The following is a 72,089-nucleotide window of genomic DNA, read 5'->3' as shown; positions in this document are numbered from 1 at the left end:
TGATGTTTATTTGTCATCCAACCTATTCATAAGATCACAAAGACATGGATGAAGAGAAAACACAAATATCAGCTTGAGCTTTATATATGTTTCATTTTTTTTCAACTGTAGATCTTCAATTCACTTGTTTCCTATGGTGTGGTCCACTTGAGTTCTATATATGTTTCATTTTTTTAGCTCAAGCACTAAAATTATCTGGTAGAATGGATAGACAGAGTGGATAAAATACATAAATCATGATGGGCCCCTCAGATTTTACTCAGTATGCAATCTGTTTTCCTGTGCAAAATATCCTACCAACCACCAATATAGAGATCTGGCAGAGATAAATTAACAGGTCTTCATGAATCCACCGGTATAGTTATCCATATTATGTATGGTCGTACATATGTATCTTGTGCCTTAAAGGGCTGTTTGAAAGCATGTATTCAGTGGCAGATGCTGTGAATCAGTAGTAATTAATGCACTTGAGAACGTAAATATGATGCGAATTGGGTTATTTGAGGCGAATTTGGAACCCAATTCGCATCAAATATGATAAAAGTATCTTTATTTTTAGATCATCGAAGTATCATATAATTCCATTTCACATTGATTCTAATTACTACAGGTTCTCCCCAATTTACAAGTTACAATTATCTCATTCTCTCTCCATCAATGCATTCAAAGTAAGGCTGTCAAATACATCACATAAATTCTAGTGAAATCTAATTACAGCTACTCGGCACAACTGATGTTCCAAACTTACATAGATTTCTTAGTAATTGCCTATACATATCAAATATATGCTTCCAAGAATCTGTCCAAAAATTTTATATATCAAAAAAATTGCAGGAAGTAAACTTTGTGGGGTCCACCGTGATTTATATATTTTATCTAATCTGTCCAAAAATTTTATAAGATAATTTTAGGGCCTTAGCTCAAAACCTAAGCATATAAAAAGCTAAAATCGACCACACCAAAGGAAACAGTGTGAATTGAATTTATACCGTTGAAAATTTTTTGGAGGCCACAAAGTTTTGGATCAAGATTATATTTGTTTTTAACCTTCATCCATGTTTTTTGATCCTTTGAACAGTTTGGATGAAAAATAAACATTACTGTGGGGCTGGAAAGGTTTCAACGGTGGAAATCATTATTCCCACAGTTTCCTGTGGTATGGTCCACTTGAGATTTTTACAAGCTTCAATTTTGGGCTCAACGCCTAAAATTAGATGGAAAAACAGATGGAAGGTGTGGATAAATCACATAAATTCACAGTGGGCCCAACTGAATTTTCTCAGAATGACCATCCCATTTCATGGCCGAGTGGTGCATGGTGGAAAGGGTGAAAGATCCGTTAACGGATCTGACGGAGTAGCATTTATACCAAGGAACATGCGGTTTGCATCTGACCAATGGCGATTTGCCACATCACTTCAGTAGCGTTTTGGCTACTGAAGCGTTCAGTATCCAATCCGCTCCCATTTATTTGTACTACAAAAGGTCCAATCAATGATCTCAATCGTCCATCATGTGTATCTCACCTCTGATTGGTGAGTCTCTTAAAAGTCACTATGATCTAATGATCCTAACCATCCAATCAATCTAAAGAAAAAAAATGGATGGCCCAAACTAATATAATAAAGTACATTGAATGGTCAAATAATGTTTATGAACCGATCATCATCTGTGACCTACTTTCGATTGTTGATCCCTCCCAATAATCAGTTGATGAGGTCAACTTTGACGATGGGAAAACACAAGTATCAGCTTCATCCAAAACGTTTGTGACCATAAGAAGTTTTTAATGGTTAATCACCACTGTTTCCTGTGATGTGGGCCAACTGAAAGTTGGATCTAGTTCAGGATGTACATATTAGTCATTTTGATAATGTTAAAAAATTAGTCATTTTGATGTAAAGTTGGTTTGCTTTCTTTGCATATCTTCGGGCTTTGAGGAAGAGAACGAGAGGAGCTTAGATGAAGGGTTAGGATTTTTACCTTTCGAGCTTTGAGGAAGCGAACGAGAGGAGTTTGAATTGGAGCCCCGATCACGAGTCCACGCCGAAAATTGGGTTCCCGATCACTGAGAGGAGAGAGAGAGGATGCGAGAGAGACTGAGGGAGGGAGAGGATGCGTGAGAGAGAGAGGGCCGAGAGAGACAGAGAAAGATAGAGGATGCGCGAGAAAGGCCCGAGAGAGAAAGAGAGAGAGAGATAAGCGAGGAGTCGCTGACGAAGACGAACGGACGCGGATTTCCGGAAGACAATTTTGCACAAAATTCTGTGTGGGTCATACTTAGTTGTTTGTGTGAAATCTAACCCCTCTATCCATTTTTTAAGCTCATTTTATGACGTGGGATCAAAATCTAGGAGGATCAAAACCTCAAGTGGGCCACACGAGAGGAAACAGTGGATATTTAGTGACCACCATTGAAATATTTATATGTCTATAAAAGTTTTTTACGATATAATTTTTTTGGTTTTTTCACTTTATCTGAGTGAAAATGACCTTATAAACGGTTTAGATGCTGTAAACGGTTTACATGGCATATATACAGCAAGGTAGAGCCTAGGAAGGTTTCAACGGTAGGCATTCCATTCCCCACTGTTTCATCTCCTATGGCCCACTTGAGTTTTGGATCCTACTCATTTTTGGTAGAATAGCTTAAAATGAGGTCAGAAAACAGATGGACGGCTTTGATTTCTCACAAACATCGCAACGGGCCCCACCTAAAATCCTTGCGCCGGAAGTCGTGCGAAAGGCTTCCGCTGGAAATCCGCCCGAGGCGGATTGGTTACTCTCGCTGGCACCGGCAGCAACGTGGTCGGTACTCTGTGGGACCCACCATGATGTATGGGTTTCATCCATTCCGTTCATCCATTTTTACAGATCATTTTAGGGCTTTATACAAAAAATTATAGAGATAAAAATCTTAGGTGGACCACACCACAAGAAAAAAAATAATGATTGGATATCTATCATTAAAATCCTCCTAAGGCCCAGTGTACTGTTTATTTGACATCCAATATGTTGATTAGGTCGTACAGACCTAGATGAAGGGAAACAATAAAATTCGGCCTGATCCAAAACTTTTATGGCCCACGAAACATTTTTAATATTCAACGTTCATTCAACACTGTTTCCTGTAACGTGGTCCGCTTGAAATTGAGATATACGTCATTTTTTCTTTCATGCCATAAAATGATCTATAAAAATAGATGGACAGAATGGATGAAATACATAAATCATGGTGGGGCCCACAGACCACCGACAACCAGCCAATTGCTGGTGGCAGGGAGAGTAGCCAATCCGTTTCCGTCGCTGACAGTGGGCGTCTCTTGGACGCCCTACGTCAGTGACGTCACCAAGTTTTGTGGGCCCCACTATGATATATTTGTTATATCCACACCGTCCATCCATTTTGAGATATCATTTTAAGTCATGATCCAAAGAATGAGGCAGATAAAAATCTGTAGTGGACCCCACCATAGAAAACGGCCGGGATAGTGATTTCCACTGTTGAAACTATCTTAAGGCCCACCATAATGTTTATTTGAAATCCAACCTGTTCAAAAGTTTAAAAATACATGAAATATGAGAAAACACAAATATCATCTTCATATAAAACTTTTATTGCCTTTAGAAGTTTTTAATGGTGGGCGTCACTGTCCCACTGTTTTCTGTGTGCTGGGGTCCACTAGAGCTTTAGATTTAACTCATTCTTTGGATATTGCCCTAAAATGATCTCTACAAATGGATGGAAGGTGTGGATTAAACACATACATCATGGTGGGGCCCACATAGCACCAACCACTAGCCATTGGCTAGTGTCAGGAGAAGTAGCCAATATGTTCCCCTTATTTGTAGTGCAGTCCATTTAATCTTTGGATATGATTTATTTTTTGGATAATTCTCTAAAATGATCTCGAAAAATGGATGAACGGTGTGGGTTGATCTCAAATTTTCGGTAAATCCAAAACTCAAGTAGACCATGCCACACGAAACAATGTGAAATAATGATTTCCACCATTAATACCTTCCTTGGGCCCACAATAATGTTTATTTGTAATCCAACCTGTTCATAATATCAAAAAGATATGAATGAAGAGAAAACACAAACATCGGCTTGATCCAAAACTTCTATGGCCTCCAAGAATTTTTCAATGGTAGAGGTTCAATCACACTATTTCTTGTGGTGTGGTCCACTTGAGCTTTGGATATGATTCCTTTTTGTTCTTTAGATCCTAAATCATCTGTTAACATGGATGAACAGAGTGGATAAAATAAATAATTAATGGTAGACCCTACAAAGTTAACTCAGGGTAATTAGTAAATCACCTAAATAGAGTGGAGAGGGGTTTCCTTTCATAATCATATATTGGGTTAACCTAAATGTGATTCAGATATCCAACCCACTCACTATGTGTGTCCCACTTGGATGAGGGGTCAGACCAAGTTTCAGCCGCATCCAAAACTCACATGGGCCCCACCAAGTTCTTTTATATTTTTTAGGATGTCTTCACGTGGTTTTAGATGGCATAGCCCACCTGAGTTTCGTATACGGATGATTTTTTACATATCTCATAACCTGAAGGGGACACATTAAATTCTTTGATGTTCGACACACATTATGATGGGGCCCATAAAACTTACATCAACACTTAGGTTCTCATGAGGTCAATAAAGTTGGTCACAATTTTGACCAAAACATTTGCCCCATTTTACCTGTCTGGTCTATTCACTCTATTTTTCTGATCAATACTCAATTTCACTAGTTATTCGTCCCGATCAGGTTACATATGAAAAAGATATTGAGCATACAAGATTGATCAACAATTTTAATGAAATTTGATTTAAACATTTGAAGTTATTTACTCTTCAATCTAGACTGATTAGATTTTCCAAAAATGATTGAAGGTACAATTAGTGGATGTGCCTAATAATTTAGTAATTTTTTTTCACACATAAATTTTAATTTCCATTTAAAAATAACATTCTTTTATAAAATGTATATTTTTGAAAACATTTTAACAAAATAACATTTTTATTATAAATTATTTCAAAAAAAAAAAAATTAATACAAATTCTGAATTTTTATTTTCAAAATTTCAAAATATTTTCTCAATAATTTCAAAATGCCAATTTTCTTTTCTTCAAAAGCATCATTTTATTTTCAAAATTTTTCTCAAACATTGTTAAAATTTTAAACTTCTCAATATTCTTTTTCATATGGTATTATAAATCATTTAAATATTACTTTTTAATTATAAAAAACAAAAAAATTTCCACTCATATGATATAAAAACTATATATATGAGTAATCCTCACACACAACTAGTTGGACAAATCAAATTGGTCCAACTAGCTGTGTATTTAATAGCAAAAAATTACTTTCTATCCCAAGTAATATACCACATGTGAGATCCATAATATTAAGTTTTACATAAGTATGATAGAAATTATATGTCAAAGATCCGGCCTGTCCATTAAATAAGGCCTACTAATTATATTTTATCTATTAAAATTTAATAAACGATCATCATCAATGAAGCCACAAATACAAGTTAAATGTGTACGGCTAAAATGAATTTTTAATAACTCCATTTTTTTTTGTAAATAGATATCATACCATTAATCATTAAAAATAATAATTTATGTCCTTCACACGTTTAAAAGAACTCCTACCTAATTAATGGACTAGATTTCATATACATTTACTGCATGCATAAATATATTACATGTGTGCAGCTTCCTAATTCATCCCATTTTCTCTTGAAATCCATTGCCTATTTTGGATATCAACTAATGTTAATAAATCCACTCCAACCATTAAGATGGCACACTAAAAATCTATGCCTAATGTCCAAAAATTAGGGGCATACGTGATTCAGGTGGGCCAAACCAATGAAAATAGTTTGGAGAGTGAGTTTTACTTGTACATTGTTTTCAATCATGTGGTCCATTTGAATCATAGATGATGCTGATTTTTTAACCCATGGTTCTAACACCGGGTGACTCACCGGATGGTTGGGGTGGATTTCACTTTAACACTAAAGTGGGGCCACCACTGGTGGCTACTTTTCCTCTTAGAAATAACTTTTCTTAGTATTAAATAGCATTAATTGGTCCTTGAATTCATTTAGTTGGACGAAAATGCAATGTCCAACTAGTGTGTGTGAGCATTTCTATATATATAATAAAAACAAAGGATTATTACCAACGGCTTCTATTTGTCGGTAAAAACATTAGCGACGGTTATCTGCCGTCGGAAAAAATTTAAATATTTATTTTTAGTGGTGGGAACCTTTTCCCGACGGTTTTAGTTCGTTGGAAAAAACTGACATATTTTGGCGGAACCTTTTCCCGACGGTTTTAGTTCGTCGGCAAAACTGTCATACTATCGGCCAAGGCTTTGCTCCCTGGCGGGAACCTTTTCCCGACGGTTTAAGTTCGTCGGCAAAACTATCATGTCATGGTCGGAAGCTTTTTCCGACGGTTTTAGTTCGTCGGGAAAACTGTCATACTTTCGGCCAAGGAGGAAATCTTTGGTCCCTGGCGGGAACCTTTTGCCGACGGTTTTAGTTCGTCGGCAAAACTGTCATACTTTCGGCCAAGGCGGAAATCTTAATTTGGTCCCTGGCGGGAACCTTTCCCCGACGGTTTTAGTTCATCGGAAAAATTAACATGCTTTGGTAGGAACCTTTTTCCGACGGTTTTAGTTCGTCGGCAAAACGGTCATGCTCTGAGCTACGAATTTATGGGATTTATGCTGACGGTTGATGTCCGTCGGAAAACATATTTTTACCGAGCCTATGTTCGTTGGTATTTACATCCTACCAGATTTTTTCCGACGCTTCAAGTCCGTCGGGAAAACACTGTTACCGACGACTAGTACTTTGCGTCGGTTATAAAATTGTATAGGATTTTTGCTGACGATTGATGTCCGTTGGTAAAAACACATTTGCCAACGAAACTATTTCATTGGTACTAACAATGTACCAGATTTGTGCCGACGTGTTATGTCTGTCAGGAAAAACACTTTTGCCGACGAAGATATATAGTCGGTAATTAGATCATACCAGATTTTTGCCGACGGTTTATGTCCGTCGGGAATAACACTTACCTACGAAATTAGATTTTCGTTGGTAAAAGAAAATTTTTTGTATTTCTTTTTTCAAAAAATAAAAATAACCATTACCAATGAAAATTTACGTTGCTAAAAGTTTACTTTTACCTACGAAATTACAATTTTCATCGGTAAAAGTAGACTTTTCCCTACGAAATTAGGATTTCGTAGGTAAAAGTAAACTTTTACCAACGAAAATCATTTTCGTTGGTAAAAGTCCTTTTTACCTACGAAAAAAAAAATCGTAGGTAAAAGTTTCGTCGGTAAAAATCCTATTTCTTGTAGTGACATTGAAACCCTTTTTAGGTCACGGAAGTTCTGGATTAATATGATATTAGTTTTAACTCTTCATCTGATGAGCCCGTGCAACCCTCTGAATAGATGGGATGGAAAATAAATATTTTCGTGGACCCTAATAATATTTTAATAGTAAGAATCATTGTCCCCACTGCTATTCGTAGCATGGTTGATTGATTTTGAGGGCACGAGCATGAGCTCAAAAATGAATCATATCCAAAGCTCAAGTGAACCACACTACAAATAGCAGTCGGGTTAGTGACTCTCAGTGTTAAAACACTCATGGGCCTATCATAGCATTTATTTTCATCCAATTAGTTCATAAGATCACATGGACCCCACTGTCTTTTGCAGTGTGTGCAACTTGATCTTTGTATAATTCTCATTTTGAGAATCAAGTCCAAATGGATGGATGGTTTAGTTATAACACATACCTCATGATGAGACCCACAGAACTTGGTGACCTCCCGGGGTGTAGTATACCAGCCTCCGCTAAAAAGCATATGGATGACATGGAAAAGATTTACCAACGCCTTTGAATTCGCTTGGCTTGAAAATTGGGAAGTGGGTTGCGTGTGTGCGTTGACATCACAGCTTTGTGGGGGTATGTGTTCTATCCACGCAGTCCATTCATTTTGCAACATAACTTTTAGCCTCGGTTTGATTTTGAGGGAATAGGGAATATCCTTGGAAAACGTTATTATTACATTTTTCCCTGTTTGAAATTTCAAAAGCATTTTTGCCTCGAAAATTGGTCTAAGAAAGTTGACTTGCATTTGTGGACCCTATTGTGATGTGCATGACATATCCACACCGTCCATCTGTTTTATCAGAAGATTTTAGGCCCTAAGTCCAAAATTGAGACAAATGCAATGCTCAAGTGGCCCATATCACAGGAAACAATGGCCTTAAACGTTCGTCATTAAAAGTTATTTTGTTTATTGGGCCCACATTAATGTTTATTTGTCATCTAACCTGTTCATGAGGTCATAAAAACATTGATAAGGGTTAAACACAAATCTCTGCTTCAGCTAAAACTTCTAAGGGCCACAAAATTTTTTATATGGTAAACATTAAATTTACACTATTTCCTGTGGTGTGGTCCATGGAGCTTTGGATCTGCCTCATTTTCAGATTTATTACCTAAAATAGGTTGATGTATAGGATGAATGGTGTTGATACATCACATACATCACAGTGGGCCCTATATTCATTTGGCAACCATCCTCAATTTTAACGTCAAAAAGCTATATCGTCAACATAGGCGTAGGAACGATGGGGTAATTCCCTGGTAAGTAATTATTACTTATCTACCAAGTAATTTTCATTTGCTTCAAGAATCAAACAGGCCCTTAGGCAAAGTTCCAAAAATGAGATTTAGAAGCTCAAGTTGACCATTACAAGGGCAATAGTGGGAAAGTCCCAAAAATTGAGGCCGATCCGTTGCTCAAGTAAACCATATACAGAAAGCAATGGGAACTGAACACCTATGATTGAAAACTTCTTGAGGGCCGAAGTTTTGGATCAATCTGATATCTATATTTTTACTTCATTCAGGACTATTTGACCATATGAGTAGGTTGGATGGAAAATAAACATCATGGTAGGTAAGGAAGGTTTCAATGGTGTTGGTCATTGTCCCTATTGCTTTTTGCACTATGGTCCACTTAATTAAGCTTTGAATCTTCCTCAATTTTTTTGGTTCACGCCCTAAAATGATGTAGTAAAGTGGATGGATGGTGTGGATAGAACACATACATCATGGTTGGGCCTATAAAACTTGGTGACATCGATACACTACTGAGGTCGATGGTATACACACCTGAACATTGTATCTAGCCTGATTACTACACTCACCTGACTTTTGGGTCAGGCCATCTATAATTATGCAGTGTGGGACCCACCTGATGGATGTCTCGGATGCTCCACTTACATGTCCAAAAAGTGTATAAAAGGTAGCATTCTAATGATCCAAACCGTTCATATAATGGCCTTTCAAGAAAATAAAAACACTTATTTGAAATATTTAAATATTTTGATCACTAAACACTTTTTTTTTTTTTTTGACATGGACAGTCTCCTTAATCTTTAAATAATCAAAAGATTCAAGTATTCAATCTTCTTCTTCTTTTTCTTCTTTTTTGGCTTTTCCCAATCAACGACTGTGGGAGCAGGGCCCATCCTACAAACAGTTTGGATCATCCTAACAAACAAACCATCCTATAAACAGTTTGGATCATCCTAACAAACAAACATCAATGTCAAATCCTATTCAGGCCCAAGAAATATTCAAGGAATGGGACATGATACTTGTCTTTTTTAAACCATTTAATACCTGATAATCCATATAACTAAGCTGCATCTAGCTATTAGAGAATTGAAAGGCTGATTAGTCAAAGGACATCCCACAACATTCTAATTATATAAAAAATGTCGGGCCGCAAAATAAAGGATTATATATGAAAAGCTGAAGCGTCATAACCATGAATTTAAAATTAACTTAAGAACACTGACAAATGAGATTCTAGCATTTGAGTCGACCCCATATAATTTAAATACTCAAATGAGTCAGCACACATTTTTTTACATAGATAGTACAAAAAATCAACTCAAAGTTTGTGTTGAGGTTATAACCAGAGAAGCCCTAGAACATGCGCGTTAAGCTGACTACGTCCAACATTTCAGGTTTGTAGATATCGAAAGCAGGAATATGATATTGTATTGATACAGTTCAATATTGTATAGATACGTTATGGCTCAGTTCATAATGCAATTCGTCATATGCACAGAATTCACACCTATAGGGTGATCGTGATCGTAATTTATTTATTTTTAATTGTTCTTTTCAAACCACAACTTTGACAGTCTGGATCGATTAGTGGTTTGAGAGGAGTGGTCAGATGCTATCATATAAAAAAGATAATTTTTGTTGTGAAAATATATTAATAGAAGCTTTGTTTATTTGAATTATACTGTCATTATCAAAGGGAGACTAATGCATGTATAGATATAATAATAACAAATTAACAACAATAGAAACACCAACAACAATAATAGCTATTAGCTATAGTACAAGTAATGAGCTTTGCTAGTGGTGAAATTCCACTAGCGTGAGTGTGTGGGGTGTGTGGGCGTGTTAAAAAAAAAAAAAAAGTAATGAGCTTTGCTAACCCCATATGTCGATCAATCTCCACTATTTTATGTAGTGTGGTCCACTTGGTCTTTGAATCTACTTCGTTTTTGAGCCATGCACTAAAACAATCTATACTAATTAATGGATGGGGTAGATATAACACACATATCATAGTGGGGCTGGCTACCAAGCTTTGGCTTAGAATTATCATGAAATCTGATATGGTGGGCAATGAAACCATAAGGTGGCCTTTTTTTATTGCAATTTTTTTTTTCTTCAAGCAATAGATGGACAGATAAGATTGCTAGATGAAAGTAATTATTTAGTGCCTTAAGTGATCGATGATGGTTCAATAAATAAATAACTCATATTGTTAATTAGACCTATTTTAATGGAAATGAACCTAGCCGTTCATCTTATTGGCGCGCAGTGTCCAAAGTATCTGGATGGCCCATGAAAAGTCTGGTAGACCAAATGGACAATTTAGACCAACCAATGGACTGTCCAAGTGACCAGATGCATTGAGAGCAGGCATTGGATCATAATTACTGATAGGATTGTAGTCATCTAGGTTGTCTTTTTTATTTTAAGAATTTACAAAGGTTTAATTGCAAGTAACTCCTTTCAGTTGAATGGCATGCAATTAAAAAAAGGTTTAATCGCTAAAGATTAGAAGAATTTGTACCACATGATCCAAAATATCTCCATGGCAAAGACATTAGATAGTGTGTGGCCCACCATGGAATATGTATGACATCCAACTAGTCCAATCATCTGGCACACCACACCATAGAGGGCGCCACTTCGGGATCCACCAAGGTGGGTAGATCCTTGGCTGTGGGGCCCACCTTGATGTATGTGCCTTACATCCATGCCCTACATACATTTTCCAGCTCATTTTAGGTAATCGATGATCCCAAAAATAAAGCATATCCAAATATCAGATGGACCACACTACAGGAAACAATGGTGATTATATACCCACCATTAAAAACTTCTTGAGGGCCACTAGAATATTTATTTGGCATCCAACCTGTTGATAAGGTAATAAAGACCAGGAAGAAGGGACCATATAAATATCAGCTATATCTAAAACTTTTGTGGCCCACAGTAAATTTTTAATAGTCAACCGCTATTTCATGTGGTGTGGTCTACCTGATATTTGGATCTACTTCATTTTTTGATTCATGCCTTAAAATGAGCTTTCAAAACATATGAACTGCCTATATTTAAGGAAAATACATCAAGGTGGGACCCACATACAGGGATCCACCCAACTTCGTGGATCAGAAGCCGTGCCCCACCATAGAAAAAAAATGAATGGCCACCTGGATGGCTTCCGTGATGGTTGGATCAACCTGATTTTTAAGTTTTTTATTTTATTTTTAAGTAAGATTTATAAGATACATCGAGCCCGAATCACTCACGCACGCTAAATTATCTGTACCAGCTCTAACGACCAGCCTTAAACAATACTTTAGTTTTTAGAGTAATTACTTTTGTTTAAGAGAACCAATCACATGCAAGCAAGGGTATAAATAACTGTGGTAGAGTGACATCCTTTCCTGGTAACAGGCTATATTTTTAGAAGATCAGTACCATGAAAACAATAGAACCCACGATGAAGATCGCCTTTCTTAAAAGTCAGGGTGATCTCTTCACTAGGTGGGCCCATCTTGTATGTTGAGTCAAATCGTTTGATGTCCGTTGCTTTCGACAATGTGGTCCATCTGAAAAGTAGAACTATATGATTTTTGTGCCAGGTGATCTCCATCGTGGGGAATATCATTTGAATGGTACTGATGTCCTTAAAAAGTGAAGTGTTGGAGGAAAACATAGTGCTATACTACAAGTTGTGGTACCATTCCTGTAGGTGATCTCTTTTGGTTTAATAATATCCAGTCGAAGTCCACTGACGGGTCAGGTTGGATCATCTAACAGATGTATATTTTAAACCATTTGCCATTGAAATATTAAAAACTACAAGGACGGTCCTGATTATCAACAGGTTGGATGGAAAATAAACGTTACAGAAGCATAACAGTGGGCCCTAGGAAGTTTTTAATGATAGGGAATTCAATTACCACTTTTTCCTATAGTGTGGTCCACCTGAGATTTGGATATTCTTCATTTTTCGGTTCACACACTAGAATAAACTGGAAAAACGGATGGACAGCGTGGATGTAGAATACATACATCAAGGTGGGCCCTATGGTAAGGGCCACACCTAATCTGGTCACACCTTTCCTTGTTTCTACCATGGTTTTTTGACTCGGTGACTCGACTCTATCTGTTTGGCTTTGAGTCAACTCGGACGAGTTGGATACGACTCGGATTAGTTATAAACTCATGGTTTCTGCCGCAATTCAGAGATTTGCTAGGATAACCACTCCACGGGCTAACTGCATGAGCCAAACGTGCCACACGGGTTTAAGATCCAAGCTGTCCATCATATGAGTTCCACAGCCGGGATGGTTATGATTGCATAGCAAAAGTGATTATTACACTTATAAGCAATCCATGATGTACCGTAACAAATAGACGGATCAAATTGTTGATTGAACCCATTTTGGATTAAAAAAAAATCTTGACCGTCTATATTAAAGGATACTGACCAAATGGTTAATATTTGTCAAATTACTGTGATGTTTTCATAGTAGCCCATGAAATGTGCATTGGACCTCATGAATGGTCTGATTAATATGGATTTAACTGTATAAGTGTCCCAGTACAAGTAGGAGCACTACAAACTGCATTGCTGGATAGCAATCCAAGCAACCAAGATACAAGGTGTATAATAGGGCTGAAAGTCAAGCAGTCTCAACCCGACCGGCCCGACATTGGATTGGGCTCAGGCAAATTGTATCAGGTTCGATTTCAAGCTTGGGCTATATAAACACCAACCTGGTAAAACTTGGGTTGAGCTCGGATTGAAGTCTCAAGTTACCCAACCTAACTCAAACCTAGAGCCGGGCATCAAATCGAGTCAGATCGGATTAGGTCCAACTCGACTCGGTCAGAAAATTATATGGCTTGACCCGAACTCGATTCAATCCGGGACCAAGTCCAGGTCATCTAACTCGATCCGATCCAGACCACTGCTTACCAGATCCGATCTGGACCACTACTTGCCTGATCCGATTCGAGTCCAACTCGGTCAGGGAAACCGAGTCGGATCAGATTGGGTACAGTTCGAATCGATCCTGATTTTATTTTTTATTTTTTGAAAAATTATAAATAAAAATGGTGGGCCACCGCTCTAAAATAGTCCAAAATACATGCTAAAATTAAAAAATAAAAATGAAACCTACATACCTACCTGATGAATGGAGATGATGAATGGTGATGATGAGCGGGCTGGATCAAGATGGCCGGGTGCGTTGCTCGTTTAGGTATATACAAATGAAAGTAGCCGGATCGAGATGGTTGCTCGTTCGGGTAGAGAGAGAGAGAGAGAGGGAGAGATTTTGGGGAGGGATTTTAGGAATTTTGGGGATTTAGGGTTCAGTCATTTGGGTGCGGGTGCTGCTGGGTAGGGTAAAAAGTAAAAGAGATAAAAATAAATAAATTTTATATATACTTAGGGTAAAAATAGTAAAAATATTATACACACACACACACACACATACACTTGATAATAGATCCGGATTGAGTCAGATCAGATCCATTTGGATCGGATCGGTTCGAATTGACCATGATCCGAACTCGATCCGAAAAACTGTCGGATCTAAATAGCCCTACTCGATCTGCACCGATCCAAGCCGTCGAATCGGGTCGGATCCACCAGATCAGTCAGCCAAGCCCAGCTTTACTCAAACTTGATCGATATATAAGTCATAAATTATAATTGAATGCGGATTGTCTATGTTGAAGGCATAGGGAATGCCAGTTCTATACCGAATTTCTCTCCCAGATAAATTGGGTGCTTTGAGTAATTGTCGTATATTTTAACTTGTTTGTTTCGAAAAAATAAAGTTCTTTACAATAAAAAAAATAAATTACATATATAATTAATAAAATTATAGTTACAAAAAATATGTATTGAAATATAATAAATTAATATAATAGTCAAAATATTAGCATGTATTCACCCGACTAATCCGATCAAGCCCACTTGGGTTAAGAATTTCCAATCCAAGGTTGGGTTGAGTTGGATTAGAGTAGAGTTATAGGGACCTTGGGTTAGGCTAGGGTTGGGCCACCCAACCTGACCGACTTTCAGCCCTAGCCTATAATCCTCACTACTTTTTTAGTGGGACAAAACTACCCTTTGTTGCACGTACAATGATTTGTATTATTGGATCTGCCCCAAACATATTTTACTAATTATAATATTTATTCTCAAATTGCCCATTCCTACGTATCCAATAGATTCCAAATTATCGACCATATTTACACATTTTTCCCAAAATGTCCCACATGATTGCTACCCATCACTACCACTTATTTCCATAATGCCTCCTTAGATTGCAATTTTCAACCCCCATTTATCCATGAAATCATAAAATGCTCTATGGCTGGTAAATGGACGGTTGTAACAAAAGGGCCTGTGATAAAAGGTTTGGATCATCTAATGGGCGTGGCTTTTGGACCGCAGGTTGGTCCCAACGGTACAAATGAATGAACGGCCCATGTTCACAATTGGCCACCTCAAATGTCAATTAAAAGCTTTGAGGAACAAGAAAATAGCAGATAAAGTTATTTTAGATGGACCATGACCTAAAAACTAAATTAATCAGACAATCTTAACTCTTCAATTTTGACAATTGAATTCAGTCACTTTTTAATCTGTTGCCAACCGTACATTTGATGACTATCGATCTAACATTTGGGATCATCCGATAATCATAAATTAGGAGTACCGATCACAGTGGGTCCCACATTTAGACGGTCTAGATTAACATAACTTAAATCACAATGGGGATGAATGTGCTCCTGAGCAGGATCCACCATACTCCACCAAAGTATGGTATACTCCACTTTGGAAAAAAAAATTCTTTCATAATCCCACTTTGAAAATCCTAACAAATATATTGAGACATGATAAGAATTTGATACTGTGGACCCCGAAATTATAAAAGTGGTATAAATTTCACTCAAATCTAACCGTTCAAATCTTGGGACCAAAATTAGACAAGTCATAAGCCAAAAATAATAATAATAAATTGCAATTGGATCATATAGTGGACCCGTTGCAGGATATATAGTGGACAGCTGAAATTAAAATAGATGATGGTCCAAATTCAACAATCCAATGTCCATTAATCATGGTTAAGGACAATTCCATCAAACCAAGAACTCAATATCTATAATTTAATTGAAGACATGGTCTATTATAGAGTGGAATGTGTTAACGGTGGTTGACCCAACTGATTAAGATAAGACATAGATGATGATGATGATGATAATGATAATGATATTAGCACTTAAACAATTATCAGTAATTGTATATGAGCAAGTACGCTGAGTTGACAATCCATGGTTGATTGATTATAATGTCATGCACAGATGAATTAGTGGGTTTTTCTATTTTGTCCACCAGATGATTTTTGTGTCATGGCCCACCTCTTGCATGAATAGGATATTCAAAGGAGCTGGTCGGATGGCTGTGAAGTCATGTACTACACATGCTATGCTGCATTCATAGCATGTACAATGTTTGTCAAGTATTCTTCATCACATAGAAGATGAAAAATGAGTACAAGCTATACAATACACCCGTGATAATGACCGTGGAAATGGATGGCCCATCCATGCTCAAGAGGTTGGATAGGCTGTAATGTAGGGCTCACATTGTGAAAGGCTTTCGGTGGGAGTTCTTGGGCTGGGAAGCTAGGTATGGCTCTCCGTGATGATTGTGAAAAATTCACTTGATCTATCTGTTTCGCTAGGTCATTTTAGGACCTGAGACAAAAAAATGAGGTGATCCAAAACTCAAGATGGGCTACACCAGAGTAACGATAGGAAATGAATGACCATTGCTGAAACATTCATATAGCCACGATAGTTTTGAATCATGTTAAATATTTGCATTTTCAGTTCATCCTAATATGGGAATGACCTTATAAATAGTTTGGATGGCATAGAAACATCAAGGTGAACTTAGGAAGACTTCAATGGCAAGTATTTTTTTTCGGGCCGTCTCATGTTGCCTCTTTGAGTTTTGAATTTGCCTTATTCTGTCTCGTCCTAAAATAACATGAAAAAACAGATAAATGAAGTGAATTTATCACAAATATCATAGCCAGCCCTACGTAACTTTCTAGCATGGGAACCTACTTTAAAATTGTCTTTATCAAGATTATGCTGAAAAACTTCATTTATGTACAAATATTATACTTTATACTTATGTATTACATATGCCAAATACTCTACAGATATGTGAACCATTTATATTTAAGTAAGCATATACCATCATCAATTTTCAAGCACCTCATGTATGCCATGTCTGTCAATTATTATAGGTGGTCCTGTGCCACGTGACCATGTGCAAAATCCGGACTTTAGGTCCATCCCACCAGCCCCAAAAGTACAGCAGGAAAGTAATGTGTCAGTGTTTAAGTCCGCACATCATTTCCTAACGTAGCCGGAACACAGGTTATTAAGACCACACTAGTCTTTTTTGTACGCTTTATGACCCCCAAATGCTCGAATCTCAAAGAAATAAAACTTCTCTTTTCAGCGAAAGAGAAATGAAAGGAGAAGAAAACATACATATCAAACAATCAAAATCAAAAGCTTTAATTAGAGGGGTGTTTTTTTTATACTCTTGCAGAACATTATATTAGGCTTGATACACAGGCACTTAGAGATTATACATGTGGCATACACTAACTCAACTTAAACCAACTAGATCATGGATTCCAGTACTGTTGGTAAAGAACAATCCCGAAATATCGGATTAGTGGAAGAGTCATGACATCTTATTGGTGGACATTTGTTTCTTAAAATAAGACCGTTGGATTTTTGTTTTTTGTTTTCAACCGTCCAGTTAAGTATCCATCAATCCTATGTTCTGATAATAAAAACATCGGCTTTTGGTTCATGGTGTATTCTAAACTTGGACTGATAAATTGGACAGTTTAAGTTTGAATTATTTACATGCCACATATGCAATTTATAGGTTACCCGCTGCCAGATCCAAGGTTTTTTCACAGACTTTCATCTCCAACCATCCAACATGCCCCATATTTAATCATATGCAGTATAGGAGCCTCAGGATCGATATGCGCAACCTACTCAGGCTTCATTTTGAATAAGTGAGCCCATGGTCTAGTGATCAGGACCATAGGTTTGTTGACCCGTTCATGTCCATTATCTCTAATTCATGCGAAAGCCAATCAAAGCAAGTTAGGTATGATTTAGATGGATTTATGTGGTGTATTTAGATATTTACGAAGATATATGAAGATAATCCTACAATAGTACAATTGGAGCACATCAGGTGACACCACAACATTTATTAAGTAGTAGATTTAAAAACAATCGTATGATAGGACAGATGGCAAGAGTAAAAGCAAATAAGGTCATATAGTTTTAAACCGTTATAGCAGCCGTTAAAACGTGCAAAACATCTAGATGATCAAAGTAAGACTACAAATGAGAAAAGATTTTAACAAGAAGATTTTATATCATATTAACCCAATCAAACCCAAACACATCTTTTAATTATCTATCATTTATATTTTTTAGTATAATTACTTTACCTTTCTTCAAGCTTATTATATTTCATAGTGTAATCATTTAATTTTCTCATATTATTTATATTCATAGTGTAATCTGTAGCATTAATCAAATGGTGGATAATCTTAACTATAATTTGAGTTTATACTCGTATGTTAGATTCAATTCTCTATCCAAGTTGTGTCTCACAACTATTTCTGCCCATAGTTGTAAGAATCATTTCTCAATCTTTTATCTATACTGAAAAGTCTTTCCATACTAAAGATTAATGTGTAACTTATTATTAAAATAGGAACCCTTCACCTGGATACTACCTTATCATATTTATATATTGAGTGAATAGTTGAATAGGAGGACGATTTCATTCAATCCCAGTCGCATACTGCATATCTATTTATCCTAGTGCTATAGGGTCATATTCGTCCGGTTTGAATTGAGGCGCAAATTTAATCCTAGCACACTTGCGTTCATCATGTGACCAGATTGAAAAATGAATAGCCTCGACCTTGTCCCAAAATTCTCCTCTTCCGGACAATCAAAGCCTTCACTTTGCAGCCTGTAAATAGGTGGCCAGAAAGCTAGAAAAAGCAACAGTCCACATTCAACGGAAGTGGGCCCCACTAGCACAGGCCGAAAACTGATCAGGAAGGACTCCAAGTCCTTCACACGAGTGATGAGTCACGTCTGAAGGAATCACGTGGAGAGAAGTCGTCTCCTCCTCCTCTAGTTCCTTCTCTGCAGTCTCCTTTACTTCTTCCTTCCTGATCGTCCATCGACGGTGTACGGGAGGCTTCGGGGCCGACATAAAAGTGATCCCTCATACCGTGTATGTCCTCGGCCGTGGACAATATAAGTCCGATTGGTTGCGCTTTGGAGAGCCATCTGGATCCGACAAGCAACCTTTTGACTTTGACAGTCCCTCTCAAAAACGAATCACCTGCACCAGAACTTGTGGGTCCTTACCATCTTTCCCACCAAAACCGCATATTTTAGTAAATCGGTACCATTAGAGAAGTAGGTCCTACTATTAATAAGAATAATTAAATTTTAATCTGGTTTTCTAATGTATTGGGCCCCCATTTTGGAATCAACAGGAAACCGACGGTTTGATTCAACATGATGGGTGGCTTACTTAGTAAATATATCAGCCTGATTTTCTACAAATAAGATCTTTATAGTAGGTAATATCTTTTGAATGGTACTGATTTCCTAAGAAATGGAATTTTGGTGGAAAAAATGGTACGGTACAACAAGATGTGGTACAGTTGCTTGTATGTGATACATTCTCGATCCCGCGCTCTCCCGTCTGAACCCTGAAGTGTGTACTCGCTTTTTGTGTGACTCCGGTCCTTGCTAAAAGGTCCTTGTAGGCATGGGCCCCACCTGAGTGTACATATGGAATCTGATCCGTACATCACGTTAGCCCCGTGTGAAAGTTTGACCCTACAGAAGCGAGGCCGATCCAACGGTCATGTCACCGCGTGAATCTGCAGGTTTTTGGATGGTTATTCACTGGTTTCTGTAGTGGAGCCACCGACTTGGGCATATGACATCCAACCGGTGCATTAAGTGGGACCCATAATGATGATGGAATGCCCTAAAAAATCATGCCCATTCAGTCATTATGTGGGCCACACCATAGAAGAAAGTGGACAATCATCCAAACATCTCCACATTCAGATGGTGGGCCACATGATGACGGTGGGATCGGCCATTTTTATTAGGGCGTCCAGACTTTCGCGGTAAGGAGACCATGCAAAACAGGTTGGATGTAATACACATCCAGGTGCGCCTTACCCGTTTTCAGATTGCCTGCGACCCAAGGAACTGCCAGCCACCGAACCTAGGTGGGCCCCACGGTGATATTTGCTAGAAATTCATCCTATCCATTCTATTTAAAAATATAATTCAAAAACCCGTCTAAAAAGAGAGGTTAAATTTGATGAGCACCACCTGATATATATATATGGGAAAAGGTACTATGCGCTCGACCTCACGAGTCTGTCCCATGAGGTCGAGCTGTGTGGGCCCCACCGTGATGCGTTTCGAACATCTACGCCATCAGTCAGATGCACCATTCCATCTGGACCTAGGTCTCAAAAATCAAGTCAATCCGTTCCTTGTGTGGGCCACACCACATACAGAAGTGGGGAGGGGCCGTGCATCATTAAAACATTCATAATCATTTTTTGGGCCCACCAAGATGTGTTTTGCAAATCCAGCCCATCCATTATGTGTGTCCCACTTGGATGAGGGTTCAGACCAAGTTTCAGTAGCATTCAAGACTCAAGTGGGCCCCACCAAGTGCTTTTATATGTTTTAACGGTGTTTTCACATGATTTGAGATGGTATGGCTTACCTGAGTTCCGTATACGGCTGATTTTTCGGATATCCAATAATTTAGATGGGATCCATCAAATGTACGGTGTTGATGGTCAACACGTATCACGGTGGGGCCCACACAGCTCGGCCTCACAAGAGCTTATCTTGAGCCCCACCCCCCCTCCCCCCATATATGCTCTTGCTCGGGTAGTAGACTCTGGAGAGTTTCAACACGGTTAATACAAATGATCCACAGTAAAGGATTTTGTGGCCTCAAGAAGTTTTTAGTGGTAGGTATTCAATTCATGTTTTTTTCTAAGGTGTGGTCCACTTGAAATTTGAATCTTCCTCAATTTTTTGCTTATGCCATAATTCAGCCGGCATAATGGATGGGCGGTATAAAGAAGCCATATATGTCACAGTGGGCCTCATATAGATTTTGGGCCTCTATATCAGTTTATGTACCGAAAACGTGAACCCATCAAAACCATGTGGTAATTATTTAAAAAAATAATAATTACCTATTACAGAGTATTTACTATGAATTTGAAAAATCAAATAACCCTTGGTTTTAGAGGTGCCTCGTTCTTTTATCATTGCCTAACATAATCTGAGTAATTTTATTTTTTTTTTGAAAAAGGTTGGAAGTTGAATGGCTTTGGTTGATCTTTAGATATTTGACCTATCTTGAAGTCCATTCATCCATTTTTAAAGCTCATTTTAGGTCATGATCCCAAAAAATAAAGCAGATCCAAATCTAAAGTAGACCACACCATAGGAAATAGTAGTGATTGACCGTTAGAAACTTCTCGTGGGCCACAACCATTTTTAAAGCTCATTTTAGGTCATGATCCCAAAAAATAAAACAGATCCAAATCTAAAGTGGACCACCCCATAGGAAATAGTAGTGATTGACCGTTAGAAACTTCTCGTGGGCCACAAAGGTTTTAGATCAAGGTGATCATATTTGTGTGGTCTCTTGATCCAGGTCTTTGTGACCTTCTTAACGGGTTGTAAGACAAATAAACATTCTGATGACCCCCAAGATGTTTTTAATGGTGGGTATTCAATTGCCACTCTTTACTGTGGTGTGGGCCACCTAAGATTTGGATATGTTCATGTTTTGGATCATGCTCTAAAGTGACCTTCAAAACGGATGGACGCGTGGGATAAGGCACATATATCAGGGTGGGCCCCACAGGGATCCATCCATCCGGTGGATCCGGGAATCCACCGAAGCCGCGCCCGAGATTTCTCACAAACAAACATCACGGTGGGCCCCACCTACCTTCCGACGGCAGGATGGGTCGCAGGCAATCCGCGTCGCTCGTAAAGGAGCCGAACTCTCTCTCATTCTCTTATAAATACCGGAAAACCCATCTCTTACATTCAGTCAGCTCTCTCTCTCTCTCTCTCTCTCTCTCTCTCTCTCTCTCTCTCTCTCATTTTCCTCTGTTTCTCTTCCCAGCTATTTCTTGGAAGATCTTTCAATGGCAACAAACCAGATCAAAATGGAGCAAAACCCACCTCAGAAAACTCCTAAAACACTTGTTTTGATCCAAATCTCTCTCAGATTTCTGGCTTTTGCAGCTGCGGCTGCTGCCGCCTTGGTCATGGCCATGAACAAGGAAACTACCACTGTCTATGGTATTACAGTAGATGCCAAATACAGCTATTCTCCTGCCTTCAGGTACTTTAAAAAAATATAATTTTTTTTTTTAAATGCACACCCATCTAATTTTAGAGATATTTCCTCCAAATTTAGCGAATTTAATGCATTTTTATCTCAGGTTCTTTGTGGTTGGAAATGCTGTTGCAAGTGCCTATGCTCTGCTTTCTATCCCTTTTGTTATCATCCTCTGCTCCAAAGCCTCAAGTCCAAGCGGCTATTTCTTCCTGTTTTTGTTTGATCAGGTGAGTGTTTTTTCATCCATTTCATTGAAATTGGATTCTATCTTCTTGTTCATGTTGTTTTCTGAGAAAATTCTTCAAAAGTTTCTGACTTCTTCTCAAATGGGTTCCTTCTGTTTCCTTTCACTGTTGTGAAATTTTGAATATCTAGGCCACTATTCACACCCACTTCGTTGATAGATACACCCTTTCTATCTACTTTTGGTAATACAGTAGTAAAAAGGTAGTGAGAAAAAAAGGTGTTTTGGTGAATTTACAAAGCTTCAAATCCAACATTATTGTTTCATCATTTTATAGCCCATATGAATCTTGGATGTTACCATTTACACCCATCCTTTTGATAGATACACCCATTTTTTTACCCTTCATAACACAATAGCACAAAAGTAGGTGTTTGTAGTGGACTCACAATATGTATATGTTTCAAATTCAACATTATTAAGCCACGATCTTAGAGGCTACATGAATCTAGGGTGCTACTATTTACACACACACACTTTTGATAGATACACCCATTTTTTTCTACTTAGGTATCATAGCAGCAAAAAGTTGTACTGTGGTGTCCCTCAAAAGTATAAAAAAAGAGGGTGTAAATTTCAATTAATTGATTTTTTTTAATGTTTTTTTGGCAGTTGGTGATGTTGTTGGTGGTTGCAGCAGCTTCAGCTGCAACAGCCGTAGGATATGTGGGGAAGAAAGGAAATTCACATGCTGGGTGGGCCCCAATATGTGGTTATTTTGAAAAGTACTGTGACAAGGCTGGGGGCTCTCTTTTCTGCTCGTTTGTAGCTCTCATTGTATACTTGCTGCTCACTGTTGTGTCGGCTACAAAGGCCAGGGAAGTGCCAGTTTCTAGATATTAGAGAGTGTGAAACACCAAAGCTATGTGGAGCCCACCATGTTGGATATGAAAATCCACTCCGTCCATCAGTTGGGAAACCTTTTATGAACCGTGCATAAAAAATATCAGCCTAATAAATAGTGTAAAATTACTCCTAAACCTCATAGTTTACCTAGTGTGGCCCACCTAAGTTTTGGGTCGGGCTTATTTTAGAATATTCATTTGATCCTGATGAGTTAAACCCATGGTAGCATCCATCTCTATTTTTACCCTTGGTGTGGCCCACCCGAGTTGCGGACCTGGGTTATTTTTTATATTAGGAATTAGAATCTAGGATAGGACGTGATGGACGGAATGGATTTTATATATTAAATTGGTGGGCCTCACAAAGCTTGGTTGTTTTATGCGACGGTAAAATCAGTGTTGCAGATGATTATGGTCCTCGAGAGTAATAGATATTGCATGAGAGAGGAGAGGGGAAAGGAAGGATTGCAGTTGCATTTTGGGAAGATCATGTGGCCCACGTACAATGCGTGAGAGAATAATGGAGGGTGAGATTTGCATGACCTCTCTCTCTCTCCAAAAATAAAACAAGAGATATACTTTTTCTTCTTTTTTTTCTATATTCTTAGATGGGGCATTCGGAGTCTTTCGTTGTGTTAGATTTGTTATAGAAAGAATTCAGGATTTAAATGGAAAATCTTTCTAAGTTTGGATCTGTCACCTTTGTCAGTAATTAATTATCTTGGGCAAACTTGCTTCAATGATGTTGTCGTGGGTCCCATGGAACCGTCCATCTTGTGGACAAGATCATAGATTGGACAAGATTCCAACGCAGTTGACTATTCACTTTGAATTATGGACAGTTGTTTGGTATTCTTATCAAGTGGTTTGCTCATTCCACATGCGTATGGGAGCCAATGTGACACTTGTGTGAGATCTGACCTTTCCATTAGGTGATCTACACTATTTAGATCTTCTGGCTTAAAATCAGGCCATTTAGCATCTCAGCTTGGCCACAACATATCAAAACAAACAAATGGCTAAAAATATTATAGCTGCCCTTTTACTTTGTACGTTGTGGCCCACAAGAAGAGTGATACGAATTGCATTGGATCTGCCTCATTTTTGTGCAAAAACATTAACTAAGAGAATGGATGGATGGCATGGATAAATAGATACGGGCTGATTCCAATAACACATGAGAGAAAGGATGAAGAAAAATACTGGACCACTGAGAGTAATTATACGCCGGGACACATAAAAATTTCAAACCTTTATTTAAATATTTTCTTCATACGGTGAGTTATTATTATAATATTGAAACAAACAATGGACTAAAAGACTCCGGGTAACAGGAGACCATTTCTAGCCATGAACAGGCAGTTGTGTGGGCAGGCTCACCGTGATGTATCTGTTTATCCATACCATCCATCCCTTCTCTCGGATCATTTTTAGGCATGTGCACAAAAATGAGGCAGATCCAATGCTCAAGTGGACCACACCAAATAATAATCTTGGGTTGCATTAAATGCAAGTTGTGAACTGATCCACTGAGGAGAGTGGGACCCTGAGTGTGGGCTCACTTATGTATATGACTACACTAACGCTGTCCATCCATACTGAAAGCTCATTTTAAAGCATGATCCAAAAAACTGAAGCAGTTCCAAATAAGGATGGACCATAGCACAGGAAACAATGGTGATTGATCATCAAAAACTAATTATCGGGCACAAAAGCTTTGGATCAAGATGATATTTGTGTGGTCCACGAAATTTTTTAACATGGAAAATAAACATTCCGGTGGGATCCATGAAATTTTTTATGGTGAGGACTCAATCTTGAATCTTTCCTGTGGTGTGGTCCACCTAGAATTTAACTCAGCTTCGTTTTTGGTATCCTACACTAAAATGATCTTTCAAAATGGTTGGACGGTGTGGATTTAAGAGGCAAACATCACTGTGAGCCCCACAGTCCCAGGTCGGTGGATCCGGGGTCTCACCTAATCCGCTCCCCTTGTCCTTACTATTTATCTGGTGGGCCCACCACCACTGGCTCACAGGCTAAGCTTTTCACAGCTTGGACTACCACAACTGCCAAACCTACGACCGTTGAATGGATTTTGGAAAAGAATATCAAGGGATCTAATCCATGCAATTTCTGGGTTATGCCATATCAAGTAGTATGATTGTTGTGGCCCGTTTGTTTAATCAACACCGGCCAGGATTCGACCTGAGTTTTGCTTTGCGGAATAGGTACCTCAGGCTAGCCCGAACCCGGCCCATCAACAGTCCTACTCTAAGACCTCATACTAACCCGAACCCGGTCCATCAACAGTCCTACTCTAAGAAGCAGAGCCATTAGGGGTGCACATAGAACCGGTAGAACCGTGGAACCGAATCAGAACCGGTTTGGTCCGGCTCTAGAGTGCACCAGTTTCAGTTATGGTTCCAAAAATTAAAGAACTGATTAGTTTAATTCAATTCTTAGTTTGGGAGTATGTAGAACTGAACTGAACAGTGGAACTAAACCATGGAATTGAACCTGGAACTAAATCATATATTAAAATATAAAAAAAAACCTAAGTTTATTCTCTTCACTTCACTCTTCATGCCACCCCTCCTGCTGCTGCCCCTCCTGCGGCTGCCCCCAATCCCCATCCATATCTCTCTCTCTCTCTCAAGCCCAAAACAGTGGAACCGATCTGGAACTGAACCGGTTTTAAGGGTTCAGTTCTAGGGTGCTAACGGTCCGCTTTTAGTTCCGATTCTCTTAGAACCGTTAGAAACGGTTCAGTTCGGTTTCACCCCAGAACCAACCCATTTGCACCCCTAAGAGCCATGCATCATATCATATTACTTTTCAACCAGGTCCTGATGGCAGGCCCGAGCCTGACCTGATGAGTGAACATGTGCCTAGTAGACTGTAATAAGTAACTCTAGTTATTCTCAAGAGGAACGGGTAAAAAGTGGAGCCCACTTCTATGTGATCCAGACTACAAATCTGATGGGCCCCATGGCGAATGGGCAATGCTCCATAAATCTCTCAGATTGGACAGTCCTCGTCCGCTGAGAATGGACAGTAGACCCCACATCTCGATGATCCAGACGGTTGATCTGCCCATGCCTCTAAAATCCCTTATACATTATTTGAAATTCTCAGCCATCAACTATTCGGTCTTTTTCCATCAAAAGTGGACCGTCGATGTACGATCAGGAGTTTTGGGAAATACTCCAACTACAGTGGATCCCATCATCACCAGCAAAACCTAGAAAAGTGTACAAGATCTGAACCGATCATCAGGTATGCCTCACCTTCTATTAGCCGAGTGCTGGAATTTACGCTAATCAGATAATCCTAATCCTTGGAACACTATCCTTTTAAATGGATGGTCTAAGAAACTTGTATTCACTTATCTTACAACCATCAGTTTCCCCTCCTGGAAACTCCTCTAAGGAGTGGTTAGGATTGTAGATGCTGACGTATGTGGTGGCCCATTCAAGTTATTGCCTACCTGATAATGTATACGGATCTCATACACCTTTGCCATACAAGTCACCGATACAGTAAACAGACCATAGTCAAAACCTTAGGTCAGGATCCAACTTGGCTAGCAATGGGCCGGTTTGGCCAAGTGGGCTCCCAGGCTTTCCTCTCCATTGGCAGGGCTAAGACCTTATGCATGTGGCCAGGCATGGACTGATTTTAGGACTCCGAAATAGGTGGGCCACATCAAGATAGGTGCTTACAAAGGCTATCAAATGGGCCAACAGATAAAATCTATAATGGGCCTAGTTTAGGATCGTGCCGAGCATCGATGGTAAAGGTCAAAAACCTCGGGCTGGGCCACGTTGTTTTTGTTAGGTTCCTAAAATAGAAAAAGCCCAGTATGGCCCACAGCCCAGCCCATTGACAACCCTTTTTGTGTCCATGTGGACAGCTCCTACATGAACCTGCATTCATGTGTAGACGTTTTCCAACAATTCTATCGATCGATCATTTCCGCCTATCGCAGTCCATTTGATACCCATCATTTGAAAAAGTAGGATCATTCAATTAGTTTGATTTGTGGGCCACACGCAATTCATATTGTTGCACACTAAGGCACGGGTAGGCTGTTTATAAGTCGATATACAAATACTCTGTGATCATTGTTCTCTGTCCATCACCTTGTATTAGGGCTGAAAGTAGGGCCAAAGTCGGGCCAGTTGTCTAATATTTTAGCTTGTTTGCTATATATATATATATATATATATATATAGGTACAAAAATGGGCTAGGGTTGAGCGCCCCACCCTGTTAGCTTTGTTTGTACACCTCACTGTCAGTTCACACTTCACTGTAAGCCACCCCCACTAGGGAATCGATAAACAAACCTCAGTGAAGGATACCTCGGTGTTGAAACGAGGTACAAAAAATGGGCTACTCTGTATAGGCCGATTAATGGGCCGGTCCTGTCCGTTGGGTTCTCAGGCCAAGTCCATCACTGGATGGGCTTGCATTTAAATGATAGACTCATACATTGGGCTCGGGCCGTATTTTGAGCTAAAAATGGGCTGGGTATCTATGGTTCAGCTGAAGCCCGAATCTAGGCTCATTTACTACATATGCCATGGTTTGGCTTGTGCCTAACTTTCAGACCGCTGATCCAGGGCTGGGCCTAAGATTTTCAGGCCAAAGTTTTAAGTGGGCACCTCACCTGAGCTTGAACTAGGCCCATCGATAGCCCTGATCAGCTAATCTGTAACTCCTTCTTATAAAAGCTTTTGATCACTTTCTAGACCAAGGTGGATGGTAGACATGAAAGATTTGGTATATGAGTTTAGAACATGCACTTCCATACGTGGCTGCATGTCTGGGGGATTTTGGAGCTTTCAATCAGGTCAGTCCCACTAAAAAGATGGCCCATCGGAAGATCAAGACCGTCAAATCATCAAATGGGCCACATGTGTATGAAATCGATGGACGGTTATATGAGGTTACAAACTGTCTTCACCCGACGTACATGTCCGGCCGTGCGGGCTACCTCATGAGTGGACCATCCTGATTTTTGGGACATGCCCCAGTCATAATGATGTTCACAATTTGAACGGTCTGTATTAAGCATGTCTATGGCACGTGGATGATGGATCCATGCATGAGTATAAACTACCGTACTCCATCACAATATCGTATAATTCCCAATCGAATCCTGATGTTTGGTATCATGGCTAGCGTCAACGGATAATGTGATTGGAAGGAATCAGGAATAACAACGTAGGTTCAAATTACCCAAATGTACGAGCTTCTTGGGACCTTCCATGATGTTTTATTACCATCTAAGCCGTCCATTAAATGTGCCCCAGAATACGATGCCTAGATCCAAAACTCCACTCAGATCCATAACTTAAACAGGCCACACCAAACGGAGAATGGAAGGGGAACCCCACAACAGAAACTTCCAGATGGAATGTGGGCTCCACCGTGTTGTTTATATGTCATCAAATCGGATCATCAATCTTTTCCCTCCATGAATAATGGACTCACCAAAAATCAATGCATTAAAATATTTAGGTGGGCCACAAAAAATGAATACGCAGGTTTTAGGCAAGATTTTTAGTTTCTCCTTCCGGTGTGTCCCACATGAGTTTTCTTACAGGAATGATTCTTCAGATTCATGGTTCCCATGAGGAATCTCACTAGATGCACGGTTTGGATTCAGTATACACATCACGTGTAGAATGCATGGTCAGGATGTGATCATTCCCTTTTTTTATTTTTTATTTTGTAGGATACTTATAAAAGGGTTTGGATCTTTCACTCCGGAAAACGCTTCTAATACATTCCCTATCAACGGTGGTGCCCATCAGACGATTACCAAACAATGGGCCCCACTAATATAGAACGGGTTGAATCAGGACACAATTACACGTGATGATTCATCAGGACCGTAGGATTCCTCTTGAATTCCAAGTCAAATATTATTGTGGATAAAGGTACCTTGTTAGTGGTACAAGGCATGGAATAATGAGACCATAAAGTAAGAAAGTTGCATTGAAATCCCTCTTATCCATGTCTTGTATGTGGGGCCCATTTAGAGTAATCGAGACCATTAGTCTGTTAGTACAGCTATGGAAGTTCCTAACCACCTGTCCCTATCGAATGTGGACAGTTGTCTTTTCCTTATTAGCCATGGGCCATTGATCGAAAGGTTAGGATTGTCTTTTAGAGGATATTTTTCAGGCATGGTCCATCCACGTTGGCAGACAACAGAACAACGGTCTGGATCGGTGAACCACGGGCCCCACTTCTGTAAATCATAACCAGAGTTGACTTTGCATTTCCTGGGGTCGAGGATCAGACGGTTCTTTGAAAGCATATTATCAGATCCTCTCCCTCCACAGCACCAGGGGTTAGGATAAGGAGGAATTATAGGGCAGCGACCTCCCCCAACGCATCAGGACGGGTGTAGATTCTCTCAACTGGCACAGTCCGTACAAGTGGGGCCCATGGTTGAGTGATCCAGATCGTTGATCTGACGTGGAGAACTTTGGATGGATGCCCAGAAAAGTTTTCCGAAATGTAAGATTCTACGCTTGTAATTTCTTATGGGTAATTTCTGTATTGTTTTCATAACCGTCTGATTGAGTGATTAGGATCTCACATTCTGGGAGATTTGAGGAAATCCTCATCCATGGTTGGACCAGTTAGATCAACGGCCTGGATAACTGAAACATGGTTCCCACTTGTACAAACTGGACAAGTCAGCTTAATAACCATATCCAAATGCACGGGGACCGTTAATTCCTCCAACGTAGGGGTTGAAGAGGGCTGGGCAGGATGTGGGCTGAGCTAAAACCCATGGACTGGCCTGGTATTGAGGCCCACCAAAAATGCATCGGGCCTGGACTCGATCATCAGTTAAAGCCCAAAAGGACATGCTGTGCATGATCAGCTCGGCTAGTAGCTAATCCCAGCTCTCACTCCGCTCGGCTCAATCCTCGACTGGCCAGCTCAGATTGGTTTAGCCAGCAAGTTGGGTTAGATCAAGCCGAGTTTGAGCCCCTGTCACATTTTCTCAAACACTTATAGTCCATCTTTAATTTTTCACATGATACAAAAGATTAATTTCATCAAACACTCAAAATCAAAATATGAGCTAGTTTTATGATGTAAAGTTTTTATTTTTATTTTATAATAATTTGTTTTGTATCCAATCATTCCTCGCCACCAGCCGATTCTCAGGAGAATGTATGCACCTGAAAGTTTGAAATAACACTTCGTTGAGTCATTTCATCAAACACTTTGCGTGCAGCGTCAATATCAAAATAACGACCCAGTCGATTCGAGTTGAGGTTCGATCCGAGTTGAGTCGAGCTCAGGCAAGCTCGAACTCAGCTCGAAACTTATTCTCGCTCCAAATCCAATTTCAAGCCAAGGCGAGTCGAGCTTTTCTAAGCCAAGTCGAGCAAGCTGACGGAGCTAACTCGACTTGTGTACGTACTCAAATCAGTTGGTTTGGTGGGCCTGCGTTTAGCTGCATAGTACCGATCCGGGCCACTCCTGGGCACGAGTATTTATCTTACGGCTCTGAAAGGATAAGTGATGGTAAGGCCCATTTACAATGGGAAAGCTATAGTGGCCACATGACTGATGCAAACACAACTTGCCCAGCCAATATGCATGTGTGGGACCCTAGAGGACTTTGGAACGGTGGGCCTACCGAGGAAAGAGACTGATCATGGTCAAAAGAATATGTTCTCTACGTGCACTAGAGGATCCAAAGTTGGATGACATAAACCGATGCCTAGACGACTGGTGAGATTGATTGCCGGGCCGCATCTATAAATAGAGGGTCGTGAGCCATTCATGTTTTTCCAAGACGCAAGATACGGTGAGAAGAAGAGAGGTCTTACGTGAAGATAAGTGTCTTGTTTGGCTAGCCAAGGATGACTTGCCTGTGTCCTCTTAGAAGGAACGGCCCAGATTGCAAGGCAACTGAAGAAGTGGGCCACACATGCCCGAGATGCAAGCCATCCAGCAGGTGGGCCCTGTTCTGTACATTTTTAACGGCGTCAACTGTAAAAGGGTTGGGCCAGACAACAGATATTGGGCCTGGCCCATTATCTAATTGACCCATTGTCCATTGATCTCCCTATGATGTGTCCCAGCCCAAAAACTCAGGTGAGCCGTTCATCTGGTGGGCCATGTGTATATTTTGAATTTAGACCCCTGACAGATTTTCGTAACTATTCCATTTCTGTACATTTGTCGACCCCTCCAGCGGTCTGATTTTTGGGCCATTAATATACATGATTGGCCCCACCTGAGAGGGTGGCTTACAGTAACACGTGGGACACAACGTCACGTGAAGGCTTAGCAACAGTGCATATCTGAGATCTTTTTAGGTGGGCCATGGGCTGGTCACCTTGTCTAGGCTGCCAGCTCTTTTTCTCATGTTAGACTTGCTTTTCTTCGAAAAGAACCAGCCGTCCAAGGAGATGGAGGAAATTACAAGGGCCAACGTTTTTAAAGCACTGACATGTGAAGCCATTTGGATTGGAAATCCAGACCATTGGTATGTGTTCTACTGTGGATGAATGGTGTAAGCAACATGTTGCTGTTGGACACATCTCTCTCTTTCTATAGAGACTGGGATGGCCCACATTGCCATACCAGCCCACCCCCTATGCTTATGCTTATTTATTTATTTTAAAATAAAATAACTGTTTTCTCTTAAGGCTTCTATTAGTTGAGATAGAGTTATTAGATCTTAGGAGACCTCTATCAATTCATGTTCTTCATTGCCACTTTTCTTGATGAGAGGAAAGTCATGTAATATCATATCCGTAGGCTTTTTTTGTCTAAAAACAATATCTAATATTTGATGTTGTCCTGTGATTTTTCATTTAATCTATACATGGGGTGCTTAAATGAACCGAAAAGGCTATATTTTTATATTGAAGAATGTTTTGTTTGTTGGATCACGCAGTGGTTAGATAATAACCGTTAATAAATATAAAACTAATCATCATGACTGAATGTAAGATTTTGGACTTCCACTATTAATTTTATTCTCTAGCATCTATTGTTGTGATATTAGAAACATGCTTTAGATTATGATAGTTATATTTTATTGTTTTGGAAATCTATATAATTTTTGTAAGGTTTTAAAATTCACATAAATTTCATATGGTCATTAAACTAAAATTTTATTTTTATTAGTGAATTTTATGATTGCCGTTGATATAGTATTATTTGGTTGATTTCTAAAGGGTTTGGAGTTTAAATCTCATGGCTTAAATTTTTTTCCATGTAAACATTCATTTATTAGTGTATTTTATTCAAGCTAGTAGTTATTATATATTTGGTTTATGATAGTTTAACGTAAAAAAAATAAAATAAAAAATAAAAATTATTAGATCTTATGTTGTAATATATTATTATTTTATTGTATATTTGGCTTATGACAATTTAGCATAAAAAATCATTAGATCTTATGTCATTTCTCTTGCCTTGATATGATTATTATAACGGTTATTTTTCTGAGCTTATTTTACTCAGGTCTAATACATTAGCCATGTACTATTGCAAGCTAATTTATTTTTTGGGCTTGTTTTAACATGATTGCTAAATGTTAATTAACTTGATCCATTTCTATAATAAAAATGTGAATGAATCGATACTCTTAAGTATGAGCTGGATCATTCATGGTTTTTTAAGGTTGAATCAAATGTACATAAGTTTGAATCTTAAATAGGAAACTCGACTTGAGCCCAAATTTAATTGAACAAAGGCCATCCAAGTTTGTTACATGATAAAGGCGTATTTGGACATTATTATGTTAAAGTTTGAGTTGAGTAGTAATTAAAATTTAGCCATGGACACATTTTTATAATTTATTAGGGATTTGCTTATAAATTCATGTTTAGGGACCTGCATGCAAAGGAAATTTATAGGGAACATATTACTGTAATTTTACAATCCTGGTACAAATTTTTTATCAGGGACTTATTTGCAAATAGAAAGTTACGGGATGGTCTTTATTATAACATGATCAATATTTTAATGAAATTTGCATGTATTGCCATATATTTGATGTTTTATAATCATCTTCTAGTTTAGATTCTTATGTTGTCTTTTAATTTAGATTCTTATATTTTAACGCTCCAATAGATGAGACCAGATTGTTTCGTAGCTTTGTGCACTAAAGTGTATTGAGTAAACTCTATAAGCCCACTGTGATGTGTCTTATCCATGCCATCCGTTTGTTTTTCGAACTCATTATAAGTCATGAGCCTAAAATTGAAGCAAATTAGAAGCTTAAGCAGGCCACATACCACAAGAAACAATGAGAATTAAATGCCTACGGTTGAAGACTTCTAAAAGGCCAATGAAGTTTTGGATCAAGTTGATATTTATGTTTTCCCTTTATCTATTGGGAACCATGGAAGAAACTCCGAAATCGAATCACACAAGGAAAAGATAAACACAAATAAATCAACACAAATAACACATGATTTTAAGTGGGAAAACTCTTGGGGAAAAAAATCATGTCACAAGGCGACCAACAATCCACTATAAAAATAAAAGTACAAGACATTAGATGAACTTACAAATGCAAAAACCCTAGTTTCCTCTCTTAAAAACCTTATAAACGATATAGCTCTCCTTATTCTACCCTTATCCCATATTACACCCATATATATAATATTACACTTGGAATAGGAAACAAATCATGCAATTACACAAAACTGACCACGTTATCGACTAATCATCGATCGAGCAACCCTTGATCGATTGAGCCTCCATGTTCGATCAATAAAACATGTTCAAAAGTGTTCACTAAGTAAACTAGAAATTTTGAGGAATTTTGATCAATCAATCAATGACTTCTGTTTTAGCATAGATTAAAGGAACCCATTTTCAACATTAGATATATTTTGGTGACCTTATGAATGAGCTCGATAACAAATAAACATCACCGTGGGCCTTTGCTTGTGTGATGGTAACACCCGAGTACGAAAAAGTACAGGATGTTATGCTATCATATCCTATCTATCTCCACACCATCTATCAATTTTGCCACGTCATTTTAGGGTACAAACCAAAAAATGAGGCAAATCCAAGTCTTAAGTGGACCACACCACAAGGAGCAACGGTGATAATGATACCCACATTTGAAACATTTCCAAGGGCCCCCGTTATGGTTAATTGCCATTCAACTTGTTCACAAGGCTAGATAGACCCAAGTGATAGGAAAACACAAATATCAGCTTGATATAAAAACTTTTGTGACCTCTAAAAAGTTTTTAATGGTGAGTGTTCAATCTGCATAGTGTGGTCGAATTGAGCCTTGTTGCTTGCACTTGGCCTATTACAACCAAATTAGATAGCCCAAAGGATTCTACATAACATCCATGTATATCATGTGGTGTAGATGAACTTAAAAGGGAATGAAATAGAGATGTGGGAAGCATTAAATGCTAGTCTCATTAAAATAACTCCCTAACAAGCATGAAATGTTAGAATTAAATGAAAAATAACTCTTTACAAAGGCAAGAGTTTGGTTATGTGAAGACTAACAAATCTTTCTATGCATGAGTCCAATTATGTGACTAAGAGCCTTACGTGATCTTTCTTGTACATGTGATTAAATATGATAGGTTATACTTATGTGGAGGATGAAGGAGATTTGCACGAGATATCTTATGTTGCCAAATGCTACGCACGGCCATTGTCTTTCTAAAACTATAAAACCAGCATACAAAGAAAAGATTAGGGCCTCATACCAATACAATCACACAAACTCTCAACTCTACATTGCTTATATCTCTTATATTGTAGACACTTATTAGTTTAATTTTAGATTCATTTACTTTTGTCCAACACCTTGTTGCAGTAAGTTCAGAGAATTTAGTTTCGTAGCTTTGTTTCCCTACTGTCTAATGCACCACTGCAGTATGTCGATAGATTAGTATAAATATCCACAACTTTGTCGATGGATTCCCATATTAATGAGTTTTTACTTAGTAACACTCTGATCACATCCTGTTTATCGTTCACCACCTCGTCACACGACCATTTGGTACTTTCATGATCGCCTCATGACCGTCTAGCTCAAGAGCACTGTTAAAACCGTGATCATTTTTGCTAGACCAATTGTCATAGGTAATCTCTCTTTTTTTAAAACGATTTAGTAAATTAATACTTTGATTAATAAAATTGATGATCAAGCTTTTATTTTAATTTGTTTATCTTTTATCACTTGTATGGAGAATCATGATTTAAGCTATTACTGTTGAAAGAAAAATTATTATCTTCGAGACAAAAATAACTCATTCAAAACGATTAAATCTCTCATTCATCAATCCCATGATTGCCTTTAATAATTGGTCATTGAATAGTTAGGCTAATCTTCCTAGATTTTGTCCTAATCCGGCCAAGCCAGCGCCTAAGATCACAAATGTTCAATTTGATTCGAGTTAAATACGACTTTGGCACACCTAATACTTAATTTACTGGCACACATTTAACCAAGAATAGGCTGTCTATTATATGCATGATTAAACAACAACAATTGAATTTGCCTCATTATGGAGCCTATACCAAAAATGATATGGAAATTTTGGATAAAACTCATACACAATGTAGCCCCTTTAAGTCCATGTCTGTTCCTACTAGTGAGTAGTGACTAGCGGGGTGCTCCCGTGCTTCACGAGGTGGGTGGATCCTTGATAGTGGGGCTTATCGAGGTGTATGTTCTTTATATCCACCGTGTCCATCCTTTTTACAGATCATTATAGGGTGTGATCCAAAAAATTAAGCAGATTAAAATCTCAGGTGAACCACGCCATGATTGAATACCCACTAATAAAAACTTCTGGTGAGTCATAGGAATGTTTATTTCCAACATGTTTATTTTTAAATTTTTGGGTTAGCTTGTTAGTACACACCCATATCAGTATACACACTCCATGTTAGCCACCCCTGCTAAGGATCAATACCAAGACCTCAAGTGTATTTCCAACATGTTAATAAGGTCATAAAGATGAGGACGAAGGGACCTTACAAATATCAGCTTGAAGTACAGCTTTTGTGGCATGCGGTGAGTTTTTAATGGTCAATCACCGCTATTTTCATACGATGTGATCCACCTGAGCTATAGGTCTGCTCCATTTTTATGATGATAACCTAAAATAGCATGGATGCAAGTAGAGCTAAGCATCGGACCAAGTCGGATCGGATTGGGCCCAACCCGATTCGGTTCGAAATTTGCAGGGTCAAACCCAAACTTGATCCGATCCAGTATCGAGTCCGGGCCATCTTATTCGATCCGATCCGATCCGATCTTCTGCTGCCCTGAACCGATCCGAGTCCGACTCGGTCAGGAAAATCGAGTCGGATCGGATTGGACAAGGTTCGAATCGTTCATTTTTTCCAACAGTGTGGAAATTGTTATTCTCATTGTTTCCTATGATGTGATCTACTTGATTATTGGATATACTTAAAATTTAGTATCAACCCCTAAATTGATATGGAAAAACTGATGGACGGTGTGGATAAACTAAAAAATTCAAGACGGGCCCCACATAGTTTACTCAGTATGATAAAACCGTAAAGCTCACGTCAGCTACATAGCTTTTTGAAGAAGTTTATACCTGCTACATGACTTTCTGAAGAAACTTCAAGTCACGTGCTCAAAGACAAGCACTCTATGGAAATAGGATTGCGTATCGTACTGAGTAAACTCATTTGGGCTCACCTTCTCTTTTTTTGGTTAGCTTATTAGCACACCCCACTGTCAGGAAACACTTCACTGTTAGCTACCCCCACTAGGGGAATTGATGCCATGACCTCAGTGTTGAAACGGGGTATCTTTCACTCAGTCTACCACTTGAGCCCACCTTGAATGTATGCAATTTATCCAATCCGTCCATACGTTGTTTTAGCTAATTTTATAAGTTGAGCTTAAAATTGAAGCATATACAAAGCTCAAGTGAACCAAACCATTGGAAATAGTGGGAATAATGATTTCGACCATTGAAATCTTTCTAATGCCCACATGGATATTTATTTGTCATCCAACATGTTCATAAGATCAAAAATACTTGGATTAAGGGAAAGATAAAATATCAGCTTGATCCAAAACTTCAGTGGCCCCTAGAAATTTTCAATGGTAGACACTTATTTCACACTATTTCCTGTGGTGTGGTCTATTTGATCTTTGGATATATTTTATTTTTGGCACATGAAAATGAAATTAACTTTTAAAATGGATGGACAGTGTAGATCAAATAGATAAATCACGGTGGATCCCATAGAGTTTATTCAGTACGCTTAGCATACTGAGTTACTTAGTACGCAATCCGCTTCCCACTCTTTGACCTTTGTAGCTACTAGCTAGCTAACACCAGCTATGTAGGCAACTGCTATAGGTACATGTCACTTGAAGACAAGCACTGACGCTCCTCGAGCTCTGAGTTGTGCGAACGGTTCAAAGGAGATCAAAGTTATATGAGCCTTACAGTGATGTATTTATTATATCTACATCGTTCATATATTTTCAGAGATCATTTTAGAGCATTGTCCAAAAAATGAATCATATCCAAAGATCATCTGGACCACACCATAAATAGAAGCGGAAATAATGATTTTCACCGTTAAAAAATTTGTATGATCCACCTATTAATATGAGATATAGGGAGGGGTAAACTTGTAATTTACTAGTTACTACACCCGGTGCAGTTCGGATCGGATCCAAATGGATCAGATTTCAGTTCGGTTCAGTTGGATTTACTATGTACCCAAATCCGATCCGATTGTTGTTCGGATTGACTGCTCCTACCCGAACCTAACCGATCCAGGCCATCGGTTCTGTTCGAATCGGGCGGATCGGGTCAGATCCGCTGGATCGGGTCTATTTTACCCCCTTCCATATGCAAGGCACATGCATCAATGTGGGCCCCGTAGTTAGGGATCCACCCACAGTGAAAACGTAGCCCGTCGGGGCCAATCCGAATAGACCAATGAAGGTCCTCTGTTTCCATGAAAATGATCTGAACCGTCCATTAAATGGACTTAATGTAAACCTGCACATAGAATGGCCACAGTACCTTGCAGCAGCCATTCCGGGCCATGGCAGACGGACCTCTTCAACGGCTGAGATTGCCAAGCGGACTACGGACGTGGATTTCCTGCTAAAGCATTTGCTGGGAACCTAGGTGGGCCACAGTGATGTTTCTAAGAAATCCACTCTGTCCATCCGTTTTGTGAGATCATTTTAAGACATACAACTAAAGTTTAGCAGGATCCAAGACTCAAGTGGGGCACACGAGAGGGAAAACAAGGGAAAGAAGTGCCTACCGTTGCAACATTTCTGGTTCCACCTTGATATTTACATGACATCCAAACCGTTGATAAGGTCATTCCCACTGGGATGAACTGAAAACAGAAGAAACATGGCCTGATAAAAAAACTTTTGTGCCGATACGAATGTTTCAACGGTGGTTGTTCAATCACCACTGTTTCCTCTAGTGTGGCCCACTTGACCCTTTGATCCGGTTCATTTTTGGGTTTATGCCGTGGAATCTATGAGTACGGGACATTAATCTGAACGGATGATGTGACCATCACTCTTGTAGTAAAGAAAAATTTCAATGGCTCTCATTCAACACTGAAAATCAACGGTCAAAGATCAGCTATTTATTATGGTAACTAGAATATAGACGGTTCAAACCATCAGATCATCTCAGAATGTGGGCCCAATGGGTGGCGACACCCGCTGCATCCTGAGTCGCGACGGACTGAAAAGTCAAAACGAACTCGTTTCAGTTTTAGTGGTCCGCGGACTACACGTCTCCTCTTCTTATTTTCGATCTCCTCTCGCTCTCGGCAGATCTCTGGCAGCCATGGCGATGAATCCGAGAACGGAAGCTCTCCTCCTCTTCGCTGTCATCTCTCTCATCCTCGCACCGGTGGCCCGTGGGATCACCGACGCCCCTTTTATTGTCGCACACAAGAAGGTCAGCCTCTCCAGGCTCAAATCGGGCTCCGAACGAGTTGCTGTTTCCATCGACATCTACAATCGAGGATCCGCGTACGTATCTCTAATTCCCTCTCACATCTCAACCGTCCGATCTATTAGATCTGGATGCTTTTGTGCTGCCCTCTGATGGATTCTTGATCTCTTCTGTGGAGTTGTTAGGGTTTTGTTTGATTGTATTATATATTATCGTTTCTTAATCTGAGGTGCGTTTGGTTGCATTGTATATCATGAAATTTCATGATTAATCAGTCTAATTCGGTGCAAAATATCATGGTATTTGGATAAACCAATCGTGCTCTTATTGATGAAATTGTTTTTTAATTTCCATTGTAGTGAATTTTGAGATAAAGCTTCTGTGCGATTGAAGTATCTGTTATTTTCTGTGAACTGTAGATAATTAATGAATTGCATGCTTATTAGATTTCAGCGAATGAGTGAAACAGCCATAGCGGAGTTTCACTATGGGTGAAGGGAAGTGCTGCCCAGGGGCAGCAATGGCCGGGTCCAGAAGCCCAACCACGACTAATTGGGGCATTTGTTTCAGGCCCAAGCCCGGCTATTAACATCGCAAGTGCTTGGGTTGGTCCTCAATAGAAGATTTTTTAAAACCTTTGCCCGGGCCCGCCCTGTTTATCAATCAGGATACACGATCAGGCCCAAGCACGACCCATTGCGACCCGTGGTGGGGCCTGCATCTTTGGATTCTAAGGAGGTGATGGGGTTGTGCAGTGTCCCCTTCCTGTATCCATCCAATCAGGTTCACATGGAGAGAGCTCTGAGCTCTTACTGCATGCATCCCACTTCTGTGTAGGTAGATCAAGCTACCCATGGCAAATGTTTGCTTTATGTGTGGGCAAGTGGGGACCACTTTTTAAGGAGTAGGAAGATCTAGTGAGACCTGCTTCCTGTTGCCATCTGATTACCTTGGCCTGTGTAGCATTTCCACCGTGGGTGTTTCCATTCCATGTCGGGATGGCCAAGAAATCCACTTGCATTGCTGTCCAATCGGATTGGACTGTATAGTACTTCCAATGTGGGTGTTTTTCATTCGATTGGCACTGTGAATTGTATGCAAAATCAGTTGTTTCCAGCTGCATGCTGATTGTTCGTCTAGTCAGATATTTGTAATTTTGAGTGGTTACCGTTAAGCAATCTTGTTCTTGCTCTGCATTTGTTTTCAATGTATCTGTTAAATCATTGCAACCCTGCTCTGTTCGTGCTAATCTTGTTGTATAAAGTAGGGTTATAGGAGATTTTATTGCTCATTTGGTTTTGAGTGTAGCATAGACTGATTATGCATTTCTACTTTTCCCCATTTTCTGTTCTACATGTTTTATATTCCATGGGATCTTGGAACTAACTGGTGCAGTAGTGCTTTAGACATTTGGTATCGTTATATCACTTTCCTCTCTGATTTATTGTTCTACCTACTTCTCTGATTTATTGTTCTACCTACTACTACAGCAATGTGTGTTAAGATATATGGAAGATTGGTAATGATCAAATTGGATTGGAATCTGGAAAAATCTAGCAGGCATGACAAATGGAAAGGAAGGCTATGATAAAATTCCATCGCAGCAATCCTCCCAAACCTTTAGGACTGTTTGATGTTAAGAAGGCTACAAAAGAAGGATCATAATCCGATGCATAAACAGAAAAAATGAAATGATTTTTCAGAAAAAAAAAAAAGAAAGAATAAGAAGAAGAAAAGAAAGAAACAATGAAATCGGATGCATCTTGGTAAAATTGGTTTCTCACTCATCTCGGTCGTTGTGAGGGGTTGAACTAGAAGTTGTCCGAGTTTAGTTTGACTAGTCGTGGATCCTCACTTCCATCCAATTGTTGCTTTTGGATCGGCTTAGTCGAGTTGGAGTTGAGCCAACCAACTCGGTCTGATTATCCATCATGTAACTTGGTTTTGTGTACTTCGGTTGACTATAAATGAAGGTGATGATATAATGACCTGTCACAATGCTTTACGGTAGTTGATTAATTTCTTTTCTTTCTTTTTTATTCTAATGCAAGTCCCATTCTAAGTTGTTTTTACCCCATTTTAGGGCAAGAGAAATTAGATGAATTGCACTCTTCCTGACATGTATGACATCTACGCCCCTACAGTGTACGTGCAATGGCCCAAATATATGGTCATTCTGGCCGTCAGTTAGGTTGCACACATGTGAACAAAGTTGACGGTTAAAATAATTGATCAACTGTTGACATTCATCATACAGGTGTCTCGCACCTAATGATAAAACCAGCCTGATTTTTGGTCCACGTCACAGCCACAGTGGCACCCACCTGATGGACAGCCTAAATCTCATATGTAAATGCCACATTGATACATGTTGGGAGAGTAGAATTTGGATTAGCTGTGGCATGGCTCTTATAGCAGTGCCAATGAGATGATGATACCATAGGAGCATGGCTCTTCCACACAAGCCTCTTAGATCACTTATTGTTACTTTCATGTTTACCTGGTTCCCCATTCCAATGATATGTGCTTCTACTATGTTCACTCATCTGTTCCAGTTGGTCTAATGAAGTGAATGATAATTGCACTATGATCTGGTGAACCGCCTGGAACTACTGTTGCAACTCGTTTGGGTTCAACCAAAACCTGACTAGCCTAACCCAAACTTTAGGTGGGTTGAGTTGGGTTGGGCCCAGGCTGAAAATCATCAACCCGACCCTAGGTCTTGTTGGGCTTGGGTTCAGGCTTGCATCAAGCAACCCAACCGAACCCGACCTTGGCCCTGTGGGCTTGTTTAGATTTTAGGTATGCTGGTGGAATGCAAGGGAAAGCGAAAATGTGACACAAAACGGAGATGAACTGACATCACCAGTAGGGGAAGCAAACCCTTTGCACCTATTTGTTCTGCTAGGAAAAGTCCAGGAAAATGCCTTTCCTTTGCATTTGCAATTGTTTATTTTGCAATCCCACACAGGATAACCTTTCTCCCTCTAAAATTGTCACTTAAAATGAAACATCAGAGGCAAACTTTTTTTTTTCCCCCCTCCATTTCACTTTTCGATTAAAAAAAAGAAGCTTGTACTATCTTATTGAGAGAAAAGCAAATGCAAAAACTTTGCTACAAGATTGGCTGCATACAACGTCTTGTCAATGCAAATTGGTTGCATCCCCCATTTTAGGCCCTATATCTCTACTATATATAATGCTAATAGCCAAGAGCAAAATTTCCGGGCCCATTAGTTTTTACATATGATAAAACTTTGCCTTGTTAAGAGTTTTTAGTGCAGATAATGGGTCGTTTTTACCCAACCCGATCCAACCTAACCAACTTAACCCATCCTGAGTTGCATTAGGGTTGAATGTTTAATACTTAGGTTCGGTTTCTATGAGATTTGATGTGTAGCATTCATACAACAAAGGACCCTGTCCTTCTAGTCAATGATAGCTCTATTACACAGTTTGGCTTTCAAAAGGCCAGTTTCTATGAGAATCATACTGAAATCTAAGATCACATATCCAGCCATATCTAAAATATCAGTTGGCCCACCTGTGCACATCTGATTTCTTGAGCATTGACAGGTTACCAATGCACCAAACTTAGTTCTTGTTGGTTACCAACCAATATATTAAGCATTGATTGCAGCACTGTAGAGATTAAATGATGATGCGAATGCTTAGGTTATTTAAAAAAAAGTGGAGTTGATTGCTCCTGTAATTTCTCCAAGTCACATTTTGAATGATCTAGTTGTAGTCCTTCAGATCCCTTGGAGTACTTATCTTAGATATTGTATGAGATGGGTGTGGATATGGGCCCATGTTGTGTATGGCTCAGCTTTAACTCTTTTTTTTTTTTTTTTTTGATAGGTAACACTACCAGGGATTGAACCCTGGATCACTCACACACTGCACTTTCTCTACCAGCTCATCTAATGAGCGGGAGACTCTCAGCTCTACCTCATCATTATATTGTTCAGATTCATGATGGCAGTATGGTACAAGTTTGACACCGGCTGCCAACATGATGCAACCCTCCTTTATCTAGGCTTGGGATCAGCAATGCGAGCACAAAACTCGCACAGGCACTACGTAATAGACTTACATATGTTGATTACAATCATGTGCTATCTAATAGTGTATTACATAGGTTGATTAAATCCATGAGTTGTAGCTCCACTCTACCTAAGTATTTTATAATTTATAGTAATAATTAAGGAGAAAATTTTAAAAACATCTTGAGAAATAGAAAAGTAATTTAAAAACTCCTTTTGTAATAAAAGACTAAATTATTAAATGTATAGCCATACCCATGTAACATGGTTTGTTGCCACATATCATCATCTTAGCCTTGCCCTAGGTATTTAGCGTCAGCTTTACAAATCATGTTTCACCAATATGCCTATCTTATGCTCTGTCCCTGGTAAGTATGCAAGACTTCATATCTGTTCAAACTACCTTGATCCAAGTCCTTTTATATTCATTGAGTCCTTCAACCCTAATCAAGTTACCCTTCTTGCGAATCGATCTTTGGTTTTTGCTACACTGACAGAATAATTTCAATGTGCTTCCCAATCTTTTTACTCTTATTGGTACTATTACTGGGCTGCTTCAAATAACCTGATTCATAATTTTATCCTTCCTAGTTTCCCACATATACAGCTCAACAATCTCATCTCTACAATGTAAACACTTCTCTACAAATTGTTGTGATTTACACAGCTCATTATTTAGGAGTTAGTAACAAGTAACAAGCCTTTGACATTATAATCAGTTAGTGTTATTTATTTATTGAAGGCCCAACACCAAAATAACAGAAGCAGAATAAAGACAACAGAGCAGGAGCACGAAAAAAAAAAAAAAAAAATCAGCTAGAAAAAATACAACAGAACCACAGCAGGAGCAAGCTTATCTTGTCTCGAATGAGAAACTTGCACCTTAAAGCACCCAATTTAATCAGCCTGTCAGTCTGTGCATTGCCTCCTCTGGGAATTAGAGAAAGGGAAGCTGGATGACTGATGGACCAGAAATCCAGTGCCTCTTCAAAATGACAGCAACTCTCCAATGAAAGGAACTGGATTTAGCTTTGCAACCAGCAAATCCTGCTTTCTAATTCACAAATATTTTAGAGGATTTTCAACTGGTTTCCTACACTATGTCTATGTTAATGTCTTGGTCAGCTCATCATCATCATCATCATAGTCATGTCCCAGCTATTTGTTATAAACTTCTATGATTGCTCGGCAGAAGTTCAATGACTGTATCCAACATTAACTGTCCTCCTTCGCTTTGGACTTGGGACCACCTGGTTCATTGCAACCAGTTGAAGTTTTTTACACATTGTGAATCATGCCATTTTGGTAGTACCATTTGCAAATATCACAAATATATTATCTGACATAGTTTTGATTGACAAGATGGAGGAGGGTGAAAACACAAAGCCAGATGTATGGAGGGATGCTTTAGAATCTAAAGGATTTAAAATCAGTTGGACTAAAATAGAGTTTATGGAGTGCAATTTTACTAACAATAAAAGTGGGAACAATGAATTAGTTAAGATTGCTGATCAAGATGTTTCCCAAAACGACCACTTCCAATATCATGGATTGATAATTCTTGAGAGTGTGAGAGATTGAGAACGATGTTGCCCATAGAATTCAAGCAGGGTGGAAGAAATTGAGATGTGCCTCTGGAATTTAATGTGATCGTCATGTACTACACAAACTGAAATGAAATTTTTTTATAGGGGATGGCTATAAGACTAGCCATGCTTTATGGGATAGAATGTTGGGCAGTGGTTAAGGAACAACATGTTCATAGGATGAGTGTAGCTGAAATGTGGATGTTGAGATGGATGAGTGGCAAGACAAGGATAGAATTAGAAACGAATCCATATGAGGGATTTAGGAGTAGCACTAATAGGTAATAAGATGAGGGAAAGTAGTAGACTTAGATGGTTTGGTCATGTGCAGTGGAGACGAAATATTGTGCTGGTTAGGAGGGAGTTGGTACAAGTTGAAGGCACTAAAAGGGCAAGGGGAAGGTCCAAAGGGACGTGAACGGAGGTAGTGAGAAAAGACTTATGACCTACGGTCTTAATTATGGTCTGGCCCTTGATAGAGTAGAATGGCGGAACAGGATACATGTAGCCGGCCCCAATTAATTGGTATAAGTCTTAAATGATGGTGATGATGACGAAGGAATAAGGTATCATTGAGAACATTAGGGTATGATTTTGTTGTTACTCCATTGATTAGTGATGTGTTGTGGAAGCATATTTCGAAATAGTCTCAATGACAAGAAGGATATTGGAAATATGTTCTTGGTTTGAATAGTACTGTTAAGAATTACCAAGAAACAATGTGTTCTACAGGTTATCATGGGTTTTTATATATATATATATATATATATATATAGAGTATCTGGAAATATATCTTATTATGTGCAATAAAATAGTTTTCATCAGGCCATGAACATGCTTTGGCCCAAAAACATTAAAAGGTCCAGTAATCGGGTGGGTTGCATGCGTGTATTGAATATGGACCTTAGCGATGTTTTGTCATTTTCATGATTACCATCGTCATCATCTAAACTAATTGGGTTTAGTTACATGCATCCTGTTTCACATTTCTACTATATCAAGGACCATATCCCTGCTTAAACATATAGGTCATCAAATCTTTTCCTGCCACCTACACCGCTTCACCCTCATTGTTTTCAAAAAACAAATAAAGATAAAAGATAAAACTGTTACATACACATTTGGCCCACTTGATGAGTGGAAAAACTTGATTTTTGGGCTAGGTCATGTTCACAGTGGCCCCCACCTTGTATATTGATGATCTTTTTCAAGATTTCCATTTAAACTCATGGAGACAAACTCAACAATGGTCACAGGCCTGTGTTTAAGTTGGTGTATCATTGATGAAAATTAGGATCTAGTTGGAGGCCACTTCAGTATCTGCTACTGCTAGAACTAAGCTCCTGCTTCTTGTGGTCTGTAGTTCGTATATGCTGCCGAAATAGGGGCTGACACAAAATATTTGATGGCCCTGTTATGTTTCAAGTGGGAGCTCATGCCTTCCACCAATGGCAGGGGAGGAATAGTTCTTGCAGCCTATCAATGTGTGTTTTTACTATATATATATATATAGGGATTGGTTCCAATCCATTTTCCTATCATTATTATTATTATTTTTCCTGAAACTGGTTAGTTCCAAAGTTTTTAAAAAGGAGATTTTTTTTTTAATGCTCTGGCTGAGTGTGATGATTGATATGCAGGCATTAACAAATTGTAAAGTGGCATGTGAGCAACTCAAGTTACTGTTCAAATGATGAGCTCCACTTTAGATGATCACAAACCAAAAGTTACATTAATTTGTTTGCTTAACTAGTCTACAAGTGGATATTCATTGGGATGGTTGGGGCGAAAAATAGCCAATGGTTTGAATTCAGCAAACTAATGTCTGCAAATCAGAGGTTAGGTTGCTAAACCAATCTGATTTTGGGATGATGATGGGTGTAGAGTGGGTCCCACAATTTGGACAGTTTAATTGAAGTTAATGCAAGTCATTTCTACAATTTTTGTGTGCCTGCATTTTGTGACCGCCATACTCTGCGAATATCAAATCCATCCCCCCCCCCGCCCCCAAAAAAAAAAAAAAAAAAAGAAAAAGAAAAAAGAAAAACACACAGACACAGAGAGACAGGAAACAAATAAAATAATGAAGAGGAAGAGGTAGAAAGAAAAGGCTGTGAATTCTTCTGCAACCAAAGAAAGGCTTTTCGGTTTTTATCAAGAGTAGGACTGTACTATTCAATAGCCAAAAATAGAATAATAGGTCCTGCTATCAGGGTTGGCTGTGAATGGTTGTTCTCTCGTTTTTTTCCCCCTTAATTATTTAGCTTGCATCTTACATGTTTTCTGCTAAATAACCTATTTTTTCCCCCTTATCTCTTTTAGGACAGCATATGATGTCAGCCTCACCGACGATAATTGGTCTCAAGATGTATTTGATCTTGTTACTGGCAACACTTCAAATTCATGGGAGAGGCTCGATGCGTGAGTTCCATCACACTGTCATAACCATGTTCCCATATCTTCTTGTTAGTCTTCTTTGTTTGTTTGTTTTTTTTACCCCACTTGAGTGTTATCTGCAATTCTGAATAATTGGCAGTGGTGCCGTTGTTTCACACTCATTCGTTATGGAGTCCAAAGTTAAAGGCATGTTCTACGGTGCACCCGCTGTTATCAAATTTCGCATCCCTTCAAGGGCCACACTGCAGGTACATTGTTCAATCTTGCGGAGATTAAACACACTTTAAAATAATTTTGTGGCAGTTGAATGATTTCTATTTCATTTTGTGTGGGGAAAGGTGGCGAATCTTGATTGAACAAAACATTTGGCCAAGTGGACTATCCATTGGGGCCCAGTGGGCCCCATTGTGGATAGTGATACCTGTAAATCTCCCCCATTGGATTATCCCATCATGCCAGGCCTTCCATTAATGTTTGCCCATCTGCAAGCCTCCAGTCGGATGGCTAGGATCATCTGATAGAGGAGATCATATGGAATGGTCCTTCCCATGATATGGCTAGCAAGTTGAAAGGCCCTGGTTACCCAAAGGTACACCTGACCGGGCCGTATTGTTGGGTTGGGTAAAAAAATGCCTAGAATCACAAAATATCCATCATCATCTTGACTGTGGAAACCTGCCTGTTGTAGGAGGCATACTCTACCCCCATTCAGCCGTTGGATATTCTTGCAGAAAGACCACCGGAAAAGAAATTTGAATGGGTAAGATCTCTCTTTTTCCCGTGTCTTCAAAATCTAGACATTTCTTAGACCATCTCTAACATTTTGCTGCTGCTGATTCTTTCTGTTTCATGAAATGGACCTTCTGTGGCAACCGAACTTCGTCAGGTCAAGGTAAGAACCATGCCCCATTAGTATTGCTTCTCAGTTCAAAAACCAAGCTCTTTGAGGATTTTGTTTTTTCTTGCGATCATAGTAACTTACACGAAGCTGTTTTGCATGCAGAGGCTGTTAGCAAAATATGGGTCTCTGATTTCAGTGCTGTCCATCGTGGGCCTGTTTGTGTATGCAATACTCAGTCCGTCAAAGTCCGGTGCTGCGAAAGCGAGTAAGAAAAGGCGCTGAGCCATCCATTTCAGGTCGTTGACGGATGAGCTTAGCTTGATCTGCCTTGAGGCAAGAACTCAAGTCTTTAGGAATGCAGTCAAAGTTTACAAAGTTTATAGAGCCCTCTTCTAACTGTTTAGTGTTAACGAGAAAGCATGATACAATTTTGGTAAGCTGGAGGGCAGCATGTTTTGTACAAACCTCCTCTCTTTGCTATAGATACTGATGTTGGTGGGCCATTTATCAAATTAGTGGGTTATCAGAGAGATGCTCAATCTCAAGATGGAGTCTGCTGTGGGGATGCATTAGTCGGTCAAGGACAGCTGCTGCTCCCTTTGAGATTCCGGTGGATTCGTAGGCCTGCCATTCCTTGAATTTAGTTCCAGCAGGTGTAAGGTTGATACATGACATTTGGGGTTTGCTTTCGAAGCTGATAGCATGTGACTCTTTGAGAATAGGGATCCAAATAGCCCAATACTCGGCCCGATCCAAAACTGAAGTGGACCATGGCAAAGGGAAAAGGCTGGGAAGGAACACCAACCATTGAATTTCACAGGGGAACACCTGAGTCATAAAACCATCAGATTTTTCAGGTGACCCTTTGTCTGGCTTGGATGAAGGGTCAGAACGGGGCCTGGATTCTGGATTTATACTTATACAACATGGTAGGCCCCCACAATGGGCGTTTCCCACTAAACATGTTCCATGTTCTATTTTACCGGTGATTTTGGGTGGCTCAGAGATTTTCGAGGGACACTTGTGATGGATTATTTATGGAATTAGAATTCGTAGGAGGCTGGCTAGGTTTGCGCATGCATTTGCACGTTCGTTTGACATCAAGCTTCTCATTTATACGGATGGTCCGCTTGTCCTGCGTGCCTATGTGCCCCTAGGGAAGCTGAGTAAACTGTGGGGCCTACGGTGAATTATGTATTTTATCCACTCCATCTCCCATCCATTTTATCAGATAATTTTAGGGCTTGAACCCAAAAATGAAGCATTTCCAAAGCTCAAGTGGACCACACCTCAACACCACATGAACCAGTGTGAATTGAATTCTTCTGTTGAAAAGCATTTCCAAAGCTCAAGTGGACCACACCTCCACACAGACATGGATGAAAGGAAAACACAAATATAAGCTTGAACAGGTTGGATGACAAATAAACATCCATGTATGTGTGTGATCTTATGAACAGGTTGGATGACAAATAAACATCACTGGGGGCCCTAGGAAGCTTTCAATGATAGATTACTGAGTCACTCAGAAGGCAATCTGATTTCTGCCCCTAGATGTTTATGAGGTGGGTCTTGCAGCGTAACCTATGCCAGGAATCTGGCCAGGCCGTGCATCTGATGGGCCATTTCCACAACCTAGATGGTGCTTTTCAAATTGGGCTGTCAATAGGCCAGCTCAGGGTCAGCTTTGGCCAGGCAAAAAGCTCACCTATTCAAAATTTTGATTTTGCTCCGGACTGATTGATGCCATGGACTGCCAACACGGGTGGGCCCACATGAATGGACTGCCATAATGCAAAAATCCACGTTTCACGAGTATTAAACTTGCCTTTGTAACTCCACTTGAAGTTAACTTGCTATTTGCACGAATCAAATGATAATAAAAGGTCCATGTACTCTTTATCTGAAACCTCCTTTATCTACAAGCACACCCCAATACAAGGAAACTCTAGTCCATTGAAACAGAAGGATAACACACAACAGAAGCAGGGCATGAAACAAGAATCAAGCAGGCACTGCAAAACTCTGCTCCGTCCAGCGTGGCACATCCACCATGATGCATGGATCTGATTTCTCAAAATCAGCAACCTATGAAAAATCCAAGCAAACAACGTCAGTCAGTCAGTAGTAACTCCGTAAGTAAATTCACTGCAAGATAGCAAGCTATCATACAATGCTCGTTAAGAATAAACGGGCACTTATCGTTCAACCATGGTCAAATAACCTAAGCTGACTCAGGCAAGGTACATATGGGATCCACCTTCCAGGAACCGAAGCTGTTGATCCAGTGGGGCATCCACAATGGGCCCCACCATATAAATAATAAATTTGGTCACTGTAAGGAGGATCCCACATGCTCAGTTTGTTGTGATGAGAAAAAGCTTGATATTAAATTTTCTGTAGAGAATACACTCACCAACAACAAAAAGAAGAAAAGAGTAGGGGTGGCAACTGGCAATGGGTCAGGTTCAGCCCAGGTCAGGGCCAGCCCAAGCCCAACCCATTTACTCAGCGGGCAAATATTTCTAGCCCGAACTTGACCCATGACCCTCTAGCTAATCCAACCCACTTATATTCATCAAGCCCGGCCAAACCCACTTAAATATACATCCTATATGGGTGAGTCAGATCAGGTTGGGTTGGCTACAGTTCAACCCAAGTCTCAACCATATACTTAGATGGGTCAAATATCTAGACCGAGCCGAATCTGCTACCCATTTAGCTTGGGCCCAAAGCTGCCTCAAAAGTGGGTCAGGCCAGTTGGGCCAACTGGTCAACCTGAAGCAGTGCCACCCATAGAAAGGAGAAGGCAGAAAAAAGTGCCCAAAAATAATAATGAAACTGATGTGTTTACCTTTTCTCCACAGCTTGGGCAGTAATGATACTTGTGCCAGAGGCAATCCATTGAAGGGCAGAGGAAGCATACTCCCAGACACATCGGCATCATGCATCCAATCAAAGCTGCTAGGCTCGGCTTCGATCTGGTATAATATATTAAAAGATCACTTCTTTTTTCTTTTCTTTGTATCACTTGCCACGTTTCCAAATATCAGATAAAAGGGTTTAAAGGCACTATGGGTACACACACGCACACACGTGTGTGATTTTGCCAATAGATTTTGAGGTTATAAAGAGGTCTTAACTACAGCCACTTCAGTAGTTTGGTAAAATGCAAAGGGAGATGAGGAAAAAGAAAGATTTTGATACTTCGGCAGTGTGTGATGGATCAATTGGCAGCACTTAGAAATTAATTAAATTGCATACTTGGAATACAAGTAATTCAAATTAAAATGTCCAAATTACAGGTCCCATTTTGGATGTATCATGACCCAGAAGTTACGCTTGTTTCATTATCTGACTGCCAGACTGGTGGACAATTATTGGATGGCTAAAAATGAAAATATCCCTGATTTCAACAGACGACTGTCCACAAAACTGATTTTATATCCCTGTTTGGATTGCTCAACAAAACTGATTTTAGGACTTGGTTTAATGAGTTAATTTGTGCCATGTATACAATTTCTGAGTGCCTCTCATAAAAAGCTGGAGTATCAAAAAACTCCCTTTTAAGAAAAATAATGCAGGCGAATACACAAGTGATGCCTAAACAATGAAATTATATTAGTTCATCTTTCCTACAAAAACAACGATCCCTCCATTAAAATCAACAATCAGCTAACTTATCCATTAGAAGAATACAGTCCCTCTTTCACCTGATGGATATCATTGGTGTAATCCTGACCAATCATAATGGAAAAGTAAGGCGACGTTTGGATGCAAAATGAACTGAATTGCAAACATCCAGCTTAACAAAGTCAATGACAGTTCACAGTTCATCCAACTTGGAAGTGACACAATTGCAACTTGGAGGCCATATCTCAGCATGAATGTGACTTTTTTTTTTTTTTTTTAATTCTTCTTTTCTTTTCTTTTTTAATGATTTAATGACAATTTAGTGATTACTGCTTTATTGGACCAATAATTGTAATTCAACACTCAACAGTGTATCCAAATGCACCCTCAGTGGAACCGTTGACGGCCGAAGAAAGTACACTTATAGCAATCAGTCCTGGCTCTTGGAACTGCTACACCTAAAGTCAAAATGAAACCAACATGATATTTAGAGTGTGTATCGCCATTTCATAAATCCCGTACTCTCATTATCCACTTCAAAACCGAATCCTGAAGTGTGGGCATCCCCTCCCAACCAAGGTGTCCCATATCCGTTACAATACGGCCGTATCGGCTGATACATATCAGTAACGGCAGTGGCCGTTATGCGATACGGGGCCGTAATGGGGCACCCCCCGATTCTGTAGCTATAACGGTAAAAAAAGGCTTTTTATTTTTTTTATTTTTTTACTTTTTAAGGTGTATTTTTTCACTTTTTTTGAAACTTCTTTCTTCCAAACTTTTCTTAAATCATTGTATTGCTATTTTCGACCACTCTTAGCTTGATATTACAGATAAAAACAACTTATATTAAGGATTTTCTTGATTCAAAGCTCCGTGGGCCATTTTTCAGAAATTCTTCAAAAATAGGTATTTATATTTTTTATTCATTGTTTTGCTGTTCGAATAGTAGAATATGATGTGTTAATCATAATAAAAGATATTAATGTTCATTTTATAGATTGTTGCTATCATTTTATATATTTTTAAAATTTTTTTCTATTTACGCACTATTTTCGGCCCTTTTTAAAAAAATTCGAAAAATCATTTTTTACTGAATGTTTTGCCATTTTAATGGTAGAATATGATGTGTTAATCATAGTAGAACATGTTAATGTCCATTTTACAAATTGTTGTTGTCATTTTATATTTTTTTATAATTTTTTTCTATTTATGCACTATTTTCGGCCCTTTTTTTAAAAATTCGAAAAATCATTTTTTTATTAAATGTTTTGTTGTTTTAATGGTAGAATATGATGTGTTAATCATAGTAGAACATGTTAATATCCATTTTACAGATTGTTGTTGTCATTTTACATTTTTTTAATAATTTTTTTCTATTTACGCACTATTTTCGGCTTTTTTTAAAAAAAATAAAAAAATCGAATATATTACACATGTAAGATATTTTCATATTACATTCATTCTAATATATCTATCATTGATAGTATATAATTAGAAAATTAAATATATGAGTTTTGCAGTCAAATCCAGGTTGTCAGGTTCATAAATTCATTAGACAATCCGATACAACTTCTCACCAAAGAGTGGACCGTTACACCACCATAAACATGTTCTAATTTATAATGAATGCATATTTGGAATGCTTAGAATATTCCAGATTTAATCCATATTTTTTCATATTTTTTTGGCAAAAAAATAAAATAAAATTGCACCGTTACAGCCAGTTACGCCCCCGTATCGCCGTTACACCCCCGTATCCGTATCGGTATCGGAGGGCACCATTATGCCAACCAATACCGATACAGGATACCTTGCTCCCAACTGATCCCTCTAGTGTGGCCCACCTAAGTTTCTGATCGGCCTAATTGTTGGGCCCCAGGCCAGACATAAGACGGTGCACCTGATGGTCTTAGTGGATGTCATGCATACATCACAGTGGGCCCATCTTACTTGACGTTACCATAACATTGTGTTGACAATATGTGATCAAATCTCATCTACAGGTTTGATCATGGCATCGACATCTGATTGTGAAATTCAACTACCACTTTCTGACAGTATCTACCATTTCATCTATACTCCATCCACAGACTCATTAATCAAGATCCCCTCGTAGAATTAGACCATGCATCTTCCCAAAACTGAACGCAGCCTCAGTCACTCGAACAAAAAGAAATCTCCCTACTGAATAAACTTTCCAACTTACACACTACTTTCCAGAGCCCAAAAGCTCTATACTGAGAGGAATACAAAGTAAACCCCCAACATCATTACCATACTTACATGCTATCACAGATCTCTGTAAGCTTCCCTCCTCTTTCCAAACCTATTTGGTAGAATCTTCAAAACTTCATGAGTCAAAATTCATTCAGTTCATCCATTTTTAACTGTTTGTCCGGTTCATCCTTACAGCACAAAGTCAACTTATCAAATAGTCGTCCATTCTTTGCCTTGATCAAGGATTAAACTTGATGCTGGAGTCCATAACGCCATAAAAAACAGTAATGCATCATCAAATAAAGGTCAAATTGGATGGATACATTATGTGCATTGGGTAGAGATATACACATGGCTTATTCATGTTTATCCATCTAATAAACTGCACATAACAGGCAATACTTATCCATGTACCAATCAACACTAGGAACTAGGAAGACCTTGTTGATGCAAGTAGGTTCCTTGTCCAATGTGTAGGACCTACATGGTCCCATGCATGGGGCCTATCACACACGTGAGGTCCACAGGGTGGCTGCATATGGATAGATTAACGTTAGTTTTTTTTTTTTTCTCCTTTATGTTTATTGGTTTAAAATGCAAAGATAAATGAAAAAATTGCCCTCACTTAGAACCAATAGGGAATATCATTTAATTAAGGGCAGTTTAGTAATTTCCATTGTTATTATTAGGGTTTTAGTCTGTGTTGAGAGATTTATAGCCCTTCTAGGATACGTGATTATATGGAGGTTGAATGAAACATTATCTTCTCTTCTTTGAAAATACCCTCCCTAATGCACATGGTCCTTTATAGATTTGCAATTTAATCCTAGTTTGTGCTGCTAGATGTCTTCATTGTCATGCATTCGGAGCTTTCAGGTCATTTTTGGTATCAAAGCAAGTTCGCTTTGGGTATTGAGCATGGGATTTCTTCTCTCCCTTAATCATTTTCTTCTCCTTTCTTTTGTTTGTTTCTTATATCCAAAACCTTACCCATCCCTCTTACCCAAAACCCAAATAGGGGTGCAATTTGGGCAGGTTGAGTCGGGTTGAGGGTCAACCCAAGAACAATCTGACCTCGAGAGGATCCAATCCGCAACTGATCCAACCTGAATTCCAACCCAAGGAAGCCAAACCAAACCCAACCCGATGAGGACAACTGACCATTTAGGGTGTACCAGAGGAGGAGATTGGCCCAGCCTTCACTTTGGCTCGATGATTTGCAAATGGGCCCGGGTAGGCCGCACCAAGGCCTTGAAGACCCCACGTGCATGATCATGCATCTCCGAAAACCATACACTAAGAAGATGCATGTGGGCTGCTTAGTTGAGGAGTCTTGACTATTGGATTGTGTGGATCCTTTGATTGAACGGTTGGATCATTTTGATCATTGATCACTGTGATCATGAGTGTTGGGATTAACATATTTTATGTTTTTGTTGATTATTCATAACTTAAGATTAGCAAGTTTATGTTTTATGACGCCACATGACAAGTGAGGCATTTTTATTTAAGTGAGGGTATTTTTTTAAAAAGAAATCTTTCCTAAGAGCGTCTTTTTGTAAATAAAAAATAATAATAAATTTTATTTTTTATTTTTTATTTTTTTAAAAAGACCTTTTTGAGACTATAAAGGGGGGACGTCCAGCCCTAGCCCTTTGAAAATAGAATGAAACAGTCCCTTTTGCTTAGAAAAAGCATCTTCTCTAATGTGAAGTGAGATCCTCTTGTGAAAAAATGTTATTTTGGTGTGAATCCAAGGGTGTGAAGCATATTATCTTATTCTTTTATCTCATTATCTACAATCAAGGTATTTTCTTTCACTTTCTCCTTCTCCATCTCTCTCAATCCCTCTTTACTTCTCTCTACCTCTTCTTCTTTCTTTTGTTCTCAACCAAAACCCACCTAAACCAAACCTATTCACACCATACGACCGTATGTCCATACGGGTGTGACCGTACATCCAACTCTCCTTCTCTCTTTCCCTCTTAATCCTTACTCCTTTTTCCTTTAAGATCCCTAGTCCTAAGCCTAAAACCCTAACCCAATTTCCTAGTTCTCAAAACCCTACTTCCCCACAAAACATAATTTTCCTAAATCCCCAAATCCTAAATTCCTAACCCTAAATCCCAAAATCTGAAAACCTAAACTTATTTCCCCAATTTCCTAACCCCTGAATTGCGCCAAATCTGCCTTTGAACTTGAACTATGCCTATGTTAAGTGTGAGAGTTCCAATCTCTCATGAGACCTAAGGTTTTCATGTTTATATGATTCAGACTTGTGTGGGATTATGATTTTATCATAAATATGAAATTTATTGCCTTTTTGGTACTCTTTAGATCATGGTTGGACAACATGTTATCATATTTGATTTACTGTGATTAATATGTTAATAATCTCCCGCATCCAAGTAGTTAAATCACACGTCCTGCATCACAACCTGACTTCTTCGTACTCAACCCTTCACAAATGATTATTCCCAACCTAACCTAACTTTACCTAAATTTGCTAAACCAGAACCTAACCTCAAATCATGTTGGAGTTTTCCAACCCTAACCTGCGCCGAGGACCCTGACACCCCAACCCAACCCGACCTGAACTCCAGTTAGGTCAGTTAGGTTCAGGTTGACCAGGTTCAGGTTGACCCAAACCCAATTCTGAAAACCTAACTTATTTCCCCAATTTCCTAACCCTTGAATTGTGCCAAATCTGCCATTTGAACTTGAGTTATGTCTATGCTAATATGTAACTACGGTGTTGATCCAGAGATTAGGGTAAAGAGAAAAGAGAAGATAAATAGTTTGCTTGAAGAGGAACCGACCTCCTAAAGAACTTTTTCATTTATCTCTTCTTATCAAAATGAGAGTTTACATTGAAACTTATGGAGCTCATGACACCTCTCTCCCCAATTGCTATTCCTACTAGCAATCTCCAATAAAATACTCTGCTTACTAATAATAACCAACCATGAAAATCTAAAAGGACTTACCGACTTAAGACCCTTCTAACTTAAGAATCCTTGTAAACTAAGGAACACCAGACTTGAAGTCCAGAATCTGTTCTATTTGCTAGTGTCATCTTCAATCGTCCCTCCCACATAGTCCGTGTTTGAATCTTCTTCAAAGTCTGCAATTATGCAGATTTGGGCTTCCTAAGTGTGATCTTGAGAAATCTGTCATCGCAATTGTAAGGACAGGCCAGCAATTTTCTAGGACCCAAAGTTCCTGGAGAGACTAAGGGGTCGTTTGGCACTGTGGATTGGAGGGGGTTTCAAATCCCCTTGGTTGTTTGGCACGTAAAGTAACTGGGGGTTGCAAATCCAGGGGTTTGCAATCCACAGTGAGAGCTTGGATTACACCTAAAATCATTTCAATAGTTGCAGGTGTGACATGTGTGTCACTGTACACTATCATTCTATTGGGCACATGGCTCACTAATGATGATCAGCACCGTCCAAACATTGTCCATGTAAATCAGCACCATCCAAACATTGTCCCTATTCATCAACGAATAAAAATTGTTGGTTAGTCACTCAGACATTATCTTGTGCTTGCAGTCCATCCGAGACTTGGAATTTCATCATTTTCAGGCAAAGCATGTATTTCAGAGGGCTTATCACAACCATAGTGTCAAAAATTATATATCTCACTAATTAGAGATATTAAAATTGATTTAGTAATTAAATTAAAACCCCTGTAAATATACCATGCATAGGTATTTTTGGATTAAAGTTGATTCACACTCCAGGGTGCCAAACACGCTGTGAGGATTGCAAATCCAGGGGGTTTCCAATCCTGGGGGTTCTGAATCCACACTCCCAAACAGGCCCTAAATATCCACCTTCCTCATTTATTGTGTATAGCGGCATAATCATTGGAAAAAAAGGCTCAACAACCATCAGTAGGTAAGAAGTGTTTTGGCTGTTGGGGTTCAGCTTTTTGTTTCGTAGCTAGAATGCCAACTTATCATCTTGCAAGTGCATGAGTCGGCTCAAACATCTGGACATCATACTAGATCTCATCCTTCAGCCCACACACAAAACAATTTATGAGAAACACCAACAACAATCCAAAGGTTCGATTTAACAGCCTTTCAAATTCCGCTTGATCCTTGGAGATTGAAGTAGTTTGCCTTACTTGGCTGAGGTCCCAGCAAAATCTCCATGCCAATATGGCCAAAATCAAGAATACAGTGTGCCTTTGTAAATCTTTCCCATGAAAATGGTCCTATGTCTCTTGTTAACCATTGATAACATTGTGTGGCCTCCTCTTCAAGATGAAAAGAGACCACCATCACGTTTGTTGATTGAAAATTTGTTGTACTCAAAGAATCACTCGGCTTGGCAAATCCAACTGGTTGGATCCTCACCATAAAAACATAAATTTGTTATTGTTTGGATGCGATATACCCATTGCTAGATCCATTATGTGTTTGATCTAGCACTAGCGTTGCTGAAGATTCCTCCCTTCCGATTAGTTGGTGCCAAGTTCAAGTTGTTCAAGCCTTTAGAAGATCTCCCTGAGAAATCAATCCGGCCAGTTCCACATTCTTTCCAAAGCATTCCTTTCAATTATTTGATCTTCACTGCTAGCTTTTGATATCTTGTTCCTTCCACCATCAGATACTAGTCGTTGGCTTAGTTACCAATTTGATAAGTACATGTACATATCGACTGTATAGATCTTGAGATTAGGGTAAAGAGAGAAGGAAAAAAAGATAAAGTAAAAAAGATAAATGGTCCCTAGAAGGGGAACAGGTATCCGAAAGGGCATATTTGTTTATTTCTTCTTATCAAAATGACAGTTTACATTGAAATTTATAGATCTCATGGCACCTCTCCAATAGATGTTCTTTCTAGATATCTGCAATAAAATGTTCTCCTACTAATAATAAACAATCAAGAGAGAAAAAAAAAATCTGAAAAGACTTGCCACCTTAGATTCCAAACTTGACTTCTAAACCAAGAAACGCCACAATTGCTAACTATCAACAAGATATCCATCGCCCTGTCTACCATTTAGCTATGGGTTCAAACCCTATGAGATTGAAAATAGAACATCCAAATTTCCTGATCCGATTAAGAGCACTTGAATGCAAAAAAAAAAAAAAAAAAAAAAGAAAAAAAAAAAAAAACTTCTCTAAAGTTCTCCAAAAATAAATGGTCATACCATAGCCCATGTAGAATTAGGCACCCCCAAGAGCACCACAATACAATTTGATTTTCTTCTTCTTTTATCTATCTAAAGAGCAAAGTAGTCAAAAACAGGACTTCTCTTCACCATCACCATTCAATCAAGATACACCTGTAGTGAAATTTCGTTGTGGGCATTTCACGCCGGGCAATTCCCCCAAGAAAAACTACTATGCAATGAATATTTGAAGCTTTATTCCTATAAATTCAGAATTCATACTTCAAGGAAAGATCCTTCCAATGTCAAAATAGAAACATGGAATGAACCAAAAAATCACGGAATCTAAATTCAAATGAATAATTCAAGAAACCCGCCACACAGATGAATTACCACAAAGACACTGACTCTAGTCCATCACAGTGAACCAGTCTTCCTTCATTGCAACTCTCCACCAAACAACATGGCTCTACAATGGGGGAATCAGGACCGTCCAACTTGAAATCCTTTCTGCAGATGGCCCACAAAAGCAGAACCATGTCGATCAGGCCAATCCTACCCATCCAATCCAACTCCATCAAACGGACAGCTAAAATAAAAAATGTCTAGTGTCCAAATTCAGAGGGGGAGGGTGCATAATCGGGAAATCAGGACCGTCCAACATGAAGGCTTTGCAGCAGATGGCCCACGGAAACAGAATCACGTCAACCAGCAAATCCTACCCGCCTAATCTAACTCCTTAAAACTGACGGCAAACATAACACTCCAAATCCAAATACAGAAAAAACACATCACTCAGAAAGCAGGGACGGTCCGATCCATGCGATCTCCATACATCCGACCATCCACGACGGCTCCCACCAAAAACGTAAGAGTTGCAACGAAGACAAAACCAGTCCAAATCGACGAACCGACGAGAATTTAAATAAAAAAGAAAAGAAAGAAAAAACAAGCAATCAAATTCAGAACCAGATGAAAACCCTAGAACGGTATCTTAGACGGAAAAAGTAACGGCGTTACTTACTTGACGTCCGTGATGCCGGAACTGCCGCAGTAGACGCAGTTGAAGGGGGCGGGAGTGTCTCTGAAGATGGTCTGCTGCAAAGGAATCCCCTTCGGATCGCCGTAGATGGCGTTTGGTGGGACCATCCCTGCCTGGTAAGGGTTCTGTCCCACATAGTAGAATTGCTGCTGCTGCGTCGGATGGGAATGCATCTGTTGCATCGGAGATTTAGGATTCGGGTCGTAGGGGTATGGGATTCCCACCGCCGGCTGATCGTCTTTCGACATTTTCTCTCTCTTCGATTGGTTTTCTGCCAACGGACGGTTGCGATTGACGCTAGATCGAGCAGGGGAATGAGGGAAATGAGAGACTTGGAAAAGCGCGTTGGAATGGCGACGAAGACGCAGAAATATATATATAGTGATTAGTTCGTTTCCTCTGTCGAGATTGATCATACAACTTTTTTCGCTACCCATGGGGTCCCACAAGATGATATGGACTGATGATTTGAACCGTCCATGTTTTTTATAATACTATAAATTAATCATTTTTCATATTAAATCTTCAAATATCATCTAAAAATTCAAAATTTTCAGTGAAATGAGAGCCACTGATAATTTTCTTTTTCCTTATTCTAAATTCATCTACATATAATGATACTCTCAATCGTCGGTTCTGAATAATTTTATTTATCAGATTTCTATAAAATATTTTATACATCATGGACGGTTACGATCATCTGATTACTAAGCAAGTCACTCCCAATGGGCGACGGCACACGATGAAATCCTAGTCGCGACAGAGGCAAAACGTACTCGTATACAGATTCGGACGCTTTGGGAAGAGGTTTCCGGCCTGAGGAACGCGCGATGGAGGTTTCCGGTTTGAGAAACGCGCGAGTGAAAGTGAGAATGGGACGCGCAGCACGTTTGATGATTTGGCATACGCGTGATAGATCGCTGCCACTCATCAGGTGATGATCACCTTGAAAACTCTATGAGAAAAAATTATAGACTCATTAGGTGGGGCGGAGGTATAGGTCATTCTCAAGATGTTCTCCACCTGATTAGTGCACAGGATCTCCATACGTGCGCCACATTGGCGTGAGCTTCACCCACCCACTCATCAGTTCGGCTTCGATTGTACACTACGGACCGTTGATCTTTTCTTCGTAACCATCTATGATTCTGCTACATGTACGCCCTCCTGATGAGTCGAATGGCCAGATCTTTGGACCAAGTACTGGGTCCGCACCTGATGAACGGTCACCACATTGTACAAGTGTGCGGCGATGACTTTCCCTCATCTCACTCGCGCGAGTCTCGTTTTCTGGATTCGAGAAGGAGCGGAACGGGGTTGCTGAAGTTTCCAAAACGCGGGTTCGGTCTTCCTCGTGATTGACGAACGTCACCTTCGAGAATCACCTTACACGCTGGCAGGGATGACAGCTCATCATCGTGGGACCCGATTGGGATAGAATCCAGGCCAAAATCTACACTTTGCAGATGGTTTCAAATCCCCCTTTTGTTCAATCAAATGAACGGTTGAGATGAATGCTGAAAGTACCAGGTTAGGATCGTCCAATCCATCTAATTTCGGGTAAATACCCTATCTAAAAATCTCTAAAAACGTTTTTCACGGTCTTGATTAACTTAATATATTCCACGTGTACGGCATCTTTGTGTATGGCTATGTCCAGCCTATTGTTTTCCCTTCGAGGACGCAGTTTGGCTACGGACCCCAACACCAGCAAGCTAGCTGGTTCAAAGCTCTTTGGGCTCCACCATGATGTATGTGTTTTATCCACGCCGTCCATCCATTTTTTTTCATCTCATTTTAGAGCATGAGCCCAAAAATAAGGTAAATCGAAATCTCATCTGGCCCACACTACAGGAAAACATCGTTGATTGAACATCCACCGTTAAAACCTTACTAAGGGCCCACTGTAATGCTTATTTGTCATCCAACCTGTTGATAAGACAACACAGACCTGGATGAAGGAAAAAAAAAAAACCAAATATCTTCTTGATCCAAAACTTATGTGGCCCAAAAAAAAAGGTTTTCAACGGTAAGCATTCAATCCCCACTATTTCCTGTGGTGTGGTCCACCTAAGATTTGGATCTGTCTCATTTTTTGGATCATACCTCAAAATGAGCTGACAAAATGGATGGACGGCATACATCATGGAGGGGCCCACAGATCTTTGACGCCAGCTACCTGGCCGTCCGGAGAGGTTCGCTACATCTCAGGTCACACGTCTGGCGTAATCATAATCGTTGATCTCATCGGCTACCACTTGTAAAGGCCACAGCCTATGGGCCACATGTCAAAGATCACTCTCATTTAAGATCTAACCATCAATAAGAAGTTAGAAGCAATGATCCAGAAAAAACCCTGTTGTAAAACTCTACCCACGTACAATGAGAATTTCTGATGAGTGAGATTTTCTTCATGCAGGCTAAATACATGGATGGCTGATAGATGAACGGTCAAGATTGCACATGGCGTAGGAGAAGGGGCCAACAAGCGAGACTCAAGTGGGCCAGCTTTACTATTTAGAACATGCATATCATGTGAACTCATGTGATGGTTAAGAGGTCGCGGTCAAATTGCCCACCGGTCTATTCCGTCGACATTTCTAAAATCAAAGTTCTAGATGGATAGAAGCTTCTGGATGCATATCTCATCAGGTCCGTTGATTATCAGATCATGATGGGCCATTAGAAATGCTAATATCTCGTTAGAGAGCACGATAGGCTGTCTCATCAGGTCCATTGGTTATCAGAGGATGATGCAAGGTCTGTCTTTCATCAGGTAACTGGACCAGCAAGCACCGAATGGACCAAATCTGGTCCAATTTCTCCCACCCGTTTAGGCATCCAAGTGGGTTCGGGTCCACCATTGTGGACCCAGTTTTTTAACAGGTTATAATTGGGTCAGGTTGAATCCAGCAGCTTAGGTTGTCATTAAAACACCACACACGTGTACAGGTAACACACATGTGTGAATTAATCTCAAGTTGCGTGACCATTTAAATGCCCTTACTGGACATGAGCTTGGCCTTAACCTGACTTTGAAACCAAGGTCCAAGGTAAAACGCAGGGATGGGCGTGATGAGGTCAATTACGGCTTCTTCAATTAAATAATTAATTTGATTATGCAGGTGTTTCTTGGACTCCTTACATAGATTCCTTGAATACTCGAGGAGAGAAAAAAATAAAAATAATTTCTAAATAAATTAACTGATGGGTAAAAATGAATTTACAATCCTTTAAATAATGATATAAAACTTAGGAAGAAATTTCATAATAAATCCAACTAAAACTCTCTTACTATTTATATACGGTCATGATTTCCATTGGACCTCTTCGTTTTGACCAAAAATAGTAAATGTCCTCTTTGGCTCACTCATAAAGCTCAAAGGTTAGAAAGTAATAATTAAACTAAAACTTATTATAAATAGTAAAAATGAATTTTGACTTTCGATAGGATGGAATCTTACAAATTCAGTGTTAGCAACCTGACATAAGCAAATTAGGTGGCTACGGTAGCTTCTCCTACCCAAAATCACATATGGTACGTCGAATAACTCATTTCAATTTACAAGAAACTTGTTTTTAAGGTTTTAACGATCCGGATCACTTTCACCTCCGATCAGACTTCTCTAATCCATCTTGGATATGATAGTGTCCGCAACGGGCATTACATCACATGGGTACCCAAATGGGATAGGATCATGGTCCTACAAAATGAGATCTGAATCCGACAGCAACGCTCACATGCTCCAAATCCCTACTTAGAGCACATGTACCAATGGGGAGATACTCATCAGGTGGGTTGCACCTGTACAAAGAATATTAATGGTTAGAAAATGATGAGCAATGGTCTATTCTCAAGGTAAAGTTGTGGCCTACACGATGAGAGGAGGCATGTTTGTGATGGGCAAAACTACTTCAATCATTTTTTCTATGAATATATGTTTCGGTTTTCTTACCTACATATATAGAAATTTTTAATGTTATTGAAATTTTTTTATAAGAGAGTGTAAAGTAAATAAGATTTAGTACTTACTTATTTGTGTCGGAAATACCTTCCCACCCAAGTATATATTTAAAATCTAATTTACGATCTCCTTTATTCAGGCATAAAGGATCCTACGTTTCACTATCCAAGCGTTGGTATCATAGCCATTTTGCATCTATTATGGTAGATTGGTTAGGTTAGCTATAGCCCCATTCAAGGATCATTGGCCAGGATCAAATCTACCATCCATCCTGTCTAGATGGAAAGGGATTTATCACCCTAATGTTGTTGCAACCAGCCATCTAAAAAGGGTTGCATCTGGCGGTCGGCCAGGATAGCCATCTCCATCAGACTACGATAGCCATCTCCATCAGACTACGCACGGCTGCTGCCCTATCCATAAACATCGTCCATGATAATGTCTCTTTATTATTTGGCCACCTCTTTGACATCCGCAAAGTAAGAGCCTGTTTGATTTTTCAGCTCAAATGTAATTACCATGTAAATGGGTAATAATTATTTACTGAGGTAATCACCACGTCTTTTCCGATGTAGATGTGAAAACTTACTTTTTAACGCATAAATCAAAAATTTTACAAAATCAATGTGGGGCCCACCGATGATGTAAGTGACTTATCCACACCACTCATTTGTTATGCGCTGAATTTAGGGCAAGACCGAAAAAATGAAACAAATCTAAAGCTTAAGCAGATCACACCACAGGAAACAGCAGGAATTGAATGTCAACCATTAAAAACTTCTTAAGGCCCTCGAAAGTTTAGAATCAAGCTGATATTTGTGTTTTCCTTGTTATCCATGTTCGTGTGACCCTATGAATAGGTTAGATGATGAAAAAACCTCAACATGGGTTCAATGAAGAAAACAACTTTCAACGGTGGACGAATTAATGCCATTGTTTCCTTTCGTGTGGGCCATTTGAGTGTTGGATCCACCTCATTTTTCGGTTCATGCCCCAAAATATTCAAATAAAATAGATGGACAGTGCGGTTATATCATATACATTATGATGGGGTCTGCAGATTTAAGTTAATACTTTTGTATCGATTTTCGAGATGCAATTACTCTCATGTTTTCAAATCAGGAGAAAAGGTAATAATTACTTATTTACCGGTTTTACCTGCAACATGTAAAATCAAATAGGCCCTAAATGTCACTTAAGAGCCATGAATATCATTTTTTCTTTTTCTTTTTTTAAAAGATCGATTTAATTTATCTATCACTCTTCTTTTAAAAGTCTCCACATTGTAAAAATTCATATATATCTTAATTACTATGTATAGGAATTACAGTCCAACCATACACCCTAAGGGCCTGTTTGGATTGAGGTATAGTATTGTTCTGCATTGTTCTTCTGTATGGACATGATATTCATACCACTCTAGTTCGTATCCATACATTTTGTCATTGATGAACAAACTATTTGGTTTAGTGTTAATTTAGATATGTATACAATACGGATTTGTAAGTCACTATTTGGGAAAGGAATATCCTTGGCCATGGTGGATGGCTTGCAACTGATGAAGTCTGACAACCCCGACCGTGAAGTGAACGATCACACTCTACCATTCTTCATTCGTCTCCATTCAAAATCTATTCTCAAAATGTTAATAAAACACGATGAATTAGGTTAAAATTTATCCCAGATGGAAAAAGATGCAAGAAACCACGAGTGAAGGTGGGTAGATGGGTTACCCACTATCCAGTGGAAAATCCTAACCGCCAACCCCATTATGCCATGGCCATATCATCTATTTCTAAATCTTGGTATCATTAAAAGTATGAAATCAATGACATACTAAAATTAGGATATGCGCATTATGGATACATGCATTATGTAGAAAATATCCAACAAAATTTTATGAAAATATAAGTTTGAAAAGTCTACAAGTCTATAACAGACTGCAAATACGTAGAATTGTCAATAAGATACACCTGCAAAGAAAATCGTTGTTCGAGTGTATTGCATGGGATCCCATCTTCGTAGGATATATGAGAAAGCTAATGGCTACTCCCCTACGATATTTATGAAGTGGGTAGAGTTGTTTCCTAGAGTATTTAGACGTAAAGAGAAGGTACATAAAGGAAATAAAATTCACTCATGTAAAAGATGGATACTCTTATCATGAATCCAACGATCACGTTTTAAATCCAAACTACAAAGGAAACAATACTCGCTACTTGACTTTTTTGAATATCTTAGAATAAATTCTAATGGGCTCGGATGGAGGATAGAATAATGCAAGCTTCACACAAAGTTTAAGGATATGACGTCTTCGTCTTCTCCAAGGAGGAAGATGCGAACACGGCTGTGAACGTCTCAGATCTGATGGTAGAAGGACGATCTTCACTGTCACAGTCCGTGATGACGAAGAGATGAGTTGAAGGAGGGAGTAGCTATGAAAAATGGACCACAAAACCATCTGCGGTTAGAGTTATTTTTTCCCCCCACTCTGGCAATGGAGTACAATGAAAGCATTGCACTGCTCAATGCTTTGTGTACTGACTGTTGGAATATTTGGTTGAATTAAATTGACTATTAAAAATCGAGAACCAAAAAAAGGAAAATAAATTTTGAGAAAGAAGAACTTATTGAATTGAGTCGAGGCGTGACTGAGTCACTCGGCTTGAAATCAAATTTGCTCCCCTTGGACAGCGTCCCAAGTGCAACAGGTTTCCAGAGCAATCGACCTCCAGGATACAACGACTATGACCCGGTCCCAGCGGTATACTCACTGTACACGGGCTCGAACCACTTGCAGTTTAATCCGAAAGTGCTGAGTTAACTCAGCGATGAACTCAGTAAAATTCTTAAAATTGTATCAGAGAGAGTTTTATAAGAGAGATAATAATTTCGTATATTTAAAACTGGAATACGTAGTCTTTATATAGACTCCGAAGTGGTGCATAAGCACCCTTTACAAAAGGTTAGGTCCGTTGGATTAAACCCAACAGGTGCGACTAACCGGAAGGGACGCATCTCTCTGGTTTAAAACGAAAAAGCGCAAGTGCGAGTACACTCCTGCACATACAGTCCTGCGAGTACCCATACACACACCGCACCCGCACCTGCACCCAGCCCAGCCCAGCCCTTCCCGTCACGTCGCGCACGCGCACACGGACTCGGCTTGGCTCGGCTCGGCACGACACGGCTCGGCGCGCGCGTGCGTGTGTGGTCAATGGCATAGATTAGAATTATTGGCATAGCCCCCCCCCCCCCTGTAAGACCCGTATCCTAGCCCATACCATTCCATAACTTCCACGGTTCCCTCTAGTCGAATTTCGGCGACCCGGGACGAGTAGATAGCATTGGCGCATGCTCTTGAGTCACATCCTGTAAACCCGAGCCGACTCAAAATGAGACCTATGTCATTTTGACCGCGCCGTCGCCGCGGTTCCGACGATGCGTCTTGTGCGTCAATACGACGCTCAGATTATAAGATCCGGCCCGTGCATTATCTAGGCCGTTGATCCATTGATTGTGGGACCCACCTATCCCTATTGTTGTACTTTCCTAGAAACATTAATTACTATGATGTCACCCTAGGGGTGACATCACCCTACCATATCACCTTACCTTCCCTTTTCCCCATAAGTCAAACCCATTAACTCCCATTACCTCACCATCCCTCTCTCCCATCACTCCCTTACATCATTCTCTCTTTCACTTCTCTCCATTCCAAGCAATCCCTCCATGGAGCAACCCACGTCCATGGCTCCCATGAGAGGATGTCATGTGTGGCCCACCTTTCTACCTCTCATCTCTACCATCAAAGCCTCATCTCAACCGATGAATAACGTTCTTTGGAGCTTTAGAACGCGTTGATGGAAGAAGGAAGAAGAAATCTCGAGGTGGGTGATTTTATTACTTGGTTTGTGTTTTGAGGGCCACATATGTGGGACCCATCTTGATATATGTGTTGTATGGAGGGGCCCATAGTAGTGGGGTCCCTCCTATTTCCACCAATCCTTTTTTTCTTTTCTCTATTTCTCCCTCTCTTTCTCTTTTGGTGCTGGACGTGGGACCCACCAGTCATGTGTGTATTAACCACACCATCCAACCATTGGTGGTCCACCCTGATATCATACATGTGGTGGGGCCCACCTTAAATATACGTGTGATCCACCGTCCAGCGTCCACGAGGTGAAGCGTGAACTGACAATGTTGTGTACTGACAAGAAAATAAAAGGTGTCAGTTGATTTTTTTCAACTTTGGATGGACTTGGATGGACCACTCCTGTAGGCCCCAAATTGATGTATCAATCCAATCCACGCCGTCCATTATATTACCCATATCATTTTAGGCGTTGAGCCGAAAAAGGAAGTCAATACGACTATCTGGCGGGCCATAGCATAGAAAACAGTAGTTTTCACCGTTGAAATGTACTCTGATCGTCATACACCTCCAAAACATATTGAAAATTAGACTTGCTTGGTCCGTCTTGAGACATGGAATGCAATGGATGGGTTAGATTCATCTGATCTGGGCCCCACGTACCAAAAACCTTAAAATTTCTTTTTTTTTTAAAAAAAAATTACAAACATCAGCCAGCGCCTGCTGCGGCTGCAGCAGGATGTTGTCGCGTCACGGGCGGGCGGAAGGCAGGGACCCACGGCCCCTGCTGTGGGACCCACCATGATGTATATTTGACATCCACACCGTTCATCGGGTGGGCCACTGCCTGAAGTGGATCCACTCCAAAACTTAGACTGATCTAGGACTCAGGTGGCCCACATCACAGAAAATAGCGGGATCTAATGGCTACCATTGGAACCCTTTTTGGGTGTCCCAGAGGTTTGGATCATTATGAAATTTGTTTTCCTCTTCGTCCAGGGTCTGTGTGACCTTATCAACGGTTTAGATGGCAGATAAATGTTACGGTGGGCCCTGCATGGGACCCACTGATGTAAGTCGCTTTCCCACACCGTCCACCCATGTGGACCCTTCCATGATGTATGTGCTGCATCTTAACCGTCCGTTCATGGGAGGACGTGGACCGCACCTTTATGTATATGTTTTCCATCCAACCAGTCCATACATATGGGGCCCACCATCAGCCGTCCATCCAGCGTCCCCTGGACGTTGGGCGCTGACACTCCCGTACACTCCCATATGATATATATTATTATATAATATAATATATATATATATATATTTTTTTATTATAAAAGTCCATGGTAGGTCTGGCTGCAGGTTACGACCCCACCATGATGTTGCATTGTATCCTTACCGTCCATCTGTGCGTGGGACGGTGGGGCCCTTCCATGGTGCGAGTGTTCTACACGTACCCTCCATCGGTGGAGCCCACTTATCTATTGTATGGGTTGCTCCCATACTGTCCAGCGAAGGACGGTGCTGTTGGAGCACCTTGATGTGAGTGTTTTATCGATGCTGTCCATCTATTCTGGTGGCTTCCACGTCGGCTCCACACGATGGTATGTGTGAGATCTGGACCATTCTGATGGTGTGGGCCCAACTTGACGTGTACATGTGGCACACCTCACCGTCCAACAGTAAGGACGGTGGGTCCCACCTGGAGTATGAATTGCATCCAGGCCGTCAAGGGCTTGAACAGTACTGGCATGTATTACAGGTAATATATATTATATACAATATGTATAGTATTATATTATATGTTTTATATATTATATATATAAATAATATAGCTGATATCATACATGGTATCTGGTGGTCTACATGTGTTTTAATCCTTCTACCCAGTAGCGTGGGTTCCACACACACGTGTGGACTCCACCGTGTTGTGAGACGTGGACTCACCTGGATGCATGTCTGGCCATCTACCTGGCAGTAGGCGGAGTCTATCATGATGTGTATGTTTCTCCATACCGTCCATCACCTCAAACGGTGGACCAGCGACCCTCACTCCTGTAGGGGTCTGATGATCAAGACCGTCCATTCATGTGGAGCCCACCTTGCGTGCATGTATACTACGTCCAGGTCGTCCATCCATCTCTGGACGATGGACGCTAGATGCATCTCCATATAATATTATATATTACAATATTATATTTTGTGGTCACACCCCCGTGGGACCCACCTGTTGTGAATAGGTTGGTTCGTGTACCGCACTCAGCTGTATAGTTGATGATTTTACGACAACAAGTGTAGAGCTGGGGCCCACCTTCATGTGTGTTTTGTATCTCCACTGCCCATCCATTTTGACGTGACTACACCATAATGTATAGTTTAATCCACACCGTCTAGATATTGCTGGACAATGCTGGATCATGTCTGGACGGTGTTGTGGACCCCACTTTGTCGTACGTTCCATATCCATACCGCCCATAATGTTTGGACAGTGCTGATCATCGTACGAGGGCCATGTATGCAATGATACACATGTTACACCTACAACTCTTGAATAATTTTTATTTTTTTTATTTGGTGCGGCCCATATGATGAGGCCCACTTTGGTATAATTATGGCCGTCCATGAGGCCCACTTTGGTATCTTTAAGGCCGTCCATGAGGCCCACCTTGATGTATTTATGGCCGTCTATATGGTGTATTCTTGGCCCATGTGCGGGGCCCACCTGTTATATATCTTTGGCCTTTGTCGAGGCCCAATATGATGTTTATATGGCCCACCTTGATATATTAATGTTGCCCATTGATGCAGCTCACTTGATGTGTATGAGGCCCATTAGTGCGGCCCATTGTTGTAGCCCACTTGAGACCCATTGGTGCGGCCTAGCTGTGAGACCCATCATGATGTATTTTTTTTGGCCCATGTGCGAGGCCCACCTGTTTGTATTTTGGCCTCTGTGACAGGGCCCACTTGCTTTGTATTCTGAGGCCCATGTGATAGGGCCCACCTTGTAATGTGTTGTTCGCATTGTCCATTCATGTGGCCCCCACGTGATGTACGTGTTTTATCTAAGTTGTCCATTGATGGGCTCATTTGGAATGAGCAGGGCCCAACCCATTGAGATGTATTTAAGGCCAAGGTACGTGGCCCATTAGATGTATATGAGACCCATGTTTAGGACCCGCACACTGTATATTCGAGGCCCATGTGTAGGGCCCACTTGTCGTGTATTTGAGACCCATTAATACGGTCCACTTAATGTATATTGAGGTCCATGGATCGTAGCCCATTATGATGTATCTGAGGACCATGGGTCGTGGCCCATGGTGATGTATATGCAACCCGTGGTTGGGGCCCACTGTGATGATTCATGGCCTATGGGCAAGGCCCGTTGTGATGTGTATTAGGCCCATGATGCATGACCCATTTGATGTATTCGAGGCCCAGGTGTAAGGCCCACTTGTCATGTATTTAAGGCCAAGGAGCAGGGCCCACCTGTTGTGTATACGTGGTCCTTGGGCAAGACCCACTGTATTGTATATTAGGCCTTTGAGTGATGCCGTGGCCCCGTTATGTATTTAGCTCAATGTGGGCCATTCCTTAGGGCAATGTTGGTTAGATGTCCAAATTGTGAAGGCTGATTGTTGATGCCAGGTATTATTACCGAGTATGAGTAGTTGACAGCATAGCATCATGATATCTTCCCATACGCATCATCTGCATGTTTGTTATGAGACATGATTGACCATTTCATATACCATAGTGCCGGTCGTTATGAGACTCCCTGATTGGCGGAGGTTATCACACATGAGCATGCGGCATGCGCAGGATTGATGCATGACTGGACTGTATGACTCATGCATCTCGCATTATGATTACTGTACGCTCTAGCGACATCAGGGCCGAAGCCTCCACAGGTATATCGTGGATGGCCAAATGGGACACCGGAAATGTTTGGTTCTAGCATACGGGCGCCATAGATGTCCCTGGGTGAAAATCCCTAAACCTCCGTGGCCAGGAGACGCCCCAACGTCGAGACCGAGTGGATGCATGAGCGCCGAGTGCC

The 72,089-nt window shown here is 39.8% G+C and overlaps 3 protein-coding genes across 3 annotated transcripts; 2 read left to right on the top strand and 1 right to left on the bottom strand.

Moving 5' to 3' along the window:
* The first annotated feature begins 21,962 nt into the window (after nucleotides 1–21,962).
* On the top strand, nucleotides 21,963–23,533 carry LOC131239375 (CASP-like protein 1F1). Its single transcript, XM_058237055.1, has 3 exons — nucleotides 21,963–22,236; nucleotides 22,337–22,460; nucleotides 23,090–23,533. The coding sequence occupies exons 1-3, from the start codon at nucleotides 22,037–22,039 to the stop codon at nucleotides 23,318–23,320; spliced, it is 555 nt and encodes a 184-aa protein (XP_058093038.1). The 5' UTR covers nucleotides 21,963–22,036; the 3' UTR covers nucleotides 23,321–23,533.
* A 15,596-nt stretch (nucleotides 23,534–39,129) lies between these two features.
* On the top strand, nucleotides 39,130–48,671 carry LOC131239374 (uncharacterized). Its single transcript, XM_058237054.1, has 5 exons — nucleotides 39,130–39,375; nucleotides 47,253–47,351; nucleotides 47,467–47,575; nucleotides 48,016–48,219; nucleotides 48,331–48,671. The coding sequence occupies exons 1-4, from the start codon at nucleotides 39,188–39,190 to the stop codon at nucleotides 48,133–48,135; spliced, it is 516 nt and encodes a 171-aa protein (XP_058093037.1). The 5' UTR covers nucleotides 39,130–39,187; the 3' UTR covers nucleotides 48,136–48,219; nucleotides 48,331–48,671.
* Nucleotides 48,672–50,042: 1,371 nt separating this feature from the next.
* On the bottom strand, nucleotides 50,043–60,551 carry LOC131239373 (GSH-induced LITAF domain protein). Its single transcript, XM_058237053.1, has 3 exons — nucleotides 60,173–60,551; nucleotides 51,023–51,149; nucleotides 50,043–50,256 (listed from the first exon to the last, which is right to left on the bottom strand). The coding sequence occupies exons 1-3, from the start codon at nucleotides 60,436–60,438 to the stop codon at nucleotides 50,173–50,175; spliced, it is 477 nt and encodes a 158-aa protein (XP_058093036.1). The 5' UTR covers nucleotides 60,439–60,551; the 3' UTR covers nucleotides 50,043–50,172.
* Nucleotides 60,552–72,089: the final 11,538 nt, after the last annotated feature.

This window comes from Magnolia sinica, chromosome 3, assembly GCF_029962835.1.
Source record: "Magnolia sinica isolate HGM2019 chromosome 3, MsV1, whole genome shotgun sequence".
Lineage (NCBI taxonomy): Eukaryota > Viridiplantae > Streptophyta > Magnoliopsida > Magnoliales > Magnoliaceae > Magnolia > Magnolia sinica.
Note: the sequence above shows the minus strand (reverse complement) of the source record. Positions and strands in the feature narration are given on the sequence as shown.

Coding starts and splice junctions, on each gene's coding strand:
- LOC131239375 (XM_058237055.1), top strand. CDS start 22,037: ATGGCAACAAACCAGATCAAAATGGAGCAAAACCCACCTCAGAAAACT. Junction 22,237..22,336: donor AGCTATTCTCCTGCCTTCAG/GTACTTTAAAAA, acceptor TTTTTATCTCAG/GTTCTTTGTGGTTGGAAATG. Junction 22,461..23,089: donor TCCTGTTTTTGTTTGATCAG/GTGAGTGTTTTT, acceptor TTTTTTTGGCAG/TTGGTGATGTTGTTGGTGGT.
- LOC131239374 (XM_058237054.1), top strand. CDS start 39,188: ATGGCGATGAATCCGAGAACGGAAGCTCTCCTCCTCTTCGCTGTCATC. Junction 39,376..47,252: donor ATCTACAATCGAGGATCCGC/GTACGTATCTCT, acceptor TATCTCTTTTAG/GACAGCATATGATGTCAGCC. Junction 47,576..48,015: donor CTTCAAGGGCCACACTGCAG/GTACATTGTTCA, acceptor TGCCTGTTGTAG/GAGGCATACTCTACCCCCAT.
- LOC131239373 (XM_058237053.1), bottom strand. CDS start 60,438: ATGTCGAAAGACGATCAGCCGGCGGTGGGAATCCCATACCCCTACGAC. Junction 51,150..60,172: donor TCCGGCATCACGGACGTCAA/GTAAGTAACGCC, acceptor ATATTATACCAG/ATCGAAGCCGAGCCTAGCAG. Junction 50,257..51,022: donor GCCCAAGCTGTGGAGAAAAG/GTAAACACATCA, acceptor GATTTTTCATAG/GTTGCTGATTTTGAGAAATC.